The sequence below is a fragment of the Octopus bimaculoides genome, chromosome 10 (genome assembly GCF_046866305.1).
Source record: "Octopus bimaculoides isolate indiv1 chromosome 10, ASM4686630v1, whole genome shotgun sequence".
NCBI lineage: Eukaryota > Metazoa > Mollusca > Cephalopoda > Octopoda > Octopodidae > Octopus > Octopus bimaculoides.
In genome coordinates, this window is record NC_142937.1 from 85566846 (window position 1) to 85638934 (window position 72089).

The 72089-nt window shown below is 37.6% G+C and overlaps 1 protein-coding gene and 1 long non-coding RNA gene across 3 annotated transcripts; both read right to left on the reverse strand.

Annotated features, from left to right (window-relative positions):
• Window positions 1–432: 432 nt before the first annotated feature.
• On the reverse strand, window positions 433–59534 carry LOC106871337 (snake venom 5'-nucleotidase). 2 transcript variants are annotated; one of them, XR_016243473.1, is made up of 10 exons: window positions 58823–59534; window positions 32693–32903; window positions 28463–28648; window positions 25113–25310; window positions 23109–23237; window positions 18374–18493; window positions 17812–17961; window positions 5379–5582; window positions 2308–3464; window positions 433–2033 (listed from the first exon to the last, which is right to left on the reverse strand). XR_016243473.1 is itself a non-coding variant. In XM_014917738.3 (9 exons), the coding sequence occupies exons 1-9, from the start codon at window positions 59207–59209 to the stop codon at window positions 3262–3264; spliced, it is 1788 nt and encodes a 595-aa protein (XP_014773224.1). In that variant the 5' UTR covers window positions 59210–59534; the 3' UTR covers window positions 433–3261. The 2 variants fall into 2 exon arrangements, 1 of the variants encoding a protein (XP_014773224.1); XM_014917738.3 differs by having other exon boundaries at window positions 433–3464.
• LOC149133798 (uncharacterized) lies at window positions 10371–16165 on the reverse strand. The gene is made up of 2 exons (XR_016243474.1): window positions 12836–16165; window positions 10371–10708 (listed from the first exon to the last, which is right to left on the reverse strand). It is a non-coding gene; the product is annotated as an uncharacterized LOC149133798 (long non-coding RNA).
• Window positions 59535–72089: the final 12555 nt, after the last annotated feature.

The window sequence follows — 72089 nt, forward strand, 5'->3', positions numbered from 1 at the left end:
TTCTTGTATTTGTTGCTCCATTCTCCACATAAATATATATATATATATATATATATATATATATATATATATATATATATATATATATATATATATATATATATATATATATATATATATAAATAAATATATATAACGTGAGAGAGTTAGGGGTTGGGGGTACAACCCACTAAGGGATAGTATCTATCCAGTATACTGCTGGGAGGGTACCCATTTATTGCTACACTAGTGCTATACTAGGTGCAATCAATGGGAGCGGGTAAAAGTGGAGGTTTTACCCAAAATTTGTGTAAGAATTAGAAAATGGAGGATAATATGCTGAACCCAACTACTTGCAGACGGTGTATCCCGTTGAATTCATTAATTTAATTCATAGCAAAAGTGACAAAAAAGGAAGAAAAGAAAAAGAAAGAAAGAACCAAAGCACAGGTGTCCATGGCAGACTATGTTATTTTGCCAACATGGTTTACATATAGAAGTACAAAGTACATAAGGAATTAGAGGATGAACAGAAGTTTAATCTTACAGCTGTTTCGGCCTAGTTTTGGCAGGCCCCATTCTATCCGAATATTCCTTTCCGGAGTGATTATCGGATGACATTTTGAAATGGGGTTACATGCCCGAATCTCTAGGCCTCTTCAGAGATTCACAAAGGGTTACATACAAATGTAGAGCAAGAGGTAAAAACAGAGGTGTGGTAGAGACCAGAAGAAAAACAACAGCAAAAATAAGATAGAAATAAAAAAAAAAAAATTAAAATTGAAATCAAAATATAAATAAAAATAAAAATAAAAATACAAATAAGGGTACAACAGGAAAAAAATAATAATAGTAATAATAAAGAATACATAAATGAAGGTATAGCATGTGGGACATGCAAAAATATAAAAAAGATATATGTCAAAAAACCCTTAAAAATACAAGGCACCCAAAAAGCCCACAAACATTATAGATAGGTCGCTATAGGCACTCCAATGCACATCTATATGTGTGGGTTCGTGTGCACAGCCTTACTCGGATGTCCCCTTACTCTCATGTGTGCATATACAAGTTATTATAAGCAAACATTCCACCACATACGTTGTTTGTGGTGTCAGCTCTATTAGCCGTATCTAGAAAGCTATAAGTGTTTTTTAGAAAGGAAGTTTTGTTGGGTGTGTGTGTGTCATTTCTGTATATATTGGAAGGTTCTATGTAGAAGTTCATTTTATACAAGTTATTAATGTTCTAGTAGCAATAACAGTGAAGGTGACGATGATGGTGACAACAACAACAACAACAACAACACTAATATGCCAAACTTTCAAACTTAGCAGTGTAAGGTATCCTGTTGCCTCTTCCAACGGCTCTACCATTCTGCTGCTAATGGGGGAGGGTTGATTACTACCGTTAACTTCCTCCTTCCAATTGGGCAACTATTGTTTTAAACTGCCTACGCTTAGCTACGGTTGGATAGCCACTGGCCGGTCAAGATGCTAGCCTGCTTGGGCCCCCCCCCACCACACGCGTGATGTGTATATCCCCCCGTACTCACGCTCATGCGTGCGTGTATATACATACATACATATATATAGATATATACATATATATATACTCACACACATATATATACACACATACTCACACACACGCATCCCACATATATGCATATATAGCCCTTAACTATAATTATACGTTTATAATTACATATGTAATATATATATATATATATATATATATATAAAGTGTAGTATATTGCCACTTAAGTGTGGCTGACCCCTAGGGGTGGATGTTACTGTTGCTTTTAGCCCCAGGAGGACATCTCCTCCAGCTGGCTTATCGACACACGACTGTGTCCTGTTTGCCAAGGGAGTTATCCCTCTCACCACGACCAGCAGCACGAACGTATCCGGATTTCAGGGTTATTTCCCTTCGTCGGCGTTCGACAGCTGATGACCTTGGTGAGAGAGAAAAACCTGGCAAATCTTATATCTTCTTTTCCAGTGACATTCTTCACTGATATTGAAAAGGTGAAAACAAGCAATGTTAATTCTCTAAATGAAGTATTAACAGTAACTGCACGATAAAGTGTAGTATATTGCCACTTAAGTGTGGCTGACCCCTAGGGGTGGATGTTACTGTTGCTTTTAGCCCCAGGAGGACATCTCCTGGGGCTAAAAGCAACAGTAACATCCACCCCTAGGGGTCAGCCACACTTAAGTGGCAATATACTACACTTTATCGTGCAGTTACTGTTAATACTTCATTTAGAGAATTAACATATATATATATATATATATATATATATATATATATATATATATAAACATAAATGTTTATATGCATACACACGCGCCCACGTAGATAAACGCACGTGCGCATATGCACGTGTTGCACATAAAATATTTAACTGGAAATAAAGGTTAATTGTGCGGAAAATGTATGCAAAAATGAAGAAAACGTGTTATTGAATAACACCAACAACAATATTTTTAGTGATTACTACGTCTTCTTTTCAAGAGTGGTGAACACCGAACTATATCAATGTATTCAAAGACGGTAGGGTGTAGCAATTTTACTGTTATTTATAGTTAATTGAATGACCACCTAGAGCAATGATTCCCAACGTGGGGCATACACCTTACTTGTAGGTCCTGGGAAAATTGCGGTAGAGTGTAGGATCTAAATGTTTTCCTTTGTTGGTGGTGGTGGTGGGGGAGCATAGAATTGTGAAAATTTTTTGTCATAGCAAGCGTACAACACCTATACTCAGCTTAACCAAACTAATCCCTCCGGTAAAGCATACTGTATGATGTCTGTTTGCTACAGTATAGAGCTATTCTAATTCTTTAGTGTGGATATTTCTTGAAGGAAAGTATATAATTATGAAATATTGAAAATAAAGTTGTTTTCCAGCCACCGGTGGGGCAGACATTTTTCTGGAAAGTTATAGTGCGGCCGGAGGGAAAATAGGTTGAGAAACACTGACCTAGGGGTTGTATCGTCTTGTTCTGTCTTAAAATGGTTCATACTGGGTAATATAGTTCAATGTTCACCATTATAAAAAAAATTAGGCGTAATGATAATGGTTAGCATTCGTCTGAATATGGGCTTACTTATTCAGAGCTGACCAGAAGATCAAACAACAATAACAACAACAACAACAACAACAACAGAAGTAATAACAATTACTGAGAATAACGACATTAAAGTAATAAACAATCAATTATAACGACATACATTAACAAATAATAACAACAACAATAACAAAACTATTGAGTATTAATTTAGAGATTCATGTAACATTGTTAAGGCAACAGATATAATGATCATCATCCAAATTTTTATGTTGAGTTTTCGATTTGTGGTTGCTCCGTTGTCATCAACTATGGTTTCGTTTTTCATGGTTATACGACCTTCAATACCGTTGAACACCGGTGAACAGTGCTTCAAGTAATGAATTAGCATTTCGTTCTCGTCCATACCTGAAGAACAAATTGAATGAAATACAATTATATTTGACATCGAAGACTGATGTCATTAGAAGAATTTTATGTTTATTCAAAATAGACAGAGACTATTGGAGGATTGGCAGAAACTGTAAAGCGTCGGGCAAAATGACCTGCCATGTTTAGATAACTTCTTTTACTATTCAGTCTTGCGTGGATTAAAAGGAAATAAAGTGCCTCCTAATTACTGTCGGACGATCTAATACACATTTTGTCAACCATTTATTCTCAAATTTGTAATCCTACTGCCAAAATCAGAAACTTTCTTTTATTACGATGAAGATAAACAAACAAAGTTTGCTTTAGAGGCGTTGAGATGTATAGAAAGATACAGATAAGGAAATAATTTATTCTCAAACGCAGGATAATGCTAATATAATTGCATGAACAGGATAAACTATCCGTATATTGCAGAAAAATTTGTCAACGGCCAGCCGTGAGCATAATCACAGGGTCTCATAGCTGGCTGCTGACAAATTTTACTGCAATATATGGATACTTTATCCTGTTCGTGCTATTATATTAGCATTATCCTGCGTTTGAGAATAAATTATTTCTTTTCTTGATTGAAATTGACGAAACTGATTACGAACCGCATAAAATGCTCCAGTTAAAAACACACCAGCTTTACGTTCCAAATATCAAATCCAACCAAGACCGGCTTTTCTTTTACTGTTACTGAGGGTCAATAAAATCAGTATAAATCAGTTGCTACGATCTGTACACCAGCCACACACACACACACACACACACACACACACACACATATGAATCACATAGTAAAACTGGCGGCCTTATGGATTCCTTCAGTCTCTCGTCTTTGGGATCTGTGCCTCCTCCTAGATCGTACCATGGCAATGTGTACTAAAGGAGTTCTCTCTGACTCATTCTATAAACTCTGTAAAGATACCTTGCCGTGTGTTTAAGCTTGCGATCATAAGCCTGTTTTATATCTATAACACTACAGCATCAACTCCTCAAAATTGGTTGGTCTCGGTTTATTCTGCTTAGGTACTATCTACTTACTCGTTCCTTCCGTCGTCTTTTACATCGTATTACCATCCCCGGTTTTACCATCGTTTTACCATCCCCTGTTTTACCATCGTATTACCATCCCCAGTATTTCCAGCCCTTCCTTCTTCAAAACGCCGTATCTCAAGTAACGGGAGATATAGTGTCCGGGCCAGTGTCCTTGTTGGTTTCAAGGTACCAGATTACTTCTATATTAGACGTGTATATCTTACTCTTGTTTCAGTCATTTGACTGTGGCCATGCTGGAGCACCGCCTTTAGTCGAGCAAATCGACCGCAGGACTTATTATTTGTAAGCCTAGTACTTATTCTATCGGTCTCTTTTGACACCAGCATTGGTTGTCAAGCGATGTTGGGGGGGGGGGACAAATACAGACACGCAAACATACACACACACACACACATACATATATACGACAGGCTTCTTTTAGTTTCCGTCTACCAAATCCATTCACAAGGCTTTGGTTGGCCCGAGGCTATAGTAGAAGACACTTGCCCAAGGTGCCACGCAGTGGGACTGAGCCCGGAACCACGTGGTTGGTAAGCAAGCTACTTACCACACAGCCACTCAAACTATTGATGATAGTTTCGGATCATATTTATTTAGTGAGGAGTTGGAAGGCAAGTGAGTAGCAAATACAGGGAATTTGTCCACGTGAGAAATGGGAGACAGGAGAATCTGCAAAGTCGGTAGAGAACCTTTTCACAAACGACAGAAAGGATTGGCTGTAGTTTGGGAGTAAGAAACTTACGGGCGAATTTGAACCCGGCGCACATGGACCGTAACTAAATACCGCCCTCTTTTGTTCAATCATTTTATATTGATGTAAGCATTCAAAACCTGTTAACACATACTCACCCGTTATCAATCGGTTTTTAATGTTGTTCTTTATCATTGAATAGCCGTCTCCTCCATTAATTAAGAAATCGTTGAGGCTAATTTTATAAATTTTCTTCAGCTGCAGATTCTCGTAGGCTGGAACAAGGCATTTGGTACACCTAACTTTCACGCTGACAATACGCTGACCGTTAGGTTTGGATAAATCATAGATTACTTTTATTCCTGTTAAAAACAATAAGAGCAAAAACAAAGATGAAGTGAATTACTTTCCCCCAATAACAGTTAGGAATATTCTAAATAAATATAAATAAATGTATCTTTTGTAGCTATTTATTGCAGTTGTTTAATCAACTTAACCGCCGGCTCAATAAAATTACAGTGTACTACTACTACTACTACTACTACTACTACTACTACTACTACTACTACTACTACTACTACTACTACTACTACTACTGCTGCTGCTGCTGCTGCTGCTATATTGAGTTAGATACGTTGTAATCAAAGCAGCTATCTGTCTTTAAGCCAAATACAGTGCAGCAATGGTTGGGGCATATGAAGTATCTATTTCTCTGACCATCACTCTATCATCTTATGAACGCAACTAGTTACAAGAGGGTCCGTGTCGAAACCTCTGCGTAGTCCTGCAAGAAGTAGCAGCCAAAAATCTCCTTAAAGTTACTCTTTAACATATCAAGCGGTTGATTGAGACCCTTTTCTATCAATGGTTGTTTTCCGACATTTTTGGGGATGACTTCAGATACAAAAGCTAGAGAAGCAAAGCAAAAACCTCATGGCAATTGTTAAGGGGAGAAGAAATTAAGAACAACTTCTGAAAGTTAATTCACATTGTTTACGTAAAACGTTCGATCCTTATGTACAGGCTCTCAAACAACGCGGCCTGCCTAACTATAATAAAGTACTATGTTGTGGGCACAGCTCACTGATTACCATTACAAAACATCTCCTCCAAGTGTCTCTCCTCTCCCGATTACTTCTCACATCCTTTGCCACCACCACTCGTTATCTAAAGATCTTCCCTGCTATAGGAATTGTCCTGTTAGGTAATATATTCGGAATTACATGATTCCTGTATTCAGTCCCACTACAAATATCCAAATCCAACAAAAATTCATGGGTTTTGCCCTTCAGACACATACACAAACACATATACTCTCCCTATCTCCTTCTCTTTCTCTAACCCTCTTTCTCCCGACATGCTATTAATGCTTGTAATAGTTGCTTCGTATTTTACACACAGTCCTTCCGGTACCATCATCGTAGGAGCACACAGACATTCACCACTACATGGATATCTTATTCGACTTATTCGTATTCCTAGTTTCCTATAACGCCGATGAACATAGGTTACGGTACAAAACAGATGGTTACTTTACCTGGTAGCTGCAGAGCGGGCGAGAAACATAGACACACACAGAGAACATTTACACACGAACACGCATATATACCAACACACGTGCACATATGCACAAAGACACACAAATGTACATGCATCAAGTGCATGAAAGGTTAAAGCTGGAATCTATCACGATAAAGCACGAATCTCTAGCTTTGTTTATGAGAAGAGCAAAGGTAAAAGGTTTGAACGCGAAAAAAAAATACCATTTCCAAGTGTTGAATGCCATTCAAATATGCAACAAGATATCGCAACAGTCAGGTGTTAAGATAAAGTAAAGGTATTGGAATGTTGCTTGAGATTCATCGTGGTTTAATGCGTGGTTGTAATGATGTTGTTATATAATACAGTAATGTTGGAGGCATGTGCTGTAGTCTTGGCTGTATGTATCGTAATATTGATGTTGTATTCTAGTGTTGGAAGAGAATTGTTAATGTTGGTGTTGAGTAGTAGTGTTGGTGGCGTATATGGTAGTGCTTGTGGCGTGTATTATATGTCGGTAGTGTGGAGGCGTGTTTTGGTGCCTGTTGTAGTGTTGGTGGTTTGTGGTAGTGTTGCGTATGACAGTGTCAGTGATGTGAAGTGTGTTGGTAGCGTGTGATGTTTGTGGTGTAAGATATTCAGATATTAGTGATAAGAAAGTCTTCAGTAAAATGTTTCTCTGACAATAAACTATCGAGCTCGCTGCCAAATTACAGAACTCCCAGGTGGAATCATTTAACATGGTATTGATGTTTGGTCTCAAGTCAGCCTCGATCGAGAAGACCTATGATCAAAAGATAATCCAGCCGTGACTATCCCATTAGTTTTGCATCAAGAAAGGGATACATTATCCAGAGTACCCTTTTCTATTTCAGATGGTGAGGTATGATTTGACGGAGATTTGGCTACTATTTCGAGAAGGTCAAGTGACCATATTCAGTCTACTTTGTTGGCTCATCAACACTGTAAGTTATACTCATAGGAGCTGTTGAACTCAGTAGTACGAGTTATACTTATGGGTGATGTTCGACTCAGCACTGTAAGTTATACTCATGATTTAAACTCAACAGTGTAAGTCATGCTCGGACGAAACGTTGAACATAAAATTACACGTTACACTGAAAGGAGTATAAATCAATAGCGTAGGCTAACTAAACAAATGACATGTTTGCAGTGTTGCTGCAAGTTTCAGTGAAAATTTATCCCAGCGTTGTGCTTACCTGTTTACAACTTATGGTCGAAGTGGGCATTTCTTGCGCTTAGGTACAATTCAATGGCGGTGTAAATGTACGAACCCTGATATTTTAAATAGAGGGCCATCTCTATGCAAAATCTTGCCCTTTTTTCTCCTAATTGTTAAAAGCGTACGTCTACAAAACTTGACCAAGAAATATTTCATCTCCAAACAAACTCGCCAAAATATACAACGTTGCCCTGATATTGTTGCGTTCATGTCTTTGCTAAGGTACAAAAGATTTAAGAAATGAAGGAAATAACTTCAACTGAGATTCGAAACTCAGTTGCTGCTTCGACTCGCTATAAACTGATCGCTTACACTACTCGTACTTAGCTCAGATGAAGAAAATACAAATAGAGAAGAGGCTATCTTTTACCTTGTTCTTGCTTCAGTCATTGGATTGCGCTCATACTGGGGCACCACCTGGAAGGGTTTAGTCAAATAAATCGACGCCAGGACTTATCTTTTAAAGTCTGCTACTTATTCTATCCGTTCCTTTTGCCTAACCGCTAGGTTACGGGGACGTAAGCAAACCAACACTGGTTGCCAGGCTAAGGCATGACAAACACGCACACGCACAAACCTGCACACATATATATAATTATGTATGTATGTATGTATGTATGTATGTATGTATGTATGTATGTATATGTGACGAGCTTTCTTTCTCACAGTTTCTATCAACCAAATTCAAGACATTTGTCGGGCCGGAGTTATAGTAGAAGACACCTGCCCAAGGTGTAACGTAATAAGAATGAATCCGAAATCACAAGGCATCTTAACCACTCAGCGACATATAACGCAAAGGACTACTCTATATTTTTAGGGGAAAAAAGCAAAACTAGAAGTTTCGGTATTCAAACCCTTCCTCAGTAACATATAAGAATGTAAGTGAGGTGAAGCGGTTCACCAGGGATTGAAACTGTGAGGGATCTTCTACTTGATCATTCGATCTGCTAGAACTAGTAAGCCAAATGTCCCTTAAGTTTTACTTCTAAAGTCTTGAAAGATTATGGTCTCACTAGATTATGTACTCCTATCTATGTGATACTTGAGGAAGAGTGGAGATAGCCAGGGAAAGTATATCTCTTTGATCATAGATTGGCTCAGCTAAAGATGGACTGGGGTTATAGCACAGCAACAACAGCAGCAACAGTTGTAACAATGGTAACAACAGCAGCAGCAGCAGCAGCAGCAGCAGCAACAACAGAAGCAGCAGTAGCAACTGCAACGATGACAACAACCAGGCGGCGATATCGTTATGCTGACAGCTCACCTGTTCTCACCCGGTCTTAGCCACAGGCAGAGCCAAATATTAACAGATGTAGAAACGAATGTTGATTCCTAAAATTGGCCCAATGTCACGTTTTTATTGATGAGAGAAGAAGCTGTCGGAAAAAAAAAGTTGACTTTGGCGCAACAATTTGAACACATAGAAGGCCGTAACAAAAGATCGCGGATATTTTGTCTGACGCGCAAATGATTCTGCAAAGGAGAACGAAATACAGATATTTCGAAAGGAATATTAAAAGAAAATCATAAGCAGTAACAATAGTTCCTCTTAATACCAAATTACCACAACAACAAGATAAGAAAATAAACCAGCCAACGAATTGTTGTTGTGGTTGTTGTTGATGATGCTGTTATTGGTGATGCTGATGATGATAATATTGTTGCTGAAGACGATGATGTTGGTGATGTACTTGTTGCTGTTGAATAATGATAAGCCATCCAAGTGAAACATTTATACATTTTTTGCAGAATGAGAACGCGTTTGCTCAAGATCCACTAGATAAAGGCATGGCTGTGTGCTTAAGAAGTTCACTTCGTAACTCTGTGACTTAGAGTTCGATTTCACAATGTAGTACCTTGGGCAATTGTCTTGTACCGGGGCTTCGTGTTAACCAAATATTTGTGAGTGGAATTTGGTAGACAGATGCTATGTGGAAACCAATCAGAAGGGCTTAATCCATCGTCTTGTTCAATACAACAACCTGGACGTTGAGAGATTTTAGCGGAAGCCATTTTATTGTATTAGCACTTCAGTTTGAGGTAAACTGCCTCCCTTCCTCTCACCAACTCCCTTCCTCTCACCAACTCCCTTCCTCTCACCAACTCCCTTCCTCTCACCAACTCCCTCCCTCTTATCAACCCTCTCTCTGTCTCTCATCAATTCTTTCCCTCCCTTCCACTGACTCCCTCATTCTAATTAACTCCTCCCTCCTCATCAACTCCTTCCCTCTCTTTCACCAATCACGGAGACACTCGAAATGTCTTGAGTGGCAACTTTTCTCCTCTGACAAAGCAACAAGATATATCCTGTGTGATGGGAGGGGAAGAATAAACGCTTCTTGATAAGGAAATACAATATTCAGTCTTTATAAGATAACAAGTTTTAATTATCAACATTTATAAAACGTTCTATGATATCCTATTCTCACATAACTTTGGACGTTATATCATATTTCTGCAAAGATATGATTATTGTTTGTTGATTGTTTTTGTTGTTGATGTTATTTTGTTTCTGTTTTATCGATGGTCAGAAATTGTTTGTATAAAGAAAAAAATTCAGTTCTCATGCGCAGCCTTATACGTATTTATGGCATCGGTTTGTGAATGCGAGCCTGAGTTCATCCATCGTTCTCACTTCGTAGTTTTAAACGATTTCCTTTTTAACGACCCAAAAAGTCCACCATTCTTTTACTGGTCACACTGAAAGAAAAAAATGATTTCACAAATTTCTAGGAAGGAGTATTAATGAATAAATCAATCGTAGAACTTGACTGAGTCTCTACGTGGTCGACTCACTTGCTAGAAACAGGACCAAACATCCTTCAAATTACATCCCACTGTCTTAAAAAAGAAAGGGTACTGTAGGATAATGCAGTCCAAAATGTTTCAAGTGGAAAGACAGAATGATCGTATTTGGAATACCTTTGTTCGTAGGCCTGAACAACCAGAACTGAATTAGAATTAACCAACATCAGCTGGTATGTATTAGTTTGAGATCTACTCAGTTTTCGCTTCTCCACAACCAGTGTCTTTTTAAAGAAAGAATCATCAAAGACTAATACAATCATTTTCATGGCGAAGTGAATACCATAATCTTCAGGGTATCTTTTTATAGCTTATTCAAGGAAGGAAGAGCAGCGCCCATAACATTTTAAAAGGCATCTGAGATTGGTGGAGGAAGAGAAACTTATCTTCACATCGAATACCAGACCCGAATGCTTGCAACAGAAAAGAGTCTACGAAAGGCACTTAATGGCTATGAAATGGTATTAACCCTTTTGTTACCGTATTTATTTTGAGATGCTTTGTTTCTTTGAATTAATTGTAAATATAACAAAGAATTTAGTAAAATAACTTATTTATCATTAAGCTGGTGTTAGGAACATAAATTGTGACTAAGGTTTGATGGAAGATTTTAATTAAAAACTCATGAAAACAAGACATTTGTACTACAGAGCCAGAGTCGGTTTCAGTCAGGTTGCTATCGAAAGAATTAAACTAGGACAAAAACGACCTCCCTGATGGGCCTCCACATAGTTTCTGTCAGACTAATTACCCCAAATTTTTAAAAAGTTGAATATCGGCGTAAATCGGAGCCTGGTCAGTTAAATATAACTTCTTTCTTCTATTACAAAACCTCTTTTAGCCGCAACACACAAAAATATATACACTGAAACCTTTTTCTACACAAAAGACTTGAAGTAACATGTGATCCTTTTTTTCCCTTCTCTCCTTGTCATATGTGTTATATGTATGCCAAACTCACCATATAAATACGTACGCCAATATATTTTCAATTAAACTATTATACGAAAATATTTATTCTGTGAAAACATATTTTTTACATTTTTATTTTCATACAAATAAATACACAGAATAAAACTATTTTCCCTTTATGTTAAAAAGTTAAATTTGTTTTAACTACACAAAAGATATATACATGTGTGTGTGGTGTGATGTGTGTATGTGTAAGAATTTGCCGCATTTTCAAGCTTTTCTCAGTATTTTTCCTACATACACACACACACACACACAGACACATACATACACATGAATGTGTATATGTATATATAAGAATATAAATATATTCATACATATATATGCACACACACACATTCATTAGAGCATAGTGTTACTTTGACACAGTACCCGAGATTTACCGTTACCGGACACCATTTCTGGCTGAAAACAGCGTCAACGGCTTTGTTTCTTTGCATTCCACAGGCAGTCTTTATTCAGTTGACTGGCGCTGAATTCCCTTATATCACACAGAGGCTTTTCATTCATTTATATTGACGTTAAGTCTCTTAAGAGAAAAGACATGGTACTGATTGTATCACAACAATCGCAACAGGAGCAACTCTACTACTACTACTACTACTACTACTACTACTACTACTACTATAGAATTTAATTACGATGTGCCCGTGGTCAACATGTTATGCAAAACAACTCAACAGGTTGATGGGATACTGACGGGAGCGGCTAACCAGCGAATGACCCCCACTCCAAACATATGGAGTCTAGGTGTGGTCGCACAGTTTGCTGGAGCTCGGAGAAAAATGTCCTCTCACAAAGGTTAATGTATATTTGTACCCACTGTAGCTGCAAAAAAGGATGGGATGGTTGCATTTGGGATGCTGTTGATCAACAGTGGCCTAGGGTTAAACAACAACAGCGTCAATAGTAGCAACAACACAGCAGTCTAAGCAACGTCGGACAGCAACAGTAAGATCCACTGCATGCTACCATAAGTAACATTAAACAACAACGAGGATAGCGACAAGGACAACGACTACAGCAACAACAACAACAAGAGTAGCTCACCACTGTAAACAACGGTGATAGTGTAAAACTGACGTGTTGAGTTCAAATCCTTGGAGAGACTGGGCTCAACCGAGATGTGTTGCCCGAATGGTCTTACAAGAAGTATCTTTCTGAAATGATGAAATCATGAGCATTTATTATTGTCGTCGTCAACAAAATAATTATGAAAATTGTTTTTAAATTAAGTACAAGGTCAAAAATTGATGAGAAGGTGGGGGTGCAATCGATTTAATTGATCTGAAAACTTGTCTTTGGATCTTTTCAGTTTGGCTGCCAATTTTCAATCTTTTCAATTCCTGTTCGAATTGATTTCATATTCGGTGTAATGATATGGTTTTATATGCTACTCACTGCTTTGAAATTCATTTTCGCAATGAATCAATAGATAAAAAGTTATTATCTTTTAAACTTTGAAAATTTTGGGTAATTTTAACCAATCGTAAGCCACAGACACATTCATGTCTGTTTCCATAGTTACAAGCCAAACATGAGAACTCTTTTGTTTGCGAGATAGCACGTGTTGACAAATATACTCTACGTTGTGTTCTGCTGCTTCTGCCCGTCTGCTGTTTGTTCTCTGGTTGAGAGATGTGCTAAAAATAACAGCCAAATAGGCCTTAAATCACGCCCGCCACCCAGTTTTTTTGTTGTTGTTTTTGCATAATCGTATGAATTTCCGTGTGTAGAATACAAATTCACAGACATTTTCAGAAAATTCCAAAAGGTAAAAAATGTCATGAAGCATTATATGTTATGTGTAAAGCAGAATTTGATTTATCTAGTTTCAAATTAAAACACGTCACACACAAAATGACAGCTTCCAGATCCTGTTTTCTGACTGGGTTAAAAATTATCAAATTTCAAACTTCTATAACTATTTTTTAAAAGTTATAGAAAAATATCTCCCGAGATTCAGATTGGAAAACTATATTAATACGCCATTTTAAAAAATTTTCAATAATTTTGAATTCTCGAGAATTAGCAACCTAACTGAAGAGATGAAAAACAAAGTTGATCATGACGTTATTTGAACATAAAGAACTGGAACTAACCCCCATAAGTCATTTTGTCCGATGCTTTTACCATTTATCCATCGTACCATTCATTCATCTTACCATTCACCCAATCCAATTCACAACTTAGGCACAAAGACAGTAATTTTGAGGGACGAGAGTTAATCGATTACACTGACGCCAGATAAGTAGTTGCCTTTGCCGACCAGTTAAGACTTTATTTTATCGACCCTGGAAAGATAAAGGACAGAGTAGACCGCGACTGCAACTGAACTCAAAATGTATCTACATGGTCGACATGCAATAACGTAACACACGTTCCTCTATAAAAAAAAATAGCGGATACTGCACTATCAAAACCTCTTATCGCCCACACTTTACACAGCTGCCATTCATTAGGACCACTCAAGTTGCACACCATATACTATGTACAATAACCGGCGGAAATATAAACAAACACCGGTTGCCAAGCAGAGGTGGGGGGGACAAACACAAACACACACACACACACACACACACACACACACACACACACATGACAGGCTTCTATTCAAAATAAAAAAATATTCAGACAAATACATAACAAAAACACCAGGACTTACAAATATATATAACATAGAGAAAATTGCACTACTGGGCACTGCACACATCCTACGTAAAACTTTCAATACAGTAACCATAAGAACATCACAGCAAACCACAGCACATACCCAAGGCACACAGAGCTGCGCTCGGTAGTGAAGTGAAAGCACGCTATAAAAATAAAACTACTGAATAATAATAATAATGATAATAATAATAATAATAATAATAATAATAATAATAATAATAATAATAATAATAATAGTCATTTCCACTAAAGGCACAAGGCCTGAAATTTGAAGGAGGTGGCTGGTTGATTACATCTACCCCAGTACTCAACTGGTACTTTGTTTATTGATCCCGAAAAGATGAAAGGCAAAGTTGACCTCGGCGGAATTTGAACTCAAAACGTAGCGATAGGCGAAATACCGCTAAGCATTTTGTCCAGAGGGCTAACGGTTCCGCCAGTTCGCTGCTTTAATAACAATAATCCTTTCTACTGTAAGCACATGATTTGAAATTTGGGGGAAGGTATTAAGTCGATTACATCGACCCCAGTGCGTAACTGGTACTTATTTAATCGACTCGGAAAGGACGAAAGGCAAAATCGACCTCGGCGGAATTTGAGCTCAGAACATAAAGACGGACGAAATGCCGCTAAGCATTTCGCCGGCGTGCTAACGATTCTGCCAGCTCGCTGCTTAATGATAATAATAATAATAATAATAATAATAATAATAATAATAATAATAATGATAATGATTACACCGATCCCAGGGTCTAACTGGTACTTATTTTATCGGCCCCGAAAGGAATAAAAGGCAAAGTTGACCTCGGCGGAATTTGAACTCAGAACGTAAAGATTGACGATATACCGCTAAGCATTTTGCCCGGCATGCTGACGATTCTCCCAGCTCACTGCCACCGCCGCAGTAGTAGTAGTAGTAGTAGTAGTAGTAGTAGTAGTAGCACCAGCAGCAGCAGCAGCAGCAGCAGCAGCAGTAGTAGTAGTAGTAGTAGTAGTAGTAGTAGTAGTAGTAGTAGCAGCAGCAGCAGCAGCAGTAGTAGTAGTAGTAGTCCTTTCTATTAAAGGTACAAGGCCTGAAATTTTGGGTGAGGGGGATAGTCGATTACATCGACCCCAGTGCGTAACTGGTACTTAATTTATCGACCCCGAAAGGATGAAAGGCAAAGTCGACCTCAACGGAATTTGCACTCAGAACGTGAAGACGGACGAAATAAATAGCAGTAGTAGTAGAAATAATGACAAGAAGACGAAGAAGAATCTTTTCTGCTATAGGCACACGGTCAGACATTCGAGGTAGGGACCTAGTTGATTTCCTCGACCCCAGTTTTCAACAGGTGTTTATTTTATCGACCCGAAGGGATGAACGATAAAGTCAACCTCGGAGGAATTTGAACTTAGAATGTAAAGACGAACAAAATACCGCTAAGCTTTTTGTCCGGCATGCTCACTTTTCTGCCATTTCGCTGCTTTTATGTATGTTATTTTTTTTTAGCTAATATCCTTATTGATTCCACTTTAAAAAAGTCAACATACGCTCACTTTCCAAACAAAGCTATTGGAAGAGACCAATTCATTTGTTTAAAAAAAAAACAGTAAAAGGGTGCTACTTGATACTTGAATGGAATTTGGTGCTTTAAATAAATGTGCGACGTTAGTCATGGGGAGAGGGAAGACGCCCTATTTTACTGGAATAAACTTAGAACTTGATGACAATAAATGCAAGTATCAACGGGTAGCATGGAGGAGGATTGGAAGAAAAATGTATATATATATATATATATATATATATATATATATAGCAATATATAACAATATGTATATGACAGTATATATATGTATATATAACAATATATATATATATAACAGTATATATTTATATATATATATATACTGAAGCTAAAAAAAGAAATATTATATATATATATATATAAAATATTTCTTTTTTTAGCTTCAGTTCAACCCTGTGGCCATACTGGAGCACCGCCGTTTTGCTACACTGTCATTGTTAACTGAAACCACCATGCGTTACAGATGCTATGGACAAACTGTAAATCATCTTCTATGCATGGATGACTTTAAAATTTTCACTAAAAATGTCACTGGACAGAAAAACATAAAAAATAGTCCATGGTTTCAGCAAGGACATCAGGCTGAGCATGGGGTTGGACAAGCGAATGTGCCAAAGCTACATCGAGAAGAGGCAAATTAATCAGAACTGAAAACACTGTACTCGACATAGATACAGAAATTAGAGAATTAGACCGCAGTCGCCAATAAAGCTATCTTCTAACAGAGGAAATAACTAAAATGCAACTATAGCACACAGAAATGAAAGCGACAATTTGGAGAGAAAATTGCAGAAGAGCTAGACTAATATTAAACGCTGAAATTAATGCTAAAGATAAGATAACAGAGATAAACACGCTAGCCATACCAGTCATAAATTACAGCTTCAGCATAATAAACTGGAAAATTAGTGAATTAAGAAACCTAGATAGGAAAACCAGCAAACTATTAGCGTACCGAAATCATCGCCCACCTATAAAGCAGAAACGTACAGGATATATCTGATCGGATCAGAAGGAGGTCGTGACTTTACACCGATAGAGAACTGCTATAAAATACCACCAGTTGAACTAGAAAGATATTTGGTGGACGGCTATTACGTGTAGCAAAGCAACAGGAAAGAAGAAAACGCTTTTCTCTATACACAACGAGGCGACAAAATACAAACAAGACTGAAACACTGATCTCAGATGACAACACAGCAGAAGTAGTCAAAGTGACAAAAACAACATGAAAACAGAACTACGAAATATACTAAAGGAGAAATGAAGAGAAAATTCATTCCATGGCCAATACCATGCAAGACTTGACAGAGGTGTGGGTCTAAGTAAAGGCCGACAATGGCTCAAAAGCTCTGGACTAAAAGCAGAAATGGAAGGACTGATTCTCGAGAGAGAAATATGTCCATTAAAGAAGTTGAGAAGTTATTTAAGTACAAAGACCTCGAAATAAAAGTGATCAAGATGTGGGGAATGAAAAGCAGCACAGCACCAGTGGTGATTGGAGCGTTAGGGCTAATTAAAAAGGGCCTTGATAAGCAGCTCAACAAACTCCCTTGCAGTGTTAACGTGGGAGAACTTCAGAAAATAGTGTTGCTAGGTTCCACACACATTTTACGCCGTGTACTCTCCATGAGATGAGGACCTGCTGTGACCCTAGAGTCAAGGGATGACCCCGGTTCAGCAGAAGGCAACGGACCACATTTCATTTAAAAAAATAATATTAATAATAATAATAATAATAATTTCAGAGACTGAGCCAAAATTTACTATAGGATTTATACCGACCTGACACCTGCAGGAATTTCCCATTTGTTGGTTTATAGTCTTTCACAGAGTGTTCAAGTATTTCTAAGAGCAATTTTCCTGATGCTTCGACGATGTCAATAACATTTTCAAACGGTAAAACCTCGGCTATGTGTGCGTAAGTAATATTTCCTGCGGTAAATGAAACAGACAAAACATTAACAATCTATAAAGGAAGATGAAACAAAATGTGTGCATATCAACACAACATACATTGCACATTTGATTATCAATTCGCGTTTCTACCTATAATAATTGGTGCATTTCGTTTTGTGAGTAAATGCCTAAGTAACAATCTCGCTAAGCTGGTGTTTTCAGAAAAAGATATCAACCAGCTATCTTGCACTTTACAAATACAATCTATAAGCGATTCAGAAAAAATATGCAAGACATTTCTCAAGTTCAAAATGTAAATTTGCTTTTTTTTTTTTTTTAATCTACATTTCAATGACAAGACTTTTTAAAAACCACCCCTTTCCTTACAAGAGGATTTCAAACAATTAAAAATAGAAGAGTCCGTGGTTGATAAGTATATTTCTATTACCTGGTTCAATAGCTGTTCTGACAGCACCGCCATTTACTAACGAAATGGCATTTGAACTCCATGCATCATCCCCAGAGAAGTCTATGTACGAAAATACCATGGAATCGGCCACAAGGTTTCCTAGAAGAAAAGAACACTATGCAATGATTAACATTATATATATGCAAAACACACACATATATGCATACACATATGTGCATATACATTTGCATTATAGGAATATATATGCATACATATCCGTATATGCATGTATATATATATATGTGTGTGTGTGCATGTACACACACACACACATGCACACACACACGCACGCACGCACACACACACACATACACACAGCGAAGCTGTATCCCTTAATTTGATGCTTTTATATACACATACCGAGAAGAAAACTTGCAGAACAGACATTATTTTAACGAGATACGTCTTGCAATCACCTGAAAAGACACAGCTACAGTGACGGATACGCCTAAACGTTAGAGATAGCAGCGACTCATCTTCCCGTTAGGGATATGTAGAACAACAGTGCGAAAACAGGCGCTAGGGTCGCAATTAACCAGTGAGCTTGCTAGAAATATATATATATTAGCGACAGTATTAATACAAAGAAAATGGGGCATAAATATTACCTCTCGGTATTGATTCGGCCTCTATCGCCAATTGCAACAACAGCGCCTTTTCCGGCACTGTTATTCTATATATTGCTAGCAGGTAGATGAGTCACTGCTACCTCTAACGATCAAGCGTCCGTCATTGACAAGACCCAGGAAGGTTGAAATCACGTAGTCTGCTGGTCTCGGTGGTGGAGGTAGCAAGTATATATTTCCCGCTAGCAATATAAACAAGAGTGCCTTTTGCACGAAAAGCCAATGAGTTTTAATCATGATATTTTCTGCTGTATAGTTTATTCGAACAGAACATCCATGTTTAAATGGGGATGTATATAGATGCACACACACACACACACACACATTAAAATGGAGTACATTTGGTGACGTATTATGTGATTTACTTTTTTACAAACGTTTGTTGTGTAAGGCCGGGACAGTGCGAGAAGGTACAAAGTAAACTATAAAAATAAAATTAAATTTAAAAAAAGATTGCAATTTTACATTGTGTTTCCATATTTCGGGGTTATATCCCCTTTTCAGGACATTTGGAAAAGCGAGTGATGGAAACGTTGTTGCTTAGATGTGTGGGAAAGTCATTTATACATATATATATATATATATATACATATGTGTGTGTGTGTCTATGTATGTATTTATGTATATATGTACACACATATAAACACGCACACACACACACACACACACACACACACACACACACACACACATACTTTCACGCGGGCGTCACATGCACATCAGCACACGTATAACATGTTTATAATATGGGTTTAGAACAATTATACATAAAATAAAGATAATATCAAAGTGGATGACTATCTACCCATTTATTACCCATACTGTAGTGAAATAAACAGAGATAATTGCTTAACTTTCAATGATAAGAGGTATTCATCTATGGGTAATAAATCTCACCAACGTTACAGGACGAGTAAAGTGGGTTTGAGTTTAATATATATATATTCTTTTAATTTTATAAGAAGGTTGAATGAAAGTAAAATTGAATCTGAACGCTGACTGTTGACCCGACGAAATGCAACGACAAATGATAAAAGAATTCTTTTGCATTATAGCACCCATAACACTGTTTGCCAACTAATTAGGCTTACTGAGAATTCAGCCAAGATACCAATAATTCATATCCTATTGCTAGTATTGCGTGTGTTCATAGACGAGCTGCATAGCTTATTGCGAAGGCTGAGTTCACCTAACCATAAATAAGTATCGCATATAGCATGTCAATCGGTACAAGGAAATTGGTAAGTGACTCGCTGACTTGCAGATGTTGAATTCGTTTCTTCCCGCGGGAAAAGCTACTGTGATGGATCACCGCCTTACGCATGGACTCAAGTATTTGAACTTGAGTATTTCAATGTAGCGAAAGCGAGAGCTAGAGGCTGGCCCAACGGATCGTTGTAGTCCGGAAAAAGTCAATCAACTTCTGAATCACAATGACCTATAATATTAATGGTTAACGCACTCATGCATTATGTGGAGGATATTTTCAACCGAGACGTTACAACCGTATCTGATTCTTCAAGTGCTTCAATTTTGTGTGTATACATATATTTACTAGATTGCTGACATGTACCAATGGTTTCCCCGTTCTGGTGATGCGCCATTTTCTATCATTAATAAAAAATGTCGGCATTTTTGATGACACGGGTATGCTAGTGTAATATATTAATGAGTAAAGCCAATTCGAAAAAAAAAATTCTGATGCCGACATCAAACGACCTTTTGTTGCTGGTGTTGTTGCTGATTATCTCCTCCCTTCGTCATACCCATTCGAGCCGACCTATATTAACCAAAACTGTTCCTATCATGAAAATTTCGCTATGAAATGATTAGTAAACCTAGACTACATCATGAAATGGTCTATTTTTAACGATAAGAAATCGTTGAGGCATATTTAGATGTCATACCTAGCAGGTAAAACGAGCGTACAGAGATTTATCTACCGGGTCTTCAAATATTCAGTTTGTTCGGTGTAGTGGATTAAAAATCTATCATGACCGCCGAAAAACAAGTGTCAAAGGAACTGTACATTATCATAAAATATATTCTAGAAACCAGTTTAACAACTTTCTGCTTGAATTATCAACAAGTTCTAAAACAGCAAATTTAGAAATTTATTTTATTTTCATTAAATTTATTCAAGAGAAAAAGTTTGTTTTGACACTCTCACAATCTATATTTATATGGCTCTATTTAGATAGGTGATTCGTTCGTAAAATATGGGTAGGGTGGGAATTCTCGCCAGTTAAGTTTCTGGGGGTGGAATAAGTGAATAATGCGGTTAGATGAGTAAGTAGTTAGAACAGGCATGGAACTAGTTCAGTGGAGAACAATTCATTCCAGTGGCCAAAAGAATAAACACAGTGTGAAGTACAGCAACGTTATTTTGACTTAAGTTGCTTTCCTTGAATAAATGAAGACTGGTGGCCAAGTTTAGAAGCTTTCGGACAGCCGACTCAAGTTTTGGATATTCAAACCCCTTCGCCATAACTGTTGTTGTTGGCACTCCGTCGCTTACGACGTCGAGGGTTCCAGTTGGTCCGATCAACGGAACAGCCTGCTTGTAAAATTAACGTGCAAGTGGCTGAGCACTCCACAGGCACGTGTACCCTTAACGTAGTCCTCGGGGATATTCAGCGTTACACAGTGTGACAAGGCTGGCCCTTTGAATTACAGGCACATCAGAAACAGGAAGTAAGAGTGAGAGAAAGTTGTGGTGAAAGAGTACAGCAGGGTTCGCCACCGTTTTGCAAGGCTTTCGACTCGGGTTCAAATGTTGGCAACAGAGTGGACTCTGCTACAGGCGGTCAGGTGCTAGTTGTGCTAGTTGTGATTGTGGGGTTAAACGAGGCGACTTTATTAAGTCTGCTTGCCATAAACAGATACAGTCTATCCGACAAATTTCTTTGGTTCCGTTTTTCCAATCTCACTCACAGGGCATGGGTCAAACCGAGGTTATGTATCTTGTAGACACTCACTCAATTTGCTGCGTAGAGAAATAGATTCCGGACCCACCCGATAACAAAGTTCATAAACACAGGCCATGCCTCTGTGTCTGTTTCTTTTGCTTGAACATTATGTGTTAATGTCTTAAAAGTGGTAACTAATGCTATTTCCGGTTCCACTGGCGTTAAGCAGATAATAGAAATATAGTCCACCGAATAGATTTTCAGTGTGTCAAAAGACAGCATTTCCAGTCAGTGGATTGAGACCAGAATGCAAGCTAAGAAGCTCACAGGTATCCTGAGATAATGAAAGCAGCACTACAAGGTAACAAACCTAGCATTGCATAGTAACAAGCTGCGAGACAATGAACCCAGCAGTGTAGGCTAACCAACCCAGCGTTACAAAATAACGACCTCCAGTATTGCGAGGTAACAAACCTAGCGTTGTTAGGTAGTGAGCCCAGCATTGCAAGATAAACGAAGCCAGTACAAAAACCGGTTCTGAAAAATAACAGATTATAACTGAAAAGTCCATCAATGTAGTTCACAAACTCAGCACCGTCAGATAGCGAAACCGACACTGCAAGTATTGACGAATACGACAGTATAACCACCACTCAATGTTAATATCACTGCATGGACTAAGGTGGCGAGCTGGCAGAATGGTTAGCACGCCGGGCGAAATGCTTAGCGGTATTTCGTCTGCCATTACGTTCTGAGTTCAAATTCCGCCGAGGTCGACTTTGCGTTTTATCCTTTCGGGGTCGATAAATTAAGTACCAGTTACGCACTGGGGTCGATGTAATCGACTTAACCCTTTCGTCTGTCCTTATTTGTTCCCTCTATGTTTAGCCCCTTGTGGGCAATAAAGAAATAAGAAACGTTAGCACGCCGGTCGAAATGCTTAGCGGTATTTCGTCTGTCTTTATGTTCTGAGCTCAAATTTCACCGAGATCGACTTCGTCTTTCATCTTTTTGGGGTCGATAAATTAAGTGCAAGTTGCGTACTGGGGTCGATCTAATCGACTGGCTCCCTCCTCCAAAATTTCGGGCCTTGTGCCTAGAATAGAAAAGAGTATCACCTCATGGACTGTGCCTGTGAAGGACAAACAACAGTAGTAATGAAAACAAAGGCAGACTTACCTAAATTACATTCCTCCTTACGACACAAGTTACTGCCAAGGAGAAGCACGCTACTTTGACCGATAACAGTTTTCATCGACGGCTCTATTGAATTCATAAATGGTTCCATCTTCGAAAGGATGTCTGGATCTGAAGAAGAAATACGTACAAATATATTGAAGTTTAATCATTGTCGAAATTGTCTTATTAGTCCTTTATGTTTGGTTTGTGACAATAACTTTTATAAATTCATCAGTTTGACGTTTCGACACTTTTCCAATCTCTCTCTCCCTCTCTCTCTCTCTCTCTCTCTCTCTCTCTCTCTCTCTCTCTCTCTCTCTCTCTCTCTCTTTCTTTTTTTCTTTATCTCTTTTTCTCTGTATCGTTCTTTTTTCTTTTTTCCTGCCATTTTATTTACATTATTTCCAGTTTCCATTCACTGTTGTTTTTTCTGCTTTTCTTTACAATTTGATCCCAAAATGAGCCGGTATCCGTGTCATTCCATCGAAACTAAATATTCCTTGTTTTATATCATCAAAACACATGAAAAATATAACATGCAGTACGTTACACGGCCAAAAATATAAGAGATTCATTATTCTTTTCAATAAAGTACTAATCAGGAAATATGAAAAATCTTTAATAAAAATGTTAAATTTCAACTTAGTTGTTTGTCTCTTTAAAATAAGACGTTTCAAAGGGAAGCTACTGCGTTGTTCCTTATACATACATACATACATACATACATACATACGTACGTACTTACGTACGTACGTACATATATACTTACATAAGTACATATGTGTATGTATATAAATTTATATATACATACATTTGTATGTGTATGCACGTATATTTATATATGAATATGTGTGTGTGTGTATATGTGTGTATGTATATATATATATATAGTTCAAATTTATAGAAAAACAAAGACGAAGACAACTGTAGGAACAACAAGCAAGTGTATTAGCTTGACGCTCGGGAAAAATAGAAAAGTCTTTTACGTTTTGAGCCTACGCTCTTCGGCAGAAAGGAATAAGAGGAAATAAATAGAGAATGAAAATAACGTGTTGAGTTCACTGGTCCAACATATATTTATACATATACATATATATATATATATGTGTGTTTGTGTGTGTGTGTCTATCTATCTATCTATCTATCTATCTATCTATCTATCTATCTATCTATTTATCTTTCTGTCTGTCTGTCTTCTTATCTGTTGTATTATCACCTAGCGCTACAGTAACTTCGGCCTCGTATATGACAGATTTAATTATACATTGTTAGTCAAGTGGACAGGATCCTAGGTCTCGACATTTACAACTGAATTTAGGCTCCCGGTATTGAACTCGTTTAATGATACTCTTCATATAGGGGTAGCTAAATAAAACAATGGTATTAATCTTAGGTATTTGAAGGGGCCATCACGCATACCATTATAGAACTTAGCATAGGATAAACTCTGGAAGCTAGAGTGAGCAGTCGTTTGATAGAATACAGCTTGTGTTTTACATTTGCAATTAAGGGAACATATGTGTCTCTCCATCTCTCTGTGTATGTAATTATGAATGAATTTATGTGTGCATGAATATATATATATATATATATATATATATATATATATATATATATATATATATATATATATATAAACTTCATCGGTCCTGCATAGCGATGAATTTGATACGGGGAGACCTGAATGCTTAGGAAACGGGTAGTCTACCAAAATAGAAAACCTCCCTCAAGTTTACACTTGCAGTGGAGACATATGATTAGTCCTGGTCGACGGGGACCCGATATCATAAAACTGATCACTATTTATGTAGAGAAAAATATTCTTTTTTTTGTTTGTTTGTTTGTATTTGTAAACCTTTTAATTAATTGTGTATCAAATATTTCCCCTGGTTATGTACAAAATAGGAGAACAATAGGTAATTATTGAATGTACCTCAGTTTCTTGTTTCCTTATATGATTAGGGTGGAGTAAATTCTCAGATATGTACCATAAGAAAAACTTACCTTGTTCTACGCTATTATTCAACAGTATTGGATTTCCACTCCAAGATTTAACTCGACCTTTCGAATCAAATTCAACTCTTAAGTATCCTAGATATTTTCCGAAAGCGAATTCTTGGACAACCAGGGCTTTTTCACCGTCCTTCTGTGTAATAACTTCTGGGTAGCTCCCTTCAGGTTTCTCAATTGATGGTGGATCGCCTAAACAGATGTAAAGAAAACATGAAAGACTACGTAGCTATCACGTCATGCTTTACTGTTGTTTTGTGCCATTTGCTTATGCTTACAAGTCTCCTTGTACCAACCAAATCGAGGAGACATTTGATCACAGACATTCCAACCATGACATAATGTGTCTTGGACAACATTTATCCAATAGGAAGTGTAGTAATTAAAATAAGTGCAATAAATAAAGTTACTCTGAAAAAAGGTAAATAAACAGACGTTTCGGACACAAGCCTTTTATCAAAGAAGAGACGAGAATGTTCCGTGTTCCGGATTAATTTCACCTGCAGTATCTGAAACTCTCTCTTTCTTTTCCTCAGTAAAATGTCTGTCCCTCAAACATCAAGCTTATATTAACTACTGTACTTTCGCCTGGATTAATTGTTGCAAATCAGACCCTCGTCACTTCTCTGATTTTCGATTTTACATTTATCTAAGAGATCTCCTTTCTAAACGTGCAAGTGGCTGAGCACTCCACAGACACGTGTACCTTTAACGTAGTTCTCGGGGAGATTCAGCGTGACACAGAGTGACAAGGCTGGCCCTTTGAAATACAGGTACAACAGAAACAGGAAGAAAGAGTGAGAGAAAGTTGTGGTGAAAGAGTACAACAGGGTTCGCCACCATCCCCTGCCGGAGCCTTGTCGAACTTTAGGTGCTTTCACTCAGTAAACGCATACAACGCCCGGTCTGGGAATCGAAACCACGATCCTACAACCGTGAGTCCGCTGCCCTAACCACCGGGCCATTGCGCCTCTACGTTTCAGTAGGATAGACTAAGAAACGAACACGGCATTGGCTTGAGTTTGGTATTATAGTATGTTGAATTATGTGATCTATAATCTGTATATGTATAACATCTGCTTTGTCTCAGATAAGCGACCAATACTCTAATTTAAGCAACAACTCTGACAGGTGTGTGTGTGTGTGTGTTGTGTGTTGTGTGCGTGTGTGTGTATTGTGTGTGTGTGAGGTCATTTGTGAGGTCATTCATGGATGTTACTGGTGACATGGAATTGTGCAACCTGTTGCTTGATCGGATCGTTGGAGTCTAAGCCAGCATCCCAACTATGCTTTGCCTGGCGAGGTGGGTTGCTAGAAACCCAGCAGGACTAAAATCAAGACCTATCAAAAGGACGGTTGAACCTAGTATAGGTTCAACGACTATCTAGGAGTAGCGCGGGCCCTCAGGAATTCTGGTTTGGTGTCTGGCGTGCTGAAAGACCACTGGCAGTGAGGCACCCCTTAATTTTTGATAAAGCATGTCTCTTGGAGTCGGTCACATTGACATAAAACCAAATATGTAAGGAATGGCATTGAATATTTTGGATATTTATTACTTGGGCCTGATATCATGGCGCTCCCACATTCCTGATCCTGCAACCAATATTGGTATTCGATAACTTGTGTTGTCTTGACTCTGGGTCATGTCAGTAGAATGGAAAGGGTCTGTGAGGTGCTGTGCAAGTCTTACTGGACCCAAAATTTTGGGTGGTGCAATAGCCGGTGAGGAAACAAACCGATACCTGGTGGAGTAGGAGGGCCCCGCGGCGAGCATGGAAGCTGCGGGCGCGAAATCGAGCCAAGCCGACTGCTGGTGCAATAACCTCATGCACGGGCATTGCTGTCATTTTGCATGGGAAATGGTCAGTGATGGTCCTCCTTGGTCACGAGTCAACAGCCATCATGTATGTATGCATGCATGCATGCATACATGTGTGTAAATAATGTATTTATGTATACACACACACATATATACATGCATATATATTTGTATATGCATACACATATATACATATATATAGATACATATATATAAATACACATATTTATATACATACATATATAAGTATATATATATATGCATACACACACCCACGCTTACATACACATGGGCACACATATTCATACGTACACACACACATATACACATACCTCAGTAGATATTTGACACTAAATATTTTTCTGCTTATATTGTTTCTGAGATATCCCGCCCTTTTTTATAGCATTCCATTAGGAATATTGATATTTTCAATCGGTTGAAGTTATATGGAGATTTTATTATTTGTTTTTCTTTTTTATTCAACAGAATTGAAACCGGATCGCTGACGCAACATACTGAGAGTTCATTACCTTCTTTACTGACCACATGATGTAAATTGATACTAATAGTGGTGAATGGGAGAATCGGTATTGAGCAATATTAACCAATGTATGGTAACTAATTACACCTCTTTATTTTTGCTCAGATGAAATATGTACTACAGTCAAACAAGGAAGTTTGTTTATTCGTCTACACAACTTGTATATTTTTACTTGGTTGATTTAACCTTTCAAAGCAAATCCTGATAACTAATAAATACAATGAAACTAGTCAGAACGATCCTGTTTCTTGGCTTTTGATAGCCGGCTGGTTAAATCACATTGCTATCAGGGGTAATTTCGCGGGGAGACTAAATATATGTTTAAATATTTTGATATGACACCAAATATTTTCACATAAGCTTTGATATTTGGGTACACAAATAATTAATGTCAGGCAGTCAACCGCGTATCATTGTGTAAAATGAGAAGTGTCATTCGTAGCTTTGCTTACATTTTCAAATGTGGATTTTCTTTACCGGCTCACGGTGTGTCAAAAGAGTAAAGAAAGTGCATTTTGATGAAGAATAAATTCGACGAAGCTAATTTAATTTCAGAGCGAGATTGGTTGAATTTTTTCATCATTGGTCGACAGTATTGCAGAGACAGTAACAACCATCTCTGCTGTGTCTTGGCTGTTTCTAGAAGCAAATACCTGGCCTAAAGTACACTTACCTCCTTCTCACTCATGCATCCACGTGGAGCAAAAAGACCAGCCAATACATTCGCAGCATCCATGGAACCGCTAGGAATGCCATATGTTGGTTAAGTATAGCCGTTCATATCTATGTTAAAGTCCCTCCCACCGGATTTTCTGTAGGGGTTTACTCCCTTACAGCGAGATTAAATATATATTTATGAAACCAATATCATTCTGTATACAGACTTATTCTTAAAGTAATCAACAGAGTTCGAGAAAACACGCAGTGGTTTCCGTTGACAGTCAATGGATATAAAGAATATATTTATGTATAAAGACCACATACCACTGTAGAGAAAGGTATTAGTGTGACCACCGATTACAATATCAACACCCTTCACTTCTTGTGCAATTTTCCTATCCATTTCAATTCCTGCGTGACCTAAAGCTATGATACGGTCGACACCTTCTTTCTGAAGTTCCTTCACCTGCTGTCTTACGCTTTCCACTTCATCCAAAAATACAATTGGATCTACAAAAAAAAAAGAAGAAAATATAAATAAAATTATTTAGTGAACAAATGAGGATTTCCAGCATAAATTTTAAAAAACCCTCGCAATTTAAGGAGAGACGAGAGGGTTGGTTAGCTTGACTCCTCTATTTGACTGGTACTTTATATTCATCATTCTGGAAAGGGCAGAATGCAAAGTATACTTTGATTCAATTCGAATTGAAAACGTAAAGGGACATATCAGGTCAATTCTATAATTAATTTGGTAAAATGAAACGAGAAGTCAATTCACCTGCAATAACAAACGAAATAGGATTTAGTGGGAGGAGTATGGAAAAGAGAAGAAGTTACCACGGTTGTGATAGCTCAAACAACTGGGGAGGAGTGCACATCATCCCAGGAAATAACCTAGACAATGTAAAAAAGAACTGGAAGAGCCCTAGGAATACGTAAAATACCACGTAATTGGTTCAAGTATTTGAAGCGTACATAGTGTTGGCAAAAATATTTAGAAACTTACTGAAAGAACAGTAAAAGAGATTTCGTTACTTACTGAGGATGAAAACCATCTTAGTTCCTCTGACTAAGTAAATAGTAAGCCCTAGAAACTGAAGCTTTATTACAGTTTACAAAGCCTTGAAAGTTTGATACCACATGAGATAATTAGATACCATGAAAAAAAAACATTTCCTGGAGAATAGGTATGTAACCAAGGGATCGAATGGGGGTCAGCGTGTGAAAGACCAGCTCACCCAAATGAACTGTTTGAAATACTTAGTCAGCGCCATAAACATGGTAAAACATGATATAGTTTTCACTGCAACTAGAAGTCTGCTGTTGCTAACGTTTGAGGCCTGATGTCGTAATTTGTATCGTAATCGAAGATTGAGAGGTGTGACTGAAGGGATGCGGACTGTCAAGTGTTTGCTTATAGAAATTGCCTGAACCTGGAGGAACGAGGTGATTTGAGACTGAAACTGACCAACATTCAACTTGATGTCAATTCCCTGATACAGGATCACCATGCTCGTACTTCACATTGATATTGTCCTCAATAAAAGATATTCCAGCAATATGATGCGTTTTTCACATTTTCTAACCGTGAAAACAATTTCATAAAAATTGAAAGTTTAATACTGTATACTCGTACACGTAGTTTTAAATGTAAAATGTGAGCCATCTTCAATAGAATTTCTTAATTTGTCGTACATGTAATTATTAGTTAACATTATAATTGCCAGCATCAGTACTCGGTACGCATTTAAGATATGGTAAGGTAAGGTAAGGTATTAAGGTATTTTAAATGAGGAGGGTGGTCGACGAAGAAGGAAAACTGGTTACAGGGGGTCGATGCGGAAGAAGAAGTGGCTAAAGGGGGTCGATGGTCGAAAAAGTTTGGCGACCCCTGCTGTAGACTATAGATCTGCACTTCCTCACCGATCAAAAAAGATGAAAGATAAATTTGACCTCAGCAAGATTTGAGGTCAGAGAGCAGAGGTTTTCTATCTCGAGTCCTAACACCTCATTAACAGATCATTTATGCGTGTTATTGATGACGTGTAACTCGGTACGACGCAAAGTACAAGAATATATGTTTTTAACATACGATTTTTACATCAAGAATATTGCAAACTTCCACACACAAGCACACACGCACGCGCACACATAGATATATATATGTATATGAATGCATGTATGCGTGTGTATACATAACGTGGTCGACCAGAATATCGGATGTTGTTATACATCGTTAGTCACAATGCACTTTGCATCGTTTTAGCTTTTGAATGATGCTATCCCGCTGGTTAGGCAAGCAGACCAACATTCTCCCTGATCGGAAGACTAGTCCATCGCAGGGTTATCCATTTACACCTGCGTGGACTGGAGTAATGTGAAATGAAGTGTTTCGCCCGGTCCGGGAATCGAAGCCATGTTCTTGTGATTGTGAGTACAATTCCCCTAATCATTACGGCATTAAGTTCGATGGTGCAAACAGAAATTGAATTCAATGCGTAAAAGTAAATACGCATTAAAAAAATTTAACTGCAAAGCTAGATAAGTGACTCAGGGGAGGAGAGTTTCACGCAATGTCATTACCAGGTTTGATAAGTGTAACGCACGAAGTTCCTCGTCCTAGAGTATTTTACGTGGATTTTACAGCTAAATAATATGAGCGACTGTATGCATTGCATGTAGTTGGGCGCGCGCGTGTAGAATAGCAGACGTACTAATTTGAGATTAAGTAAATAACAAAATAGAAGGCAAACATTTCAAATACAACATCGATTTCCGGAAACTTTGTTTCCAAAGCTTTTCCGAATTACCGATTTTTTTCTCCAAACTATGGATCAGCACACGCTAAATTAAGCAAATATTAAATTTACTTAAATAATTAAGTGACATACAAGTGACTGTACTTTAGTATAAATGATACAAGTTTGTTAATATTGTACAGTGCACAAATAAACTAGTCTGGCGGCCGCAGGTATTTGAAATTCCTGGTCGTAAATTAGTGTGGATTATAAGAGGTTCCGGACAATTGGTGTCCAGAAAGTTGCTGTTGCACCTGTACCTTATTTAAACTGAGACCTACGCAACTCACAGTGACGTAATCGGTTGATACGTAGTTCGATGTCAGTCAATAGTCTTGTCATTTAAGGTAATAAATTAGTTGTAATAATATTCTATATGAAAGAGGTAGGCGTTTTACAGAATTAGTAGAGCGTCTAAATTAATGGTCTATTGCATTTTGTTATGCTTTTTACATTATGAATTCAAGTCCCGCCGTTGTCAACTTGTGTTCCAGCCAAACGTTCGGTTTCAACTTTTGGCAAAAGGCCATCGATTCTTGAAGAGAAGGGTAAAATGATTACATCGACCACAGTCCTTGACTATACTTTACTTTATCGACCCTGAAGAGATGAAAAATAAAGTTGACTCTTATAGGATTTGAACTTAGAATGCAAAAAAGCCAGAAGAAATGCTGCTAAGCATTTCGACCGACACGCTAACGATTCTGCAAGCTCGCCGCCTTGTAGCAGTCAAATATTGACTTGTGTTTGCATCCATATTGTTTATTATGAGTCTGATGTATTAGCATAAACATCAAACATCAAACGTATTTTGTTCATGTTCTTGGGATTAATTCTTTTCGCTAGCATCGAATTGTGCTCAAGCAGAAATAGTTTGTTCTACCTGTATGAAGTGGCTGATGAGTCATCAGTGAAGCAAGTGAAATATTTGCGGAGAACAGAAACACTGCTAAGTAGCAGTTAAACATTTGCACAAGGAAACTTCTTCTTCTTCTTCTTCTTCTTCTTCTTCTTCTTCTTCTTCTTCTTCTTCTTCTTCTTCTTCTTCTTCTTCTTCTTCTTCTTCTTCTTTCTTTCTTTCTTTCTCTCTCCCCCTCTTTACCTCTCTCTTTTTTTCTCATTCTTCATTCTATCTAATACAAAGGTCCTAGTTTTGGTACACCGATTTGGCCTGAGAATTACACTCAGACCACACAAGTCTGTGGAATACTCTACCGCTGGAATTCTATTGATCGAACACCTAAATGTTCATAGCCAAAAGCGACGGAGAACCCACCAAAGTTATCTGAAATAGTTTAGTCTTAACAAGGAAGAGGTCATTGTATCGTATGTTTCGCAGGGGCTTGGGAGACAATCGAATTAATTGTTTGATACATAAAAACAGAAGAAATGAATATTTAACTCGAAGCTAGAGGTTCACTCATTAATGCTAGCTAACGGCATGCAATGTCTGTGGCATCCACCAGTAAGATGCGACACCTTAGTAAGACATTTTATTTCTTTACTTATCTGTAGGGTAGTTTGTAAGAGCCGTAGTGTTTTAATTTAAACTCTTTGGATGTCATTCCCTCACATGCATGCAAACACACACACGCGTGCACTATCTCTCTCTTAACTTGCCTAGCTCTGTTAAACTTAAAATTCTACGTTAGTACAATGAAATTAGTAAAAGCAATCGTATGAGCGGGGAAAAAGCAACAACATGAACTAGTAAATTTGAAAAAAATATTCAAAGGACAGAATATAACTTCACCCGGTTTAGAAATAACTGCAGTGGTAACGGTGATGTATCCGACGATTCCAACCTGATATCCTCCAACGTCTAACTTGATTCGTTTAACTACTGGTTGCATTTCATCGATTCCAGTCACGTTTATATTGGCACATACAACAGGGAAAGTTACGTTTTTCAAAAATGTTGCAAGTCCACTTATTTTACCATCAAATTCGTGGTTACCAAGACACTAGAAGGAAAGAATAGGGCAAAATATGAGTAAACATTTATGTATCTGATGCATTAGACTGGTAAATGAAGTCATGACTTCAAAGTTAAGGGATTAGCAAAGAAGGAAGAAGAATGCTGAAAAATGTAAGTTATGGTACTCATATTCTTTTAAAGGATGTTAGTTGGCGAGAGTATCGTCAAATGGCTACAACTTTGTCTTGTTATTTATTAAAATTCCACTTAATCCAAGAATGCAGGACAGGAATAGTATATCGGCCTCTCCCCCCCCCCCCCCCCCCATCCCCACCCAGATATCGAACTCAGTGCAACTTTATTTCTATCAACTTCGGAAGGATGAAAGGCAAAGTTGTTCTTGATGAGATTTGAATTAAAACTGAAACCGGATCGTATTCTTCGCGCTCCCGGATATTTCCCCCCTTTTATACAACATTTCCCCTCTGGAACAGCAACAAAAGCAGCAGAAACAACAACAATGCTGATGACGACAGTGACGACGACGATGAGGAGGAAGATGATGAGGATGATGATGATGATGATGATGATGATGATGATGATGATGATGATGAGGAGGAGGAGGAGGAGGAGGAGGAGGAGGAGGAGGAGGAGGAGGAGGAGGAGGAGGAGGAGGAATTACAATTTCAAAAATGAAGGTTTACAGAGAATTGATTATGAAAATAAATAAATAAATGCTCATACGGAAAACAAGCTTACACAAAACTTGATTATATGAAATGGCTACCCAGAGCCAGTCAAAGAATACCTCTAATCTGAGATTATTTTGACATGAAAGAGCGATTCCCCTCTCCCAGCTATATTTTACGGCCCACTGATCAGGTAAAGAGTGGGCACATTCAACCATTACACCTTTTCTTTCTGTGATTTACTGGTGGGCCATATCTTTGGACAAATCATATTGATATTATTGGTAAAGACACAAGACATGGAACCAAAGATATACCATGTCATAATAAGACATATCATAATAAGACGGTCATCATTTGGATGCTAAAGCGTGTTTTCCGGAGATCCTTGTTTCACTAATGGCAGCCACATCTAAATCAAGCGACCTGAGATTATTGAACAAGTGACCTTGCTTCCAAGCTTCTCCCAGGCCACGCCCATTCACACACCCCATTTTCAGCACAGTCACTCTAGTCGGAGAAGCAAAAAAGAGGAGGTTTCTCACCTTAATTTTCGAGAAGCCCGGAAATTCCGGGCCCCTCTACTGGCGAAAAATATTTTAAAGGCCCTTTCAACAGCCTTTTATCTACTGATTTTTTTTAAAAATCCCTACACTACACGGGAATTTTTCTCTTATAGTTTTATAAACGTCTGGCGACGTTTTAATTAGAAATCTATCCTTCGGGGTTTTGAGGACGAAATCCTCAAATTCCTTTCCCCCTGTTTCTATTTTGTTTTTGTTTTGACTTACAAAATCCATCAATTCACTGTTACACTTGTTCACAACAGTGAAATTAATATTTCGCTTACAGTCTGATGAATAACTCTTGTTTTTGAAATTCCATAATTGGTTGTTTCTGTGTTTCTGTGATTTCATGCTGTTGATGGTGTTACCGTTTTTGAAGTTGTTGTTCTTGTTCTTGTTATTTTTGTTAGAGTGGTTGTGAATTGTGTTGCATTATATTGATCGTTCAACTCTTCTTTCGTTGTGTCATTGCAGTTGACGTTGGTGTGGGGAGTCGAGCATTGCTTTTCCGTGACAACCCGGTTAGACTCCTCCTTAGACTTGGTTTGGAAATGGGTGTGTGCGTGAGTGTGGGAGTCATGATTTTGCATTTGTGGTGTTTGTAGTGTTGGCAGCAGTGGGAGTTTAGTTTTTCTTGTTTCAGGACAGAAAATCTTTATTTGTTTTCTTTATGTCACCTGGTATAATTTAACACCTGATATTTTGCCGATTGGTGCATTTTATTGCTTAGACGTTCATTTGTGACAATAATCATTGTTCCATACAGTATTGCTGCTACTGCTGCTGCTGCTGCTGCTTCTGCAACTTTACTATTGTCACCACTGCACACTTATTGTTTGTGCCTCCTCCCAGAATAAACATGTCGCTCTTTCTTTGAGTTACAAAAATAAACAACAGAAGTATATGAAATGTATTGCTCGTGGGAAATGTCTGACAGCAGATCGCTACGAAAAATGGCTACAATTTATGTAAACAAATGCTTACAAAGCATTTTATACATATATATATACATACACATATGCGTGCGCGCGCGCACAAATATATGTGTGCGCGTGTGTGTTTCCTTGTGTATGTTTGTTTGTATGTGTGTAACTACATAAAAAATACAAATTTATACATACGAACAGATACATGTTTAGGCTCAATGGTTAGAGCGTCGGGCTCACAATCATGAGATAGTGAGTTCGATTTCCGGACCGGGCTGCGTGTTGTGTTCTTGAGCAAAACACTTTACTTCACGTTGCTCCAGTTCACTCAGCTGTAGAAGTGAGTTGCGGCGTCGTTGTATCCCTTGGATAACATCGGTGGCGCGGAGAGGGGAGGCTGGTATGCACGTGCGACTGCTTCCATAAACAACTTTGCCCGGACTTGTGCATCGGAGAGTAACTTTCGATGGTCAGGCAAGAATAAATAAGGGAGGTGAAGTCCATTCATCTCAGTCTGACATTATATTTCCTTCTATTTATGAATGAGACTGGCCACCTACTCCTAATTTTGTCCGTTACTTTATGTTTAATTCTAAAACAACACCCCTAGCAACTTAACAAAACATTTATCCCAGCGATCCACGCTTCTAGCTAGTGTAGACTTGCCTCTGAAGCTTCCAACTTGGTCTGGTTCATGTGCTCCCCTATCACCTCATGTCTCTTCAGTATATTAGTGACTACCTCTATTTCCGTGGTGTCCGCCACCATTATAGTCATGTTGTACGGATATGCTAACACAATTTTCCTGCAATAATGTGGCGGACATCTTAATATTCCGATGTCTTTATTTAGTGAAAGAAGCTGAAAAATATTTTTTCTCATTAAATAACACCGAAACAAATCACTTTCTAAGCGGAAGTTCTGTAAATGTGCGCTGACGAAAGGGCCAATATCATTAAAGAGAAAACACGAAATAGAACACTTAAAGGCGGGTTTTATATTGTATAAAAGGGATCAACGAAAATACAACAAAAAAAGTTGACAAGGAACGCTATCCAATATCAGAGAAGATTACCTAGACTAAATGAGGAGAAACCCAGCTGGTGAATTTCAGTAGGAGCTTGGCAATATTCTAGATGCCAAATGTCCAACATCGTTCTTCGCTTGACCAAAAATTGCAGCTCAGTCGAAGAGAGGAGCTGTGGAAAGACGTGCCGCACGAAAGGCACCCACGTTGTTTGTCCGCGTTTTCGTCGCCGTCATCACCGTTACAATGATCCAGATATTTCTGCTGGTGCATTAGCTACATCATCAGTGATGGTATCTCGAGTGGATGCCGGGAGGAAACAGACTTCCAAGCCAGTGGAACTTACCCTTTCGTAAAGAGCAGAGAAGCATTATACCCGAACTTTTATACGGGCTAAAGTAGAAGTATCCAAAAGATATAGGATTTCTTCTGTCTCATTTGTAAACGATTATAACTAGCGCTTTTGAGTTCACCAAATTTGAATGTAAACAGTGGCAAGTTGGCAGACACGGGATGTTCTAAGTGAACCTGACTAGTGGAACTGCACCTTATATGAATGTAACAACTTCGAGACCCTAAATGAGTTTTTCTTTGTTTTATATGCTATTTGTAATTATTGTGTGTTTTTTTACAACCTTTTAATATTTTGTTATCATTTGACTGTTTTTATAAATTTCTGAACTGGTCTCCACATCTATTATTTAACATCTCATACCTTTCCCCTCGTTTCTATACAACTTGCTTGTCCTACTTCACATGTTTTTATAAGCATGTTTTTAACATTTCATATCCTGTATGCTTGAATAAAATTGAATAAAATTGTCCTCGCTGGTAAAATAAACGAAATTATTAATTTTTTGTATTTTTTCTCTTTATTTGTTGCGTACTTTCTCTAAGCATTTCTTTTTGTCTTGGCTGTGCGCAGCGTTTTGGTTTGGCTTTTGTATTTTCTTTTGCACTGAAAGTGGTCCTTGCAATGTATATGGTGCCTGGTAATTCCACTTTCTCGATGACATGCATATTTGTATTTCCCGTGATTTTGTTTGTGTATTTGTGAGGATATTTTTAAATATTCCAAAGGCACCTATTATCATTATGAGATTATTTCTATCAGTCTCTACATTCTATCACTTCATATTTATTATATTTGGATATTTTTTCTCCTTTCTTTTAGTGATGCATTAATCGACATTTAGGGAGCGATAATTCGATTAAGGTGTATTTTTAAGGCGGCGAGCTGGCAGAAACGTTAGCACGCCGGGCGAAATGCTTAGCGGTATTTCATCTGTCTTTGTTCTGAGTTCAAATTCCGCCGAGGTCGACTTTGTTTTCATCGTTTCGGGGTCAATAAATTAAGTACCAGTTGCGTACTGAGGTTGATCTAATCGACTGGCCCCCTTCCTCAAAATTTCAGGCCTTGTGCCTAGAGTAGAAAAGATTAATGTGCATTTCTTTTTCCTGATGGTCTTTGACAACGCTATCTGAGAGATTACAGGCGGTGAGCTAACAGTATCGTTAGCATGCCGGGCAAAATACTTCGTGACATTTCTTCCGGATTTTTGTTCTGAGTTCAAATTCCGTCGAGGTCCACTTTGCCTTGCATACTTTCGGGGTCGATGAAAGAAAGACCAGCTGAACGGGGTCGATGCAATCGACTATACCCCTTGCCACATTTCAGGTCTTGTACATACAGTAGAAAAGATTATTTAAGAGATTATCTTTAATCTTCCAGTTTGTGCAGAATGGCATATAATGAATTATAGTCGCTTTGTCATTCATTGATACTTTTTCTCTTTCCTCATCAGTGACCACCTAGTAATGTAATTTGACTCACTTTAATTTCTAGAGCGAAACTGATACAGTTGCTAAAATGTACAGCAAAATATACTGAAACTTCCAGAAAAAAATTAAACTACTTGAACAACAAACTGCTTTTAAGAACCTAAAAGTACTAGAGTGAGACCAACTGAAATGACAAGGATTCGTATCGATTATCAGAACCTGACTTCTAGTCAAATATCTCAAAATTGCTGTGTAATATGTTTATTACTAAAAACATGACAGTTCTTATAAATACATTCAACACTCAGTTGTATAATCAGCTGGAAACTGTGAAATCTAGTAACTGGAATCAAGAACTACGAAGATATCCAGAGTTCAATATTTAAGGCTAGACCAGCCATACTTTAACACAAAGTATTTTACTTTAACATATAGAAGGAGTGCAAATGAAATCGAACTACAAGACAGTCATTGGTGAACTAGAGATTCGCCAAAAATAGACAGTGAACAAGCTTCAAAATACAGACTACATGCACGACAATATTAAACAGTTCTATTTTGTACAGAGACAAAAATACAATGGAGGATGGCGCCTCTGAATTTTTGTCATATCTATGTTTTATATATATATATTTTAAATGAAAACGTTTGATTCCTACTCATATACTATATTGTACAGTTAGTTGGTGTTTCCGTTGGTGGTGAAATATTAATATATTATTAATTATTGAGCTAATATTTTCTGTACCCATTGCCTAAGTATTTACAAATAAATTATTGTTGCTTACTAAAAACTCACTAACAGCATTATGTTAAAACTAACCTAGGAATTTAAACTGGCCATAACGGGCCAAAATAGTCTACTTGTTTTATGTTCAAACCGGCCAGATCTGGCCTCCTCACACCTACCCTAAATTGTGTTTCTAAAAATAAGCAATTACATCATCGAAATCTCAAATGATTCAAAACAATGTCAATAAATGATCATTGCATTTGACAGAGTATTCTGAATGCTAAAGGATTAAACATATTGATAGATAATTGATTTCATCGATCTAAATTTTAAAATGAGCAAAAATGTCCTAACGCAAAAAACTTAGAGGCATAAACTTAGAAAACTTAGAAATAGCAACTAAACGTCCCTTCAGATCATATATTTCTGCTTCAAAAAGAGGGAAGATAGATTGAATAATGTGATATTAGATACATTGTGACTGAAAGTAAGAAGGGATGTTTATGGTTGGAACACCTTTGAATATCGGTCTTCCATTTATGTGCTGATTCGAGACTAAATAATGACTGCAACACCAACAACCAACCAACAAACGATTGTTTAAAGAAGGCACTTTCTCTAGGAAGTGTTGCCTGAGAAAATATAAAAGCTTCTTTTGATATAATCACTACCCAGTCAGAGTTCGAGGTAGAAATATAATGCAACACCAAATAGCACAAGTAATGTTAGTAAACACAAAACGCTGCACCTGTAGACAACATGACAAGTTATTTAAGTGTGTACAGGAATATTCGGTACCGTCTACTGTTACATATTTGTTGAGTAACTCCAGAGTAATTGAAATTTTATATTGGAAAATATCTAAGTATTACTATATGCCTAGTATCAGTTCTAAGGCGCAATGGCCCAGTGGTTAGGGCAGCGGACTCGCGGTCATAGGATCGCGATTTCGATTCCCAGAGCGGGCGTTGTGAGTGTTTATTGAGCGAAAACACTTAAAGTTCCACGAAGCTCCGGCAGGGGATGGTGGCGAACCCTGCTGTACCCTTCCACCACAACTTTCTCTTACTTCCTGTTTCTGTTGTGCATGTAATTCAAAGGGTCAGCCTTGTCAAACTGTGTCACGCTGAATATCTCCGAGAACTACGTAAAGGGTACACGTGTCTGTGGGGTGCTCAGCCACTTGTTTTTAATTTCACGAGCAGGCTGTTCCGTTGATCGGATCAACTGGAACTCTCGACGTCGTAAGCGACGGAGTGCCAACAACAGTTGTAAATGGTAGAAATATCCTCCAATGGCTGTATCTGAAATGGTTGGAATAACACGGTAGGATCGATAGATGGTCGAACAAAATATTTCTCTAAATTTTACTATAGCTTCGCTATTATGTTCTAAGTTCAAAATCATCCAGTTATCAAATTTACTTTTCAAACTTTTAGGGTTGATAATATAAACTTTCTAAGGACCAACCATAATAACTCCAATAATACCTACCCAAATCATGGTGCCTCCTCCCTCTTGTTGGCGTTTCAAGCGTTGATGACGATCTCATCCATATACAACCCATCCCTTGTTCCAACCATCAGGTCCATCAAAGGTAGTACGAGTTTCATCCGGTAACAAAACTTTTGAAGATTCGACCTCCCTGTTATCTTCTGCCCATTTCAAACGAATTTGTCTGTGTATTTTCTTTAAAGGAAGCCTTTTAACTGATGTCACTAGTTTACTGACCTTTTCCAGAAGACGACATCTGGTAGTTCTGGACACTTGTTAGACCTGGGTTCTTTGCAGAACGCTAATTCGTGACAGGAAACGTTGAGAAATAGCCCTCGTGGGCTGTTTTACGTATCTTCATAGGAGCTGTAACAAATTTTTTTACAGGCTGGTGATATCTTCCAATTATTCTAGATATTTCTAATGCTGATTTACCTTTTGCAAGCTCAGAAATAATAACGGATTTCTCTGAGGCAATTAAGTTACATTAACGACCCATAATTACACGATTATCAGACTACTGATAATTGTGTAATTATAATTACTACTACTATTACAGACTACTGATAATCGTTAATAATTTGGAACACTGAAAGTTGGTAGAAATCATGCAAATGGCCGCAGTTTCTTTACATTTTCGCAAAACCTCACGTCCTTTACACACCAGACATGCATAACTATTGCCATCATTCTGTGGAAATTTCGTTGAATTTCAGCAAGAAATGCTGCAAAACGTTTTGTCCGGTATGCTTACGAATCTGCAAGCTCGCCACCTTAAGCTCGGTAAAGTATATCAAAATATTTTACATAGTGCAAACATTTTATGAGCTAGAACACTGATAGATATCGTTATTATAACAAAAATTGACAGAGTACACTGAGTTTCGTCTCGGATTGGACTATTCACACTCACACAGATACACACATTCAACACAACGCAGATATTCACATACACACATCCACACAAACACAAATGTATAAACTATCTTCGTTGCCCTGACGTTCATATTTTCTATTTCATTGTATTTCTTTTTAAATTTTGCTATATCATTTCTTTAAACGAGCACTTTCGTATATTTACTTACACGTTCCTTTTTCACAAATTCAAAATCAAGGATGTAGACTATGAGGTCAGAATAACACATCTCGAGGTGTTCTCCTTACTAGGTGTAAAATAAAATAATAATATTGTCATTGACTAAATCTATTTTCCTGCGCCATCCACTATACGGTCATCTACATATACTTGGAGATTTTTTTTTTACCATTATTTAGGTAAGAAGGGGAGGCTATGTTTTGCCGGTGAGATCAGAATAACACCGAAACATTCTTCTCAGGTAAGTGCCCGAAAAAATTTAAAAAGTGACTTCAGTCACCAACTAATGCTATGCACCGAATAGTTATTTCTTGCTAGTTGTTTGATGCTTTATATATACTACAAATGTTAACACTGACTTAAATAAACATCCGTGTCTTTTTTTTTTCTAGTATTTATCCTCTCCTCGTGTTCTCTTCTTTCATTCTTTGTTAATCTTGTTGTTATTCTCACCTCGTTTTGTATATTAATTTAAAGAGTGACTCATGTTTAGACAGCTCTTGGCTCTGACTGTCGTTTGAATTGTTTCTAAAGAAATCTAATTTGTTCTTACAATACAGTATTTCTTCTTCTTCTTCTTCTTCTTCTTCTTCTTATTATTATTATTATTATTATTATTATTATTATTATTATTATTCCACTTCTTTTTTCTCTTTCTTTGTCATCCCACACAGGTACGTTAAATCGACTCGAGTATTGAACTGGTACTTCATTTTAACAACTAGGATGGATGAAAGATCAATCTGACTTCAGCAGAATCAGAATTGAAACTGTAAAGACCCGGAACTAAACATAGCCATGCATTTTGTCCAATGCTTTTACGATTCTGTCACTGTATTGTCGATATCAAGACCTACATAAAATTAAATCGAGCTCATCTCAACAGATTGTAATACTTTTCGCCTGTCTTTAGTTCAGTTATTAGTTTTACCTGTTCCTTTCATTTACAAAGAGCTGTGGACCTCAATTCGATGTAGAGGTCGTGGGCCCTTCTATGCACTTTCATTTGCTTTGTCTTTGGGGTTTATTCTTTTTGGCTTCCTCTCTTTTTTCATGTTTTTTTCCGATGTCAGACACACTTTCCATCTCGTTGTCATTAAAACAATCCCATTTTGTCTGTAGTGTTTATTCTATATCTATCTTACTTTATTAAGATACTCTATTATCTTACTCTATTAATCTATAAAATGTAAGAGTGAACTCTCCACTAAACCACATTGCCTTGTAGTTTCTGAGTTGTGAGCACCGAATGCTCATCGTCAATCTCAGCTCCTCAATATCACAGATGACAATATCCTTCTCGCGAACAATTCATTGAAGTATTTCAGCCCAATTTAACGGAGTGACAAACTTTCTTCTATGTGGTACAAATTTACACCTAAATCTACATGAACCTTCCCTAATAAGTAAGACTCTTTTTCCCTTCTTCGATACTTTTTCTGCACCACTCAGGTTTGGTGAGAAGACGTATTGGGAACAACTATTAATCAAGAAACCGACACAGTAACAAATCATTAAAAAATGTATGCATCTCGTTTACTTATTATTTTTGTCAGACACATAAATAAATTGCGAGTCTCCCACTATTGTGTATTAAAAAGATTGCCTATTTTACGTTTTAGAAACTAACGTCCGCTAGTCGGATTTGAAATAGCATTGCATATGTTACCATTAGCGCTGTTCGTGGAAGTGCAGCGAAGAGAAATGATCAGTAAAGATGTAGAAAGGAAGTTGTTGTATTTAGTTGCATCATTTTGCGTTCCGAGAAATAGTTATATTAAGCTGTAGGTCTCTTATACCATTAGGTTACACGATCTAATGGTATAAGCTTTATATGGGACAAGCTTACCTAGAAATTATCTCCCTTTTTCTTTGAGAGTAGCTAACATATGCCGCTAGCGTTGCTTTCCATTCATAAGTGTGTGTGTGTGTGTGTGTGTGTGTGTGTGTGTGTGTGTGTGTGTGTGTGTGTGTGTGTGTGTGTTGTTTTACAAGATTCTTGATGTGAAATCGTGTGTTGAAACAGATATTGTTATACTTTGAGATGGTCTAATTCTCTTATTTCATTGGCTTTGTCTAGTGTGGTGTTGCTACTCTTAACTAGTTTTCCTCTTTTCAAGGTTGCTTTGGCACATTTTTCTAATCCGAATTTCATATCTATTTCCTTGGTAAATCCATGTACTGTCTGTAGTAGTGTTTCCAGCTCTTTATCTTTTCTAGTGTATAATTTTAAGTCATCCATATATAAAAGGTGGCTGATTGTTTTGCCGTAACATTTGTATCCGCATCCAGTTCTATTTAGCAAGTCAGTTAAAGGTGTGAGTGCCAAGCAGAACAGGAGTAGAGAGAGCGTGTCTCCCTGGAATATTCCTCTTCTAATGGGGATGGCTTTCGTTTTCACGAGTCCCTCTTTTGTTTGGAGCTGTAGCACTGTCTGCTATTTATTCATAGAGTGTCTTATGTATCTTATAATTATTTGTGCTTATTATTATTATTATTATTATTATTATTATTATTATTATTATTATTATTATTATTATTATAACTGTTGTTGTTGTTTCTTTGTCTAAACTCTTTGGTTACACATCCTGTAACCTCTTCAGCGACTCATTAGCCCACGTGTCTCTACTTGTGTTGCTTAGTCCAAAGAAACAAAAACAATAATAATAAAGCTGAAGTAGAGACCAAACAATACATACTTACATACATACATACATATACATATATATTGTTATACTTGGGGATGTTTGCGCGTGTGTGTGAGGGAGTGGCAGAAAACAGGTTGGTCACCTGGAGCTAAGCCGGAACTCCTATTCCTGTAGATAGAGGACAACACACAATACATTTGTTGATGTAAACCAAGGTTTACCAACCGAATTAATTTGATATACATACGCAAAGCAACGAGAATCAAATAATAGCATTGCGTACTGTGTACCAATGGGAGTAATAGGGAATCATAATTAGTTTCCGTCTTATGTGTCTTAGTGGAGTATAGAAATGAGAGATTGAGATCGAGGGAGTGGATTAGTGTATGCACGTTGTGTGTGCGTGTGTGTGTGTGCGTACTTGCGCGGACGTGCGTTTGTATGTGCGTGGGCACAGGCGCACTTCATTTCAATAATCCGGATAGGAGTGGCTGTGTGATAAGTAGCTTGCTTACCAACCACATGGTTCCGGGTTCAGTCCCACTGCGTGACAACTTGGGCAAGTGTCTTCTACTATAGCCTCGGGCCGACCAAAGCCTTGTGAGTGGATTTGGTATACGGAAACTGAAAGAAGCTTGTCGTATATATGTAAATATATAAATGTATGTGTGTTTGTGTGTCTGTGTTTGTCCCCCCCCCCCACCATCGCTTGACAACCGATGCTGGTGTGTTTACGTCCCCGTAACTTAGCGGTTCGGCAAAAAGAGACCGACAGAATAAGTACTAGGCTTACAAAGAATAAGTCCTGGGGTCGATTTTCGCGACTAAAGGCGGTGCTCCAGCATGGCCACAGTCAAATGACTGAAACAAGTAAAAGAGTAAAAGAGATGTAAAATCCGGCTGACTTTAGCAAGATCAGAACTCGGGACGTAAGGACCCGGAACTAATTATTAGCAAATATTTTGATCAATGCTCTTACGATTTTGGCACTCTATCACTGTTATCAAGAGCTAGATAAATATAAAATCGAGTCCACCTCCTCACTGGGTTGTTGGACCCTTCGTCCTCTATCAACACTTGCTTTGCGAGGAATTGTGAACTTCAGTTGGACGCAGGATTGTGGATTAATCACACTTTTCTTTGCTTTATCCTGCCGTGTTTTTGGATGCGGGTCTATGTGCCTTTTCTTGTTTTATCGATGGTCCCAAGAGGCAAACCTACTTTCTTCATTGTCACAAGACAACGGTTTCTGTTTGTACTTTGTCTGTAGAGCTTCACCTAAACCGACACTCCGTTAATTTGTGTTACTCTGAATGCTCCTCTAAATCACACTTGTTAAATGGTTGTGAGCGCCTGCTGCCCATTGTCGGTCTCAGCTCCCCGATATCACAGGCGGCATCTTCCTTCTGTCGAACAATCTATTGAAATACTTCAGCCCAATACTACAGCGTAACGAACGTTATTAGATATAGATTGCTTCAGTCAGATCCTTCCTCCAGATGATACTTATTTACACCTAAATCTACTTGAATCTTCGGTAACAAATCAATTTTCCCTTCTTTGGTGCAATTTTCTGCTATTAACAGAGCTCAACATTAGTTACAGGATGTGTTGATATGTGCGTGGCTATACACACGTGGGAGTGGAGTGAACATCTGTGCGAATATGAATATCATGGAGAAAGACATTATAAAAACTGCTAACAATAATCTAACCACCCATGTTTTGATAACCTGACAAACCGGACTGACACAGCAAGTCGCTACTTTCCTGCGGTAATGAATTGGTGGCATATTTTCTTGGTAGGCTATAAGTGCCAGGTTCGATTTTCGCCAGTGGTTTAACTGTCCCTTTCTCACTGAAATTCTTTTAGTCTTTTACTTGTTTCAGTCATTTGACTGTGGCCATGCTGGAGCACCGCCTTTAGGCGAGCAATTCGTCAATATATATATGACGGGCTTCTTTCAGTTTCTGTCTACAAAATCTAGAGATATTCTAATGCTTTAATTTATCTAATTCAGAGGTATCAAATCATTTATATTTTAACTTTTCTCATCGTTATTTTCACGTTTCGTCCTCTTTTCTTTAAAAAAACCAAACGTCGACTGTAATGTTTTTAAACATTCACTGCTTGTCCTGCACGTTTCCAGATTCAGTTAACAAGTATGGATGCTTTGATCAGGCAAACGGTTAAATTTGGTCACTATCGCCCTCAACTATTTTTCTACAGAACCAATTTTGACGAGATTGTTAACATCAGATTCCTCTCATTAATATGTTTTATTTAAGCTTAATTACAGTAAATTTATTTTTAAATCATAGAGATCAAATGGTTTAAACACCAGACATAACGTCCCTTCCAATCTGACCACTTTTTCTCTCATATCCTTCTTTTCTAGCAAGACCATTTTGACGTGGATTTTTGCAACTACATACATCACATTGAAATCTATCACATTGAAATCTATCATTTCAAGTAAATTATTACACAAAGTGTTACGACATAAGGATGATATAGTGCTTAGACTAGTCATGGGCAACTGCAGCCCACGGAGTTTTCTGAATAGTAATCCTAATGAAAAATTACCCTGAATATTTTTTGTAATACTGCTCATCTGATGATAAACTAAGTCTCACACAGCTCGCTTCCTGAAAAATGTAAACTCATACTAGGCATAGTACAATACATTCGGGTGTAGCTCAACTCAACCAGATTTGAGCATACATATTTTATAGCAACTTTTTCCCTACCAAATCAATTTTTTCTATAATAAAATCTCAATGAACACAGGCCATTTTCAATAACCTTAAACGCCTTTTGTTTGATTTAGGTCAGAATTAGTGAGAGATCGTTGACATATACGTTGATATTGAGAACATTATTGCCCGACTACAGAAACGAGCTGGTAGGAACGTTAGCACGCCGGGCGAAATGCTTAGCGGTATTTTGTCTGTCTTTACGTTCTGAGTTCAAATTCCGCCGAGGTCGACATTGCATTTCATCTTTTCGGGGTCGATAAATTAAGTACCAACTGCGTACTGGGATCGATCTAATCGACTGGCCTCCTCCCCCAAAATTTCAAGCCATATGCCAAGAGTAGAAAAGGATATACATATATATATAGATAGATAGATAGATAGGTAGAGAGGTAGATATATACATAGGTATTGACGTGTATGTAAATAGACAGAGAGAGAGAGAGAGAGACAATAGGAAATATACCTTCACCCATAATTACGTATATGCCTGTATGTGTGCATTTAAACGGTGAAGGAATAGATTTTCACTCTATGCTACGTTCCTATATATTCCATATATTCCTATATATTCCATATATTCCTATATATTCCATATATTCCTATATATTCCATATATTCCTATATATTCCATATATTCCTATATATTCCATGCATATATATTCCCACGACACACTCACGCACGCACGCATGCACACGCACGCACGCACACGCACGCGCGCGCACACACACACACACACACACACACACACACGAATAGATATTCATTCATTCAGTTCACGCTACAAGGTCTGCAAGAGCGTGATAATTTATTTGCACGATCCAAACCAAATGATGTGTGTGTGTGTGTGTGAGTGTGTGTGTGTGTGTGTGTGTGTGTATGTATGTGTGTGTGCGGGGTGAGGGCGGTATCTTTGTGTGTATGTATGTATGTATGTATGTTTACTTGTTTGTCCTGGGTATGACGTTAAGCTGCATACAGTAGTGGGGTTTTGGTTCAGAAATTCCAGGGTTTTGAAGAGTGTGGAACCACCTCTTGGCTACTATTTCTCCCAAGACCGCTCTGACCCAGGCGTAGTAGCAACTATCAGGGTCCCAGTTATGGGTTAAGTAGAATGTATGATGATAATCCAAGCGCGGGGCACAAAAATACTCTTGGTGGCAGAAATACTATTAATGGTGGCGAGCTGGCAGAAACGTTAGCACGCCGGACGAAATGCTTAGCGGTATTTCGTCTGCCGTTACGTTCTGAGTTCAAATTCCGCCGAGGTCGACTTTGCCTTTAATCCTTTCGGGGTCGATTAAATAAGAACCAGTTACGTACTGAGGTCGAAATAATCGACTTAATCCGTTTGTCTGTCCTTGTTTGTTCCCTCTGTGTGTAGCCCCTTGTGGGCAGTAAAGAAATAAGAAATATTCTTGGCCCGCTGTAAAATCTCGGAGACTCAGGTAATGGTACGTGTTGCACAAGCGTTTATCACTAAAATCCAATTACGTACAAATGTCTCTTTATGGTTACCTTCCTTGTTATCCAATCTTCTGAAAGTCCTATTGCGATTGAAGCACACAAATCAAGCAGATTTGCAGCGGTACCGAATAGTCATCCGAGAAGTCATGCCGAAAAATCAGAAATAGAGCCAGATCAGTGAAGGTGGAGTAAGCAACCTGTATGTATGTATGTATGTATGTATGTTTATATGCATGTATATATGTATTTGTAAATGTGTATATGTTCACACACACACACATACACACGGGCGCATGCGTTCACATAAATATACCTGTATTCTCTCACGCAATAAACAGTCTCGCCCTGATAAATAATAATTATACATATACTTTCCTGTTCAATTTTACATTTGTACAAGTTCTACTGGTTTTTATTTTTCATTCTAGTACCCCACAAACGGGCAACTCACGGACTCCACTTCGAGGGATAGTTACATGTATAATTGATATCTACAGCACTGACATTAATACAAGGTGAAACTTCAGTCCAGTCGACATTTGTAGATATGTGCGTGTGTGCGAGAGTTTGTGTGTGTGTGTGTGTGTGTGTGTGTGTGTGTGTGTGTGTGTGTGTGTGTGTGTGTGTGTGTGTGTGTGTGTGTGTGTGAGTTTACGAAAGTTATTACAACGGTCAATAACAGAAAAGAGTTTGGCACTCCCCAGTGAACTCATGATTGGCCCGTTGGAAACACGCTATTGTTCTCCAGTAACAATATAAAATAAAAATGTATAAATAAAATATTTCTACTTTAGTTCTCAGCTGCGAAATTATCACTATTGTCTCTGTGATCACTCTGTAACCTGCCTGCTAGAAACAGCAGCCAAATATCTTTCACTTAAAAACACTACAACATTAAAAAGGAAAAGGAAGAACACATATTCCGGACATACTATGTCGGAATAAAAGTAACGATGGTCATAACGGCTCGGTTCTGATTTAAGTCTGAAGAACAACTAAAACAGTAACTACAACTATTGCACCAATTACCAATCCTGGCAACCAATTATAAGGTCCTCAACGCAATTTCTGTATCGACTTCAAATAGCAATCAAATATCCTTTCATCATACTCCCATCTTCTTAAAACGAAGGCCGTGTTGGACGATGTCTAAGATACACTATGTCAGAAAAATAATAGGATACCATATTTGGAACGGCTTCACAATCTTCTCTGCTTAACACTAAGCATATTTGTACATTGGAGAACCTCTGGGCTGGAGATGTGATCTCGTTAAGAAACGTTTATTGTAGATCGTAGCTCGCACACTTAATAGCTCATCGGCTGTTTTACGAGTCGGCAATACAGCGAGTAGATCTCTGCAGAATCCAACAGACAAGATAGTACTAATTGATAGGCTTTGCATTTTGTATACAATTTTATGCCTCGATCATTGAGTTTTTCAAAAGCAACGGCAGCAGATAATGTAGCAATCCACCACCGCATTGTCATTAGAAGTGGTATTACCAAAATTATGAACTTCTTCACAACATTGGTGACTAGAGGTTTATGTTCCAGCATTTAATGTTTAAGCTGATTAGAAAATGATGCATTATTTTCTGGATATCATTTCTTACTAAAAGTTAGCTTTCGGATGTTCAACAATCCAACATAGACACCACTCGAGTGCTTACTCTCCATGTTTTCAAATACTGCAAATAAGATTGGACCGAGTACAGAATCACCCTTTATGCCATGAGCATAAAGGAGTCCGAACTGTTGTTCCCAAGCGAGATAGTTTCAGGCATACTATCTTAGACTTGCTTGCCTTTTGCTGAATTTGTCGCAAGATGAAAAACAAACGTAATCCTCGCTGGATTCGTTCAGATATTTTTTAGAATCGCCTGAGCTAACCTTTTTCACTGAGAATGAAAGAAGGGAAATTTCTCCGTAATTTTCACAGTCCTGTCTGTCTCCCTTCCGCTTGTAAATGGTGATTATCACTGCAACAGCAACATCAAAAACATAAATGTTTCTTTAATTCAGTTAAGTTCCCAGAAAGTCAAGAGATTGATGCAATTTCAACAATGTACTTCAAGCTTTTCAACTGAACTTATAGTGCTAATATTCCCGGTTGGAATGGGGTGGGTGAGAGAGACGCATGAATGTCGTATCTTCCTATTTTCCTTCTCTTTTAAACCAGTGACTTGAAGAAATGATAGTGACAGACTAAATATCGCCTGCATAATTAGGTTTTTACCTTCAGGTCAGGTCAGGTCAGAAAATACTTGAACCTTCATCAGTAACTGATACTCTATGAAACACAAATAACACCCACATGGATATATTGTGCGCATATCCGGAACAGAACTACACCTACACAAATAAATTCTTAACTACATCGAAAAAATGGTCATCTTGTTGATTAAACGACGATACACATAACAGCATGCTTCATCAAATGGATCAAAGACATGCTTCTACCTCTATCTAGTCTCTATACTGCTACTTCGGTGGTCTTTGTCCTCTGATCATGCCCTCTTCGTTCGAGCCCACCCATTCTTCTTCCTTTCGTTACTGTGTCTCGCCGTCCAAGCACTTTAATCTATCCTTCCTTCACAGCACTGAAATCTGAAAATCATCTCCATGCCCATCTCCTTTCCCTGTGAACCAGACGTAAAGATATATAAACATCCAAGTACCGATAGACGTAACTGTTGGACAGTAACCAATGCACGTGATGCACAATAACTTTAATCAAGTCTATACCTGTATCTACGAGAGGTAAACATTGTTGAACACTGTTTAACTCAACCAAACGTAGGCGAGGGAAATAACTCAAATAATGCGGAGGTTTTTCCTTTTGCTTTTTAATTTTCCACTGCAGTGTAAAAACTTCAAACTATTCCCATTTCAACTTACCTCCCTTTAATCTGACATCGATGTCATTCCCCTTCTGGATTAGCCAGGACATGGTCTTGTATACTATTACTAATGCTACCGCCGCCACCGCTGTTGCTACGTTGCTGCTGCAGGGACAAAGTGTGGTAATTAAATGTTTTGAGGGGGTAACCTGAAATCATATGGGGTAAAATGAAATCACCTTCCAGCCACTACAAATGAGAGATTTGAAATGAATTTCATCCTACTTCTTGGTAATCTGAACGCGATTTGAGCAGCTGGATTTGCAGAATCGTTAGAGTGCTAGACAAAATGCCTTCCGGTATTTTTCTCCGCCTCTTTACGTTCTGATTTCAAATCCCGCCATGGTTAACAACGAAGGTTTCTTCCTCCGTGGTCAGTAAAATAAAGTACCAGTCAAGTACTGGGGAAACTGTACTCAACTAACTCGCCGCCCTGCGAAATTGTCGATCTTATGTCTCAATCAGACATCAGTCTGAATGCGTTATCAAGTTACCGAGTGGAAATGTGAATTGGAGGTAATCTCAAATCGCTACACCGGCTGGTTGTAAGTCGGCAACACGTTGTAGTTACACAATCAGAAGCTTTCAATGTTGTAAGTGGGCTTCACAAGCATTTATTAGATTGCAGCGCTGTGTACGAAACAGACTACGGAGGAATGAACTAAACTAGTCTGGGCTGCAAGCAGACGAGCTGTTTGGGTGCTGGGTGTATAACTCAAGAAAGAAAAAAAGCACCAAGCCATCAGCTTGTGATCCTTCCCCAGGATTTCTCCTGCTTCTTTTTTTAACTTTTTTGTAGGGTCTCTCTCTCTCTCTCTCTTTCTTTCTCTCTCTCTCTCTCTCTCTCTCTCTCTCTCTCTCTCTCTCTCTCTCTCTCTCTCTCTCTCTCTCTCTCTCTCTTCCTACTATCATCATCCTCTCTTTACATTGTCTGAAAAACGCAATCGGAAAATTTTAAATAACTTGCAAGCAAGAAAGCTGTAGCTTTATGATAATGTATATCACCGAATAAATCTAAAAACTAGCAAAACGCAAAACAGTTTCCCGCCAAATCCTTTGTCTGGTCTAACAACACACGACCGTTCGATTCCTCTGCCCTGCTTCACCTCTATTCTTCATGTTCCTCAATTTCTAGAGGGACATCACCTGTTTTTAATCGGATTAAGACATTTTGTCCAAGCTGTTCAGAGTTTATGATTGCCTACCCTCTCCCAGCGCATAACACCGGCTCTGCTACCTCCACCATCACTACTACTGCTACCCATCATAGTGGACTTTGAAGAGGGAGCAACACGCCCAGACTGTCACACTGCATGCATTCATATATAAGAGCTATCACAACCTGTCGGAGTGTACAGTATAGGTGTCAGCAAGATGGACGCATGGTATAACTAGGAAGATGACTGTCTGCCTGTGAGCTGTAGGACGGCTGGGTCAACGAGGACTTGGAGTTACACATCTTTAACGCATCCATCTCTACTATAACCACCACCACCACCACCAACAATAATAACAACAACACCATCAATATTATGAACACAGTTACCGCGATTTTGACACCTCTGCCATTACCACAATTACCATTTCCACCTCTACTATTACCACAACCCTCTTTACCACCATCATCACTAAGACCACCACTACCACCACCAATGCTATTATCGACACAACCACTGCTACCTTTACGACTATCACCACCACCACCACCTCAACAACTACCATCGAACCAACAAATTCTCTACATGGTCACTCGTCCTTCGTCCTTCTAGAAATAACAGCCAAATCTTCCTTTAATCACTCTCTAACATCTTAGCACACGTTGAACAAATACGGAGTGGTCAGAAATGGACTGCTTTTGATCATTTGCTGACAACAGAAACAACAACAACAACACTACGAACAATAGAATAAAGAGACCGGTAGAATAAGTACTAGGCTTACAAAGAATAAGTCCTGGGGTCAATATGTTCGATTAAAGGCGGTGCTCCAGCATGGCCGCTGTCAAATGACTGAAACAAGTAAAAGAAAAAATAAAAGAAATGAATACCATCTCCACCACCAACACCACCATCATCATTATCCTTTGCATCAATCAACAAGGAATCCTCACTGAGGTTACTCGAACTGGTAAAAATAGTTGTCAAGTCTTCCAAGGTTTACATTATATTATCTTTAAAAAGAATAACACATTAGATAATTTTATCCTCGATACACTATGCCCGGAAGAGAAAAGACTGGATGATTACTACTAGATTCTCTTTGGTCATTAAATTTTGCTCGATCGAGGTTTGTCCAAGGCTAAACAAGTCATCAGCAACACTTATGTCATCGAATGGCGTAAACTAACACGATCAACAATCACATTCAACAAACCGTCTCGCTCAAAAGCATAACCGTACCACACACGCACGCACACACACAAATGTCAATAACACAAACTTAAACAGAGAGAAATTTAGTTTCTGTTTTGGCAAGAAGGGCGATCGTATAGAGCAGTGTTTCTCAACCATTTTTGCCAATGGACCTCTTTGGTTCTTAGTTTACTCAGCTGGATTGCCATAGTCATTCGATGTATACAAAGAAAAACATCCTATTCTATTTTTACAATGAAATATTATTAAGAATAGTTTTTAAAGAAAATTAAAGTATTCTGTGTGTTGTAAAAGTATAAGCAATTTATTGCTCATAAATTTTAACAACAAAATCTTATATGGACCCCCAAGGGCCATCTGGACTCCCAAGGGCCATTTGGACTCTTGTTGAGAATCACTGGTAATGAGGTTCCAAGTAAACATCAAATACAAGTCACATCAGCAAGAATCGGATTAAACCATGGGCTTTACGGGCAGCAGACCAGAAGGGGCATCCAGCAACTGGAAAATCTCAAAAGAACCAATGAAAAGTAATTGAAAATATCACTTTTTGTTAAATTCAAATTACGATGAACGTAAACAAACAAACGAAGGTTGCTTTTAGAAGCGTTGAGATGTCTTAGAAAGTTAAAGAAGTGATTTTAAATTCTCAAACGCAGGATAATGCTAATAATATAGCCTGAACAGGATAAGCTACCCCTATTTTGCAGAAAAAAGTGTAGGCGGCCCACAATACTCGTTACTCAAAAACATGGGAAATCTTAATCAGGCTCGTAAATCAAGTCTAGCCAAGAATTTCACACTCCAGAAAATATAGCAAATATAAAATACAATGAACTATATCGAATGGCATAATCTAGCACACTCAATCAACAATCACATTCAACATAGCGTCTCGCTCAAAAGCATAACCGTGTTATGGAACATCCTAGTTGTGAGATTAAAGTGCAAGTCGCTGAGAGCTCCACAGACACGCGTACCCTTAGCATAGTTCTCAGGGAGATGCAGAGTGACACAGAGTGACATGGCTGGCCTTTTGACCCGTCCTTATTTTCTTTGTATCGCCTATCTGGATGTTTTGTTTTGTATCACCTAACTGTCCGGAAGTTTTGCGTTCTTGTTCCATTTTGTATATCTTAATATATAAATCTGAAATTGTGTGTTTGTGTGAAGCCTTTTTGAAAGTTTATAGAAATCCACATTTTCCACTTTTTCGTAAAAATTTTTACATCAATGGAATTTTCTCGATGTGAACTTTCCAGTGCAGTAATTAGATTTTTTAAATTCCGTTTACTTTGTGTGATTTAAGGGAGATTTGGCTGTTGCTTCTAGCAACTTTTATATTTCATCCCTGCTACCTGGAACGCAATTCTTACACATGCGCTCAACATAAAAATATAGAGAGTAAGAGTTAAAGAGGGAGAGGGAGAGAGAGAGAAAGTGATACATACAACGTCATAGATTAAACTTTCATCTCAGTATTCTTTACCTATTTTTCATAACATAGATACGTAAAAACACACACAACCACACATACATGACCTGTGACAACAACATACACATTGCTCTCAATCTCTATTCATTTCTCCCCCTCTTCCTCTCTCGCTCTCTCAAACGTATACACGTGCAATTAAACACAATCATTCACATCGTGGTATATTTACAAAACATTGATGGCATAACTACAGAGCTGTATCCCCCAACTTTGGAAGGTCATAACTTTCATAAAAATGAATATTTTGTTATGAAATTTTCTATGCATATATCATTTATTATGTAGATTCCAAATATACAAACATTTTCAGTGAAAGTGTTTTGGAAGGGGGTAGGGTACAATATTCGGAAATTCCTCTTAACTTCCAGGAAAATGAATATTTTTTTCATGAAATTTTGTACAAATGTACCTTGATGTATGTACATTTCAAGCATGTAGGAATTTTGAAGTAAACAACTGCAGGTTATTTTTGAGAAGTGTTCCCCACTCGGTGGTGTTTCGGAGCAAGTCGTCCATATTTGTTTCATTTTTCTCTATTATGTGCTTATGTGCATCCTTAGATTTCTAATGAAGTAATAGGCAGTGAAGAGAAGCAGTCATAAGAAAACTTTTAACTACCCCTATTTCTTTCTCTTCCTCTCTCGCTCTCTCAAAAGCATACACGTGCAAGTACACAATCATTCAGTAAAATATAACTCATGTTCGTCAATGTTTTGTAAATTTACCACGATTTTCACTAGGGTGTTAGGGTTAGGGTTTTAGGGTCAGGGTTAGGGTTTAGGATTAATGTTACGGTTGCGTTTTTTAGGGTCAGGGTTAGGGTTAGGGTTAGGGTTTAGGGTTAGTGTTAGGGTTAGTGTTAGGATTAGGTTTAGGATTAGGGATGGGTAATCGTGCAGGTGTTAATCTGAAAAGTTACAGATATGTGAAAAGTACCGACCCTGCCATCTATTATAACTTTTGTTGTTCTGTTTAATATATACATAGATTATGCCTCCAAAGAAGAGAGTTTGCTGGGGAAAGACAGCAACCGGTTTAAAATGACAGCCACAGACTGCAGCAATTCACCACATTCCAGTAGCTACTTTGAACATAATGCAAAATGGTGCATCAACACCTTCTGCCCAATCTGATAGAATTCTGGCAAAACTGTTTAGCAACAGATCGCCAGCAATTGCTTCATCACAAATTGCCATCCTAGCTCCTGTGAAAAGGGATTACCCTGCTATGTATAATCAGTGCAGCGCAAAAAGTTGTTTTGCACAAGCATTTCTATAGCCAATTACATGGATGAAATTTACGTATGCTTAATAATTTTACGCAAAACAGCCTTCAGACTTTCCCTATTAATTTCATCGTCTTTTGAATTATGAACATATTTACATCATAAGGGTTTTTTCGTTGTAAGGCTTTCTTTTTTAGTTGATTTTCAGCTAGCAAGACTTTTCGTAGATGGCATAATAAGTCACACCCGGACAAGGTCGGGTTATACTGCTAGTATATATATAAAATTTAGATGCAGGTGAATATGGTACTTAAGTTTAGGCACCAGAATTAAGTATGGTATTATCCATACAGTTTAATCACCTGATATATATATATATATATATATATATATATATATATATATATATATATATATATATATATATATATATATATATATATATATATATATATATATATATATATATATATATATATATATATATATATATATATATATATACGAAGGGGTATTGAAAAGTTTCTGGATTTAAGGGTATCGCGAAAGGCCTGATTGGACACGCTCATCATCACCATTTTAATATTTCCTCTTTACAATGCAGCAAGCTGGAAGAATCGTTAGCACGCCGGGCGAAATGCTAAACAGCTTTTTATCAGTCTTCACGATCTGAGTTCAAATTCCGCCGAGGTCTACTTTGTTTTAATCCGTCCGGGGTCGATAAAAATAAGTCCCTGTTGAGTACTGGGGTTGATGGAATCGCGTCTAGCCTACTCCCCCGAAACTACTGGCCTTGTGCCAACATTTGAAATCACTATCTCTTCTTTCCATGTACCATCCTTTTTTTTTTTTAATTAGGCGTCAGCAACTGTGAACCTCCTTGCCAAAATCTGAAGATGTGTGATATTTCTTGGCAAAGATACAGGGTTTGTTTTTAGTTGCTTTCTGTCGGTTTATCTACTGTTTATTTTGCTTATTCACTGCCCTCTCGACCTTACCCTTGAATCGCAGAAACTATTTAACTTTTATGTAGGGAGAAAGGATCGGTTAACACAATATCAAGGGCTTGTTAACACGATATCAAGGGCTGGTTAACACGACGTCAAGGGCTTTTTAACACGACATCAAGGGCTGCTTAGCACGACATCAAGGGCTGATCAGCGCTGCATCAATGGCTGGTCAATGCTACATCAAGGGCTGGTTAACACGACATCAAGGGATGGTCAACACGGCATTAAGGGCTGGTTAACACGACGTCAAGGGCTGGGTAACATGACGTCAAGAGCTGACCATCATGACATCATGGGATAGTTAGCACGACATCAAGGACTGTTAACATGACATCAAAGGTCGGTTAACCCGACATCAAGGGCTGATTAACCCAACGCCTCCGGTAAACATCATATCTACCAGCTGTGAGTCTATATGACACATGTCCAGGGGTCAGCTCTACTCCGAATCCTGAATATCTTAGCCACATGATCGTTTTCTGCTATTCAATCCTTCACTAAAGTCCTTGACACTTACTGCTATCTGGGGCCAAAGCGGAACTAAGTGTGGTTGTCACAAAAGGATAGCTCCATACTCCTTAAAACTCCTTAAACATCCGAGGAGGAACCTCACCCCTGAAGGCAGTTTAATAACTTGTTAAAGACAACTTTAATATACGTTTTAAATGCGTGTGTGTGTACGTGGGCAGCTGTGGGTAAGTGTATACGTATGGGTTTGTGAATGTGTATGCGTGTCTGTATGTGCGTATGTGTGTGTTATCTAATTAGACTTGATGGTTTACGTTCAGCTTGAACCTTTGCAGATCGATCTTCGATCTTTTCAGAAAAAATATTAACTCCAAGGGGCATCGATTCTAGGAGAGTAATGTCTGGGCGGAAAGACGTGTTTTTATGTATGTACGCATGCATGCATATGTGTATGTATGTATGTATGTATGTATGTATGTATGCACGCATGCATGCATACGTGTGTGTATGTATGTACGCATGTATGTATATATGTATGTATGTTCGCATGCATGCGCGTGTGTATGTATGTATGCATGCATTTACTCATGCATGCTTGCGCGTATGTATTTATGTGTGTATGCATGCATGTATGTATGTATGTATGTATGTATGTGTTGGGGAAGGGGAGTACGTGTGTATTCATAATAGAAATTTTCACGAGGTGGCCAAAAATATTCTCTAATCAAAAGTCCATAGGACGGTTTGAACTTATAACAGCTAGATAACGAAAACAAAGGGATATTCAATGAGTGGTCATATAGCAAGGAAAGTTGTGTTTTACCCTTGGATACAGTCGCTACTGCTAATAAGAAACGAACCCATTCACTGCTTATTGGTCACTATATCCACTCGGCTAACTTTTGCACTAGCGTACACATACGGTTTGCATACACACATGCACGCGCGCGTATTTGTCTATGAATGAACAGATGTTTACGTTTCACAAGTAGACAGACGAATCGACAGACAGACAAACAGATAGACGGGTGTGCAGGCAGGTAGGTAAGAAGGCAGACTGACGGATCGATTGATCGATCGATCGATGGATAGATAGATAGATAGATAGATAGATAGATAGATAGATAGATAGATAGATAGATAGATAGATTAAATCAAGAAAAAGAAGAGGAAGAAGAAGAAGAAGAAGAAGAAGAAGAAGAAGAAGAAGAAGAAGAAGAAGAAGAAGAAATTATGATGATCATCATCACCGCGATGCTAATGATGATGATGATGATGATGATGATGAACAGTGCATCTTACTCACCATGGCATCGTATTTTATCTCATTCATGAAATATGATGACGCGTATCCTTTAAAATGATGGAACCAGAAGCTTCCTTGGAATTGGTCACCGGCATCCAGTAGAAGAACATTGGGATCCTGTCCTCGTATTTCCTTAACTTTGGTAGCGATCCGTGCGATACCTCCATAACAACGGCCGGCATCAATATCTTTTTGCTTGCAGAGCGAGGAATACTTGTTGAGTTGCTGGAATTTGCTGTGAAAGTCGTTAGTGTGTAGAATAGTGAGGTGATCAGACGACGTAGAGCCTGTACTGATAACTGTCTGTATGGTCAGAGTTAGAATGTACAATGACCCAAGTTGTTGTAGTAGTTTTGAAGTCTGTGACTCACAGCAAAACGGTGACATTTCTTTCTAAATTTTCAAGAGTATTTTTTTTTTTTCTTCAACCTTTTTTTCTTCAACTTTTTTTTAAAGAAACTCTCAAAGTTTGTTTACAGCTTAAACTTGTAAAAGACGACCACCAAGTACTCACTCTGTTCACCGTTGTGGAGTGGAAGAAAGTGTGAATGTAGTATCTATAGAATGAATATAATATATATGTATATATACATGTGTGCGGGTGTGTATGTGCTTGTGTTTGTGTGTGTGCATTCTATAATCTTTTAAGTATGAGCGCTTTTCTCTGTGCGTGTATGTAATACATGTATATTTTGAATCATTTGTATGTATGTATGTATATGTGTGAGTATATAAATATATATATATATATATATATATATATATATATATATATATATATATGTATGTATGTATGTATGTATGTGTGTATGTACGTATGTATGTATGTGTTTAGATTAGAGGTAGGGTGGGAGAGAAAGAGAGGGGGAGAGAGAGGGGGGGACAGGGGAAATAAAACCGAAAGTTTTTGAGGTTTGGTCACCGTCGGATAATCTTGCGTATTTATTGGTAAACGTAGTAAAAAAAAAATTACTCATATATAATTACATGCATGATCCAAGCCCACTATAATGAATTGAATGAATGTTCGTAGTATGTAAAGCGTGCAGGAGCGATAATTTTCACACGTTTAACTCAAGCTTTGTGTGCGTGCGTGTGTGTGTGTGTCCGTCCCGTAAACTTTTAATTTGTTTTCTGTATTTTTGTTCAATTTTCTTTGGGTCTGTTTTCTTGCTTTTGGTTTTTACCCCTTTTGTGTTTGTTTTTAATTTTATTGTTTTCTACTTTTAATTTTTATTGTTTTCTAAACACACACACACACACACACACACACACACACACACACACTCACGCATACGCACAAAAATCACTTCCTCTTTAACACGAATACATAAAACACCGGTTGGATGTTTGTAAAACAAACTACAAAAACTGGTTTGTTATTGTTGTAGATGTTGCTGCTGCTGCTGCTGCTGTTGTTGTTGTTGTTATTGTTGTTGTTTTACGCCCCTTCTCTTCTGCGTATTCCTATATTAAAACGTCTTGCCTACATACGAGAAGATTGTTTCTAGTTTTCTTTTGTTAAATGAATGCAAAACTGTGCGCGCGCGCGCGCGCGAGCGTGTGTACGTGAATTGTATGCGTGTGCATGTGTGTGTATGTGTGTGTATGCATGAAAAGATAGATACACACACGCACACACACAACACATACATATGCATACATATATGTATGTATATATATATATATATATATATATATATATATATATATTTACATATATGTGTGTGTGTGTGTGCGAGTATGTAAGTATGTGTGTGTACATAAGTGTATCTGTATGCAGTATGTGTCTGTATACTAATGCGTGAGAGAGCGTGCCTGTTTGTAAGAGTAGGTGTAACAGTATTTCTGTAGATACGTGTATGTGTGTATGTGTGTAAGTAGTCGCTGGCACGCGCGCGCGTGTGTGTGTGAGTGTGTGTGGGTATGAGTCTATTGTGATGCGAACCGGCTAAGTGCTGTGAAGAAGAAGAAGAAGAAGAAGAAGAAGAAGAAGAAGAACAACAACAACAACAACAACAACAACAACAACAAAACACACAAATGAGCATAGATGAAACAAACACACAGACAGACGAAATAAAGCAAGGTCGTAATTAAAAGGAGGAAGAACTAATTGTTATTATTATTAATACCAAAAGAAAAAAAGTTATGACAATATTTTAAGGGTCACTTTATTTAGCATCTTTGCTGTGTGTTGAATCGATAGAGCATCCGACAAAATGCCTACGGATAATTAGTTTACGTTCTACGTTCAAGCCCCGCCAAGGTCAACTCAGCCATCTACCTTTCCGGAACGGGGGCGGCGTAGTCGGCGAAAGAAACGTAAACGCAAGTGTTCTTCGTCTAAAGTCCTTTGGAATATTTTTTTTCTGCCTTGATTTATGATCACATCCTCTCATTGACCGTCAGAAAAGTAATGACCATTGATTTGTCTCTGTTGTGAACGTGTAAGAAGTCACGACGCTATTGTTCACCATTACCCACGTAAAATAATCATAAATATAACAAATGTTTAAATACTTTCCGTCGATCTGATCAACTAAACCGGATTTTGAATTATCTTCCACCACTTTTTCCTCCTTGTTTCAGTCATCGGAGTGTGGTCATGCTGGAGCACTTCCTTCAATCAGAAATTCATCATTTAAAAGTTTCACAAATTTATCATAATACAGTTTTTACAATTTTGGGTTTTGGGGTTTTTCATTTTTTTCTTCTTTTTTTTGTCTGCCCTGAATGAATCGTTTCAACTGGTTGTTATATACACACACACACATATTCATGCGGGTGTGTAACCGGCATCGGTGCGTTTACGTCACCGTAGCTTAGCGGTTCGGCAAAAGTTACCGATAGAATAAGTATTAGGCTTTTTTTTAAAAAAAATCCTGGGAGCCGCTTTGTTTGGCGGTGCTCCAGCAAGGCCGCAGTCAAATGACTGAAACAAGTAAAAGAGTAAAAGATTAAACACACACACACACACACATAGAAATATACACACTCGTACATGTGTTCGTGTATGTGTGTGTATGCTTATATTTGCGTGTATGTTTTTATATGTGTACGTGTGTGTGTGTGTGTGTGCATGTGTGTTTGTGTATGTCTTTGCATACAAATGCTTATACACGCGCGCGCGCGTGTATGTGCATGTATCCTCTTTCACTCTTCTACTTGTTTCAGTCATTTGACTGCGGCCATGCTGGAGCACCGCCTTTTTAGTTGAAGAAATCGACCCCGGGACTTATTCTTTGTCAGCTTCGTACTTATTCTATCGGTCTCACAAACACACCAACATCGATTGTCAAACGGCGGTGGGGGAACAAACAGAAACGCAAAGACACACACACACACACACACACACATTATATATATATATATGTATATATATATATATATATATATATATATATATATATATATATATATATATATATATATATATATATATATATATAATCCCAAATTTTATTTAATTTGCTTTGCGGAGTAGATGGAACAGGGACAACTGACGAAGGGACATACTCTTTATGTTGCATGTCTCGTTTCTCTGTTTGTTTGTTTTTTTTTGTTTTTTTTCATTGTTCGAAAAAAAAAAGTTCGTTTTCTGTTTTCGTTTTTATGTTTTCGTTTTTCATTGTGTTTAATGTATTTTTTTTATGTCCTGTACCCATATATGCATGTATATATACATATATATGTAAGGATCTACATATATGTATGGATATATGCATATATTTATATATTATTTATATTATATTATATATATATATATAATACAAATAATATGTGAGTATATGCATATATACATACATGTATATACATACCTACATCTACATGTATATATAGATGCATATCTGGGTACAGGACGTCACAAAAAAACGTGGACAAAATGAAAAGCAGAACATAAACAAAGCACGGAAAACAAACTTTTTTCGGACAACGGTAGGAATACACAGGAAAACAAACAGGCCACATAGAGAACATTTCCTTCATCAGCTGCCCCTATTCTAAACTAAGCGTTTCGAAGAACGACGGGTTTCTTTCAATTTCAGTCTACCAAATCCACTTACAAGGCTTTGGTCGGCCCCAGACTATACTAGAAGACACTTGCTCAAGGTGCCACGTAGTGGAACTGACCCCGGAACCATGTGGTTGGGAAGCCAGCTTCTTACCACACAGCCACTCCGGCGTACGTATATATGTATGGAGGTATGTATGTTCAGGTGCGTGTATGTATCCATGTGTGTATATATATATATATATATATATATATATATATATATATATATATATATAACAATATGTTATAAATTTACTACCAACAAAAATAATTGGTAAGCTAACTTAAAAAATCATCACCTAAAACTTTAAAAATTTTGTTCGTTTTTTGTAATTGTGGAATTTTTTCGCCATGAACGGTTTGTGTTTTTAAACGGAATGTATTTTTTCTGATGTTATATCTGTTCCTGAATGATGTGTAAAGAAATTTTGATTTAAGCATCTTAATGAATTCTTTATACTGAAATATATATTGAAGAAGATAAATATGTTCTTTTGAATTTATACGTTTTTGCGTCGTAACTCCTTTATTATTATTTATATATATATATATATATATATATATATATATATATATATATATATATATATATATATTTGTCTATGTTTTGTTTGCAATGTTCTGTACCCAGATATGCACCTATATATACAGCTATGATGCTCCCCCACTACTTCTGCTCATGATCAGAGATGTACATATCATCAGCCACCAAAGGACATGCTCAACTGGTTAAGGTCAAACAACTGACAAGCAAATGTCTTAGCAGTATTTCTTCCGCTTCTTAACGTTTTGAGTTCAAATATCGCCAAAGTTGACTTGGCTTTTCATCCTTTCGGGTTCTTTAAAATAAGTACCAGTTGAGCACTGGGGCGATGTAGTGGACTACCCCTAGACCTAGTCTTTCTCATTCGCAAAATGAGCCCCCTTAACTCTTGCTACGAATGCTTTCAGTTTTGGTGTATCAATGCAACTCTGAATTTTGATTACGATCAACTAATTACTTTATCTCGTAGATTAAAGAATCTGATGTTATTTGGAATTAAAGTTGAGAAAATTGGGTAATTTTAGCCAATCAACAGACAGCGAGGCATTAACAGCTTGTTACCACGACAACTGCACGTTGTATTGCGTTTCATCTGCTTCTGTTGATTCTTCTCACCACGAGATTTTCTTCACCCGCGTGTTTTGTTTTAATAAAGATTTATAGTTATCAATTAGAATCCCTCTCTTAATACATATAACAGAAAAAAATACTAAAAGGAAGCTCTGTGTGTTTAAATTTTAGAATATAACTCTATACTCTTTTACTCTTTTACTTGTTTCAGTCAATTGACTGCGGCCATGCTGGAGCACCGCCTTTTAGGACTTATTCTTTGGAATCCTAATACTTATTCTTTCGGTCTCTTTTGCCGAATCGTTAAGTTACGGTTGTCAAGCAATGCTGGGGTAACAAACACAGACACACAAACATATACACAAACAAACATATATACATTTATATACATATATACGACGGGCTTCTTTCAGTTTCCGTCTACCAAATCCACTCACAAGGCTTTGGTCGGCCCGAGTCTATAGTAGAAGACACTTGCCCAAGGTGCCACGCAGTGGGAATGAACCCGGAACCATGTGGTTGGTAAGCGAGCTACTTACCACACAGCCACTCCTGCGCCTGTAAATGTAGAAGCTTCGATAAATATATAAATAATTTTAATGGTGTATTTCGAAGTATATACAGCTATGAATAATATCTTGTAGTATGCTGAGTCAAAATTTAAAATAGATAAATAAATAAATAAATAGATCAAACTTTTTGATGGTAAAAAGACTGAAGTCTAACTAATAGACCTGAAGCGCGCATCTTCTGTATCCAAATATGTTAGACCTAGCAATCCTCGGCCTTCTTGTTTCCGGAGTGTTTTTTAACTTAACATATTAGAAGCTGTTGCTTATAACTGAATTTACTTCAGGATACACCATTAAAATGATTTATTTACGTGCACGCATACAGACATACTTATTAGAATCACAGAAGTTTATGTGTATAAGGCGGCGAGCTGGTAGAAACGTTAACACGCCGGGCGAAATGCTTAGCGATATTTCGTCTGACTTTACGTTCTTGGTTCAAATGCCGCCGAGGTCGACCTTGCTTTTCATCCTTTCAGGGTCGATAAATTAAGTACAGTTGCATACTGGGGTCGATCTAATCGACTGCCCTCCCCACTCCCCAAGAATTTCAAGCCTTGTGCCTAGAGTAGAAAAGAAAAGATGTTTATGTGTACATGCATGTAAATAGATATGTTTATGAGTGTATTTGTACGATAAATTTAATATAAATAGTCTACAGTTCATTACATCTGCAACTATGAAACAAACGAATATAATATCATCTAGTTATTCTCTACACATAGAAAACTAAAAGTGGTTACTCTGACATATTTCATGGCTTGTTGCCCACTCTTCAGCGGATAACTACCCCTCTCACTTCTGCAAACGATATCATTTTTAGATTCAAGCACAGACTACGATCTAGCCGAAATAGCTAAACTAATTTGCATATCGAGCTACAACGATTTACAATGGCTTTATTAAGTAATTTATGAATAAGTGTGAGTTAGATAATCAAAGATAAATTTAATGTAATTTGTATGTATTTAATTATGTATGTCATTATTCAGTTTTATTTCAATATTTTTCCTTCACTGGAATTTCTACATCAACAGGGGATGTATGTATGTATGTATGTATGTATGTATGTATGTATGTATGTATGCATGTAAGCATACATATACACACGTACTTTTTATTCTCAATTCCTGTCAAATATTTTATAATTGATATTGCTACTAAATTCTCTGAAAAACTACTTACAAAAAGGTAAAATATATTGGGCTTTTTTTTTTTTAATTTACAAAGATGATGGGGGGAAACTTGTCCACTGAGAGATTTCTTTCCTCCACAATGAAAAACAGAAAGCCTATATTGGGGTAAAGATTCCACACAAAAAATTTTAACTCGTCATAAAACGCATCGCAGTAACTATGAACCAAGAATTTTTGAAGACGTTGTTTAAAGACAAATGAATAAAAGAAAAAATAAACATCTGGGCACATCTGACGCCTTTTGGCATTCACACGCATGCAGTACAGCCTAAATCAAAATCTTTCCTAGAAAGCAGACTGAATATTGACAGCTGTTTTCTCCGGAAATCCTAAGGTGAAGGTATACTGTTTTTATCAATTCTCTTCGAATATAGTATAATAATAATAATAATAATAATAATAATAATAATAATAATAATAATAATAATAATAATAATTAATGCCCGGATGCAGTACCAGGCAGTGACCCTCAAGGCTTCTGGTCTTAATTGATTGGAAGTGTTATCATGTACATTGTTTTGTCTTGGTATAAAAGATGGGCTACAACAAATATTCTGCTTAATACCACAGATTCGCTTGTAATGATTTTAGACCTTAAAATCTTGAGCATGTCCTTTGGTGGCTGATGATATGTGCATCTCTGATCATGAGCAGAAGTAGTGGGGGAGCATCATAGCTATGTGTTGAGAGGAATTCTTTGGGGTTTGAATAATTCACCTTTGGAAACATGGGTGTTTTGCTCAGCATCCTTAAACAAACCTTATTCAGGGACTTTTTGAGCGGGATGGGCTACTCGACCTGAAGAAAATTCTAACTGGGCTCCCACCTTCGAGGTCATGCGCTGTTTATCTTGATATGAGATCACCATGTCACGCACATATGGTTGTGATGCATGTGCCTGGTGTACCCTTATCAGACGGGTAGTCATGATGGGTATAATGGGCTTCGTATATTTTACCCCAGTGTCACTTTGATGGCATGCACTGCTCTCTCACTCAATAATAATAATAATAATAGTACTCATGGCTAATGCCCTGATGCAGTACCAGTCAGTGGCTTGCATGGCTTCTGATCTTAACTGATTGGAAGTGTTATCATGAACATTGTTTTGTCTTGGTATAAAAGATGGGCTACAGCAGATATTCTGCTTAATACCACAGATTTGCTTGTCTTTTTTCCTGTCCTTTTTTGCATCATCTAACTGTTCGGATGTTTTATTGTCGCTTGTTCCATTTCTTGTTTTCTTTTTTATATATACATATAGCGGTGTACATACACTTTTGGTCTCCTGTATATATATATATATATATATATATATATATATATATATATGTATATATATATATATATATATATATATATATATATATATATATATATATATATATAAATTCTGTACGACTCTCTTACTCTTTCTTTTAGCCCCCATCACACTTTCTTCGTTCTTTCCACTTTTCTTTTTCTGCCCCCCCCCCTCTCTCACATTTCTTGGCCTTCCTTTCATTCTCACTTTCCCTCCTCTTTTATCTTACTCTGTCCCTTTCCATTCTTTTTCTTTTTCTCTCTTTCTCGTCCCTCCCTAATTCTTCAACCCCTCTGCCACTACCGCTCTCCTCTCCTTCTACGTAACCGGTGTTCCGCCAAGCCTGACATTTCTTTCTTGGTTCGACTAACATCCGTGTAGCATCTCTTATATTCCTTCTCATGACTTTCATCTCTTATGTCCCTGCCGTAAGGCTTCACTTCCACACACGCCAGCTTAATTCAATTCGTCCTTAGTCGAAAGACACCTGTTGTTAATGTCCTGTTGTTTGTATTTGTAATTGTGTACCATTTCTCCGTTTTTTTTTCGTCCTTGTTTTCGTATACATTCGCTTGCTTTCTTCCAAGGAATCTAGTGCTCTTAGCTTAGATTTTCTTGGGGCCGGCAAGATTGGAGCAGTCTCGATTCTAACCGGCCGAAACTGGTAAGATAATCAGATACTCGACTGAGGATAGGAAACTCCGAATGACCCGTCCTTGTTTTTTCCTGTCCTTTTTAGCATCATCTAACTGTTCGGATGTTTTGTTGTCGCCTGTTGCCTTCTTGTTCCATTTTTTTGTTTGCTTTTGTATATATATATATATATATATATATATATATATATATATATATATATATATATATATATCGCGCACCACACAGATAGATAGATAGATAGATAGATAGATAGATAGAGAGAGAGAGAGAGAGAGAGCGAGTGATAGAGGTTTATTGATATATATTCGCTCCAATATATGCATGCATACGTATGTGAGAGAAATATAGAAATAGAGAAAAAGTGTTTGCGTGTATGTGTGTGTAAGAGAGAGACAGACAGACAGAGACAAAGAGAGGGAGGAGGAGAGAGAGAGAGAGAGAGAGAGAGAGAATAAGAGTGTCCTTGCGTGCGTGAGAAGGTGCATGTATCTGAGTAGAAGCGGAAGGGTGGTGGTGGTGGTGGTGGTGGGGTCTAATAGGTTGCAATTTAGTGAACAGGTTACAGGACAACTATCATAAATAATTGCTGGGTGGAGTCTATGGAGAAGTAGCTGTTGCAAGGAGGGTAGGGAGGAGGAGAAGAAGAAGAAGAAGAAGAAGAAGAAGAAGAAGAAGAAGAAGAAGAAGAAGAAGAAGAAGAAGAAGAATGAAAACAATAACAACAACAACAACAACAACGAAATGATAAACCGCTGAATGAGCCCTTGTGTATAAATTAGTAGAGAAGTGAGAGGATGTAGGTGGCAGTAGGGGTGGAAGGAGGAGGAGACGGATGTAGAGGGGTGGGCAGTGGAAAAATAAAGATATTAAGCAATGCAAACAGAGAAGCCATTTGAAACGATATGATTTACGGTGTGTGGATAGGAATTTATACTCTCTGCGCAACTTATAAATATACGTATATGCATACATAAACACATTCACACATGCAAACAAACATACGTACATCTGTATATATAATATATATATATATATATATCTTCATATGTATGCATGAGTGTATATATATTATATATACATACATATACATAGATAGTTACATATATAGATATATATGTAATATAATATATATATATATATATATATATATATATATATATATATATATATATATATACACACAAACACACATACATATCTATGCATGCACATGTGTGTGTGTGTGCGTGTGTGTTATTTAGTTAGACATGACCTGGGCCAATCTTTAGCTGAAACGTCTCTAGATCCACTGTAAATGACAGAATTTGTTGATATTCTGTAGCAGTGGTTCCCAACCTGGAGTCAGCGGACCCCTGGTGGTCCGCAAAAGTAGTACGGAGGTCCGTGAACTAAATTCAAAATTTCATATCTATATATATAAAAACTGAGAATGTGAGCCTGTCTGTCTATCTGTATGTATGTATGTATGTATGTATGTATGTATGTATGTATGTATGTGTGTATGTATGTATGAATCCCTAAAACTCAAGAACTACCCAACCGATTTCGTTCAAATTTTACATATGCATTACTTAAGGTCCATGGAGTGTCATGGGCTAAAAAATTTTCAACTTCTTGTCTAATTCCGGCCCGGTGCTATCTTTTAGACTGGTTCGGTACTATGTGTCTAAAGTGAATATTGTTTCACTTTTATTCTTTCACTTTTAATTCGAAGGTGATAACACTAAGTCCAAGGTATATAAAAATACACATTTATCGTTCAATTACCAGTCAATAATTATCGCAGCAGTTGCAAGATTGCAAGGTATTTACAGTTACATATTAACCCTTAAATTAATATTTGATACATATGCTTATTATATATATATATTAAAAAATTTATAATAATTATTGTGGCATTTAGTGTAAAATTAGCAGTTTGCACCTGTGCTTCTATTTGGAGTCTCAAGAGAGAAGGGAAATGAAACTTGGCCAAGATCAGCAAAAGCATGCTACAATAATTGATGCTGGACCATTAAAACAACGTTTGGCACGCCAGATTACACAGAGGCCCAACAGAATAGCTCTCAGAAACAGACCATGTACAAATTCGTTCTTCACAACTTCTGAAGCTGCTTTCAGATATGATCCATCCCACTCTTATAAGAATTATAATTCTGTCCAAATTGGTGTGCTAAACTCAAATCGTCGTTTCTGTAAAGCTTTAAAATTTACTGCACAAATGTTCTGTCGTCAATGCTGCACTTTGCAGTATCATCTGTTTCAACATAACTGTAATATATATATATATATATATATATATAGAAACTATGCCATTTTAATCCCGAGCAACGCCGGGTATCTCTGCTAGTATACACACACACACACACACACACACACACACACACACATACACACACACACACACACACATATATATATATATATATATATTAAAAGGGGTCCGTGGGAAGACTCATTTAAATAAAAGGGTTGAGAATCATTGTGAAAAGGTTGGGAACCACTGTTCTACAGTATATATACCTCCAGAGTATACCACAGTATATATACCACCAACTTGTTTGATAAGAATTCACAAATGATACTTTTTTCACCGTTCAAGAGCTGCATTATATTTTTTAAATCATATATTGATCGGGGCGGAGATGGCTGTCCATAAGCGCGAGGCCCGGGAGTAAGAGAGGCTATTACAGCTCACCTCTCTCGCCATCCTCCGAGGCAACGCCTTTTCCGTTTTGTCTGCTGGGATCATGAGGAGGTTTGACTTACAGGAAGTAGTAAACACAACTCCTTTATGTAAAGTTATTCCATATATTTATGCTTTTTTTTTTTTTTGCTAACCCGTCATTATGTTATTTCTTTACTGCCCACAGGGGGTAACACACGGAGGTGACAAACAAGGTCAGACAAATGGATTAAGTCGGTTATATCGACCACAGTGCGTAACTGGTACTTATTTAATCGACCCCGAAAGGATGAATGGCAAAGTCGACCTCGGCGGAATTTGAACTCAGAACGTAGCGGCAGACGAAATACCGCTCAGCACTTCGCGAAACATAGACGCATATGAGATAGATAGATAGATAGATAGATAGATAGATAGATAGATAGATAGATAGATAAAAAGAAATGTAAGTATATGCGATAACTCGCATATTCATTGTTAATACGTTCGAGCACTTTCGAACGTGCATATGCAAATCGGTGTCGTGTTTCGTCACGGGAGAATAACTTCTCTATTAAGAGGAATGTTTGTTGACAACGCACTCGACTCGTTAACGAGTTCCACACACTGGAATACCAGGTGTGTGTGGGTGGGGGGTATGAGTACTTCGTTCAAAGACAGCAAATATCTGAATCAACTATAATTAATCAATTTGGAAAAGGTACCTAAACATATTGACCCCAAAGGAATAGAAAACTCAGTGTTATTAGGCCAAAATTCTCGTCTCTAATTCTAATGGTTTGTAATTTTATATTACTCTCTTTTATTCTTTTATTTGTTTCAGTCATTTGACTGCGGTCATGCTGGAGCACCGCCTTTAGTCGAGCAAATCGACCCCAGGACTTATTGGTCTCTTTTGCCGAACCGCTAAGTTACGGGGACGTAAACAAACCAGCATCGGTTGTCAAGCGATGTTGGAGGGACAAACACAGACACACAAACATACACACACACACACACACATATATATATATATATATACATATATATATATATATATATATATATATATATATATATATATATATATATATATATATATATATATACATACATACATATATACGACAGGCTTCTTTCAGTTTCCGTCTACCAAATCCACTCACAAGGCTTTGGTCGGCTCGAGGCTATAGTAGAAGACACTTGCCCAAGGTGCCACGCAGTGGGACTGAACCCGGAACCATGTGGTTGGTAAGCAAGCTACTTACCACACTATTATTATCTATTTTAGATACAAAACATTTAGTAGTTTTAATTTTTTTTTTTTTAATGTACATTTTCGACCTAAGATTTAGATAATGATCCTTAAAAACAGGAAAGAGTTTATTAAAAAATTTCTTAATGGATAATTATCCAGAAGTACGTTTTTGTATAATTAATATCCTATTTCCTGTTGTGTCTTTTAATTTGCACAATTAAAATTAATATATGATTGTGATCAAACTACATTGAAATCATTATAAATTCTTATCTTATCTTAGAACAGTGACGTTGACAAAATATTTCAGCGCAGTGATTTATACCTTTTCACAGTTCTGAATTAAAGCCTTTGGCTAATAATAGTATGTCACCACACTAACGTAGCTAGGTAGGGGTCGTATGGGCGGGGGGGGGGGCAAACGGAAGGGCTGCCCCGGAGCGGC

Excerpts from the sequence above, each read along its gene's own strand:
- LOC106871337 (XM_014917738.3), bottom strand. The coding sequence starts at position 59,209 with ATGTCACCGTTTTGCTGTGAGTCACAGACTTCAAAACTACTACAACAA. Across the intron at positions 17,962-18,373 it reads CAGAACAGCTATTGAACCAG|GAAATATTACTTACGCACAC; the intron begins GTAATAGAAATA and ends CATTTACCGCAG. Across the intron at positions 3,465-5,378 it reads TAAAAACCGATTGATAACGG|GTATGGACGAGAACGAAATG; the intron begins GTGAGTATGTGT and ends TTTGTTCTTCAG.